This window comes from Megascapheus bottae, chromosome 9, assembly GCF_031878675.1.
Source record: "Megascapheus bottae isolate mThoBot1 chromosome 9, mThoBot2.hap1, whole genome shotgun sequence".
Classification (NCBI taxonomy): domain Eukaryota; kingdom Metazoa; phylum Chordata; class Mammalia; order Rodentia; family Geomyidae; genus Megascapheus; species Megascapheus bottae.
In genome coordinates this window covers 38,323,181-38,395,269 of record NC_143517.1, presented here as the reverse complement: position 1 = coordinate 38,395,269, position 72,089 = coordinate 38,323,181, and the positions used below count along the sequence as shown (strand labels likewise).

General features: G+C 42.3%; 1 protein-coding gene and 1 non-coding gene across 3 annotated transcripts; one reads left to right on the top strand and one right to left on the bottom strand.

The window, feature by feature from the left end:
- The first annotated feature begins 29,924 nt into the window (after positions 1 to 29,924).
- Positions 29,925 to 51,900, top strand: Tspyl5 (TSPY like 5). Of its 2 annotated transcripts, XR_016536675.1 has the most exons (2): positions 29,925 to 32,086; positions 51,854 to 51,900. XR_016536675.1 is itself a non-coding variant. In XM_090339101.1 (1 exon), exon 1 carries the CDS (start codon positions 30,007 to 30,009, stop codon positions 31,345 to 31,347), a length of 1,341 nt encoding a protein of 446 aa, XP_090195227.1. In that variant the 5' UTR covers positions 29,925 to 30,006; the 3' UTR covers positions 31,348 to 34,563. The 2 variants fall into 2 exon arrangements, 1 of the variants encoding a protein (XP_090195227.1); XM_090339101.1 differs by lacking the exon at positions 51,854 to 51,900 and having other exon boundaries at positions 29,925 to 34,563.
- LOC150059043 (U6 spliceosomal RNA) lies at positions 39,137 to 39,239 on the bottom strand. The gene has a single exon (XR_016536734.1). It is a non-coding gene; the product is annotated as a U6 spliceosomal RNA (small nuclear RNA).
- Positions 51,901 to 72,089: the final 20,189 nt, after the last annotated feature.

Here is a 72,089-nt window from a genome sequence, read left to right as displayed (position 1 = left end):
ATAGCCCATCAGGAGAAGAAATGCAATTGAAAGGAAGAATTCTAAGTGTCATTATTAATAGAATATACAGTTGTCCACATAGTAAATCTATAGGTATTTACAAATAACTAGCTAATGAGTAACACATTTTTTCAAAGAGAAGTAAAAATGAACAAAACAGCATCAAAACATACAAAGTAACCATGAACACATTTCACAAATACGTTTTTATGAGGGTACATATTGATATGAATCTATACATGCATGCATACCAGCTTGGTTCCTGCTATGACCTTGGCAGTGGCAGGTGACAGAATCCTGAAGCATCCACGTGTCAGATGGTAAAGGATTGCAAATATCCTGAAGAAAGCCAGTAGACTTGACTTTCTACCAGGGAGAGTCATAGACAGCAGAGAGATTCATTGACCTGGAGGGAAGCCACAAGAATGTAAACACTATCTTTTGTATTTCTGTTCTTTCAAATTTCTGGACCATGCAGAATGTTAGGCACCAACCGGGCTTTATAAACGGGTGGTGTGAAGTAATTCAGTTCTCTCTAGTAGGAAAAGAGATACTGGGTCTTGGGAAAAATAGAAACTTTGACAGATGCAGGCACTATATGGTAAAAGGAAACATCTTAGCTTTATGGCTTGTTATGAAAGTCAGAATTACTCTCAGCAAGCTTCAGGACTTGAGGTTTAGTTTTTACCTGCATTTACTGTCAGATGAGGACAGCTTTATCAGTCTCCAAGTGCTTTGCATCAGCTGTCCAAGGAAAAGAAATCACACTGAAGGAATGAAAAGAGGCTCCCCCAAGTGCCAGTCTAGTGAGATGTGGCCATTGTCAGGGTGAACACGAGCCTGATTAAGGTGGGCATGAGAGTTCTCTTGGGCTCCTGAATTCCCTTCCTATGTAGAAGTTATCAATGGCTTATTATTACCATTGTAAATCTTTCGGAAAAAAGCCAGGAGCCCAAAGCCTATTTGGAATAATCATCTCAGTGTGTTTAATCACACGACTGTCAGCCTTGGAATAATCTCAGTCAGAGCAGGTAGTAGATGGCATTTAAAAATGTCCCTATCAGGTCCTTCTTTCTCCCAGTACCTATGGCTTGCTTCCTTTACACAGAGATAATTTACCTCCACCAGGACAGCTAGACCTAGTGGGATTTCAGGAAGAGAACAGCAGACACTTCTGCAACACTTCCTACTTCCCTGTCTAAGAGAGACATGACGAATGATCACCATTCTCTTTTCTTCTAATCCCAGATACAGCAAATGCAGCCTTAAAATTTTTCTGAACTATGTGCTCCACACAGCTGTGGTCAATAGTCTTTGGTTAGCATGCAGAAGAGAACCTACTTGGATTTCTTGCTCTTAGATGAATCCAGTGTAGGAAGACCACAGAGAGCAACCTGGGAATGTAGTTCCTGCATGAAGTCAACTGTGTTGGTCTGTCCCTAATTTGTCCTCTTATTTTCCTAAACTGGGCTCTGCTCCATCCATGCATGCATTTATGTATCCATCCGTCCATCAATCTATCACCCACCCATCTACTTATCTATTATGCCATTTCTAATGGTAGCCTTACCAAAAATACACTCCCCTCTAGTCCCTCTGAGCTAGCTTTGTCCTTCACATTTAAAAATGACAGTGAATCACCTTCCTGTTTTTGCACAGAAGTAATACAAAGACAGTTTACAGGAGAATGACCATGACGTGGTAGCTTTATATTCACAAGGTCAGATAGACAGACAGGGTCTTTCTAATAGTTGAGGTCAACTTGTGAGCTCAAACCTGTGATCCTTATGCCTCAGCCTTGTGACTGCTGAGGTTAGTGTGGTTATTAGCATCAGCTGTTCTGGAGATGGAGATAAAATGATCAGAGTCTGAGGCCAGCTGAGCAAAGTCTTGAGACTAACAGAACAAGGAAAAGCAAAAGAGACTGTGGGAATGGCTCAAGTAATGAGTTCCCTGAGTTCAATCCTCAGTACTGCTGAAAAAAAAACCTATATACTAACTAGATTATATGCTAACTACAATTAATTAAGCATTGTGTCCTTTTCTTCAGTCTTCTCAAGTAAAGGGACTTAGGCTGTGAACTTTTTGGGATCCTGCTAAGGTGGTTGTAAAGTTGGGGAGATGTTTAGCTAGGATTGATGGGCTACATTTGTGAGGTTAAGTCATTTATTTATTTATTTGCCAGTCCTGGGCCTTGAACTCAGGGCCTGGGTGCTGTCCTTGTGCTTTATCAAGGCTAGAGCTTTACCACTTGAGCCATAGCACCATTTCTGGCTTTTTTCTATGTATGTGGTACCAAGGAATTGAACCTGGGTCTTCATGCATGCTAGGCAAGCACTCTACCACTAGGTTAAACTCCTGGCCCCAGTTAAGTTATTTATATAGATAAGTAAGTTGCTGCTAGCTCTGTAGGGTGTAGATGATTTCCTGAAATACCCTCCCCCTCCTCCTCCCCCTCCTCCTCCTCCTCTGTATCCTGACTGACTCAGCCAGGTAACACAAAATGCAGGACCAGAGGACTTACTGTATGCCTGCGTTCTTTGCTTTGGTGCTAGGTCTGAAATAGGGAAAGGGGTAGAACAAGTAGAAGAGTACATCCAGATGCTAATCTGTGAACATTTCTGTGAAGCACCAGATGTGTAAAACTGCAATTAGAGCAATAGGGCTCATCAACTCTTAGTCAAATGGAAGTTCTCCTCTGGCAGAAATAGACTTCAGTGATGACATGCGTGCTGGCAAGCTTTGCCTGTACTTTTCTATTATGAACAAGGGATTTCTCTGAAGGCCTCATATGTCCGATTGAGAAGGTGAGGCTGATGTTGCCTGCCTGACTCTAGGATTGTGTGTGTGTACATCTCATTTAGTGGCTTCACATGAAACAGCCCGAAGAAAAATGTCCCATTGAAAATCTCATATAGATTCATCTTTGAACTGTTGTAGACCATAATGGTAATATATAGCCCAATTATGGAGCTCATTACAATACAGTGACCATTTGAAAGTGCATTTGCTCTGGTAACTGTGCGCCATGAATTCTAAAAGTATTTAAGATTAGCCAAGAAATGACCTGAAACCCAACAGTTCATTACAATAGCAACCCAGAAAGACTTCTCACATTTGGTAACAATTCTAAAAATTTATGGTTACGTAAGACCATAAATAATAAGCTGGGAAGTGGAAAGTGAATTTTCTGAACACTGACATCACAAAACCATTTCTTGTCTGCAAGACTGAATTTCCTTTTTCTTTTTCTAGAACAGATTATACAGTTGCTAAGTGAAGAGTCGGGCCAGGCCAAGTGGCTCATGCCTTCAGTCTTGGCTATGAGATTGTGGATTGCTATGTGATCAGCCAGGAGAAAACCTTAGTCATACTCCACCTTAATTAGCATAAATACTAAACAATAGCAATAAGCACAATAAAATTTAGTGAGGCTCCATCTTAACAAACATAAGCATCAGGGATGATTGTACATATCCATTATCCCAGACACATAGGATGCACAGGTAAGAACATTGCAATGTGAGGGTAGGCTCAGGTAAAAACAATACCATGCCCTAAAAATAAGCACAAAAAGTAAAGAAGGCCTGGGGGCCTGGCTTAAGTCATAGAGTACTTTCCTAGAAAATACACGTCTTGGATGTTAAACCCCGGTACCATCAAAAAAAAAAAAAAGATTTAATCAAAAAATAAGAAGGCGGGACCGGGAGTCTGGCCTAGTGGTAGAGTGCTTGCCTCACATGCACGAAGACCCAAGCTCCATTCCTCGGTACCACACACATAGAAAAAAGCGAGAAGTGATGCTGAGGCTCAAGTGGTAGAGCTCTAGCCTTGAGAAAGTCCAAGGACAGTGCTCAGGCCCTGAGCTCAAGCCCAGGACTGGCAAAAAAAAAATAAGAAGGCAAAGACTGTGAGAAGAAGTTATTATGTATCTGTGTCAAGTGATGAATTAAAATATTATATACAAAACGGGTACCAAGACATGTGAAAGGGTATCAATGTATGTGAATTAATGCACCTTCTATCTGGCAAATATCATGTAACCCTTTTACTAATTACAATAAAAAAATAAAATAAAAAAAATAAAATAAAAAAAGTATTATATACATTTAATCATCATATCCATTAAATATTATATTTATTTTTAGGTATTTTAGTATAATTCAACTTTATTATACTTCTAGTTTCTTATACTTTCTTGTATATAATACTATACACGGTCATGACTGACAAATTCATTGAGTTTCACTGAAAGTCAACTTTAGGCAGGCACTATAATGTAAATGGAAGAGAAAAGGGTCTGAGGCAGGAGTTGAGGGTGCAGGGTCCAGCCCTAATTCTCTCTCAGAGATCCAGATGAGATTATACAAGTCCCTCTGTCTGTCTATCTATCTGTCTGTCTATCTATCTATCTATCTATCTATCTATCTATCTATCTATCTATCTATCTATACCTATCTGCCTAGCTATATATTCCTTTGTTCCCTGTCAGTCTGTCTGTATCTTTGTCCATCTGTCTGGCCCTCTGTCCATCTGCCTATTTATTTGATGGTGGTGGGGTTTGAATTCACACTCACTTGGCTTGCTTTCTCTTCTGATACTCTACCACTTAAGTCATGCTTCTATTACTGCTTTTTCAGTTACTTTTTTGTATATGGAATCTAATGAACTTTTCACCTGAGCTTGTTTCAAACTGCGATCCTCTGAATCTCAGCTTCCTCACTAGCTAGAAATACCAGCATGGGCCACTGATGCCTAACTTCTCTTTGATTTCTTTTACAGTTAAATGAGGGACCTGGAGTAGATAAATACCAAGTTCCTCTTCAGCAAGTGATTTTATGAGCACACATTTCATAGTTGGCCCAAATGTGTTCTTTCTGTCTCTCTGTCTCTCTCTCTCTGGCTGTCTCTGTCTCTGTCTCTCTCCTCCCCACTCCTCTTATGAGTATTATCATCATTTGGCTATTTCTGCTCTCTGAGGGTTTATGACCTGACTCTCTAAGACAGGCATTGGCTTACTGTGGCCAGAATACTACTGGCATTCCTTTGTCTCCTAGATTGGCCTTCACGTAGGCCACAGGAACTCTATTTGGGATTACTGTTGATGTGAGCCTGTGCATGTGCCCAGGAGGGTACTTCTCCTTGCTGGCAGGAGTGGACATTCCTCAGAGCTCGGTGGCCATCTTGATCTCATAGATTCTGATAAATCCTATTCAGGTCAAGAAGTGTGCTTGCTGTCTGAGCTATGATTCCATGACTTCATTTCTGTGGACTCTAAGTTAAAATAGAGCGTTCAGTTTAATGTTTCTGCTATGTCAGTCTAATGTTTTTCAGGACTCTATTATTCTGCCATGGGGACAATCTTATTGTCACACAGGATCTACCATTACTTTATTCTACAATGTTTTGTTTTGCTACAGAATCATCTTCTATATACAAAACAAAATCAAATTTCCTATCAACCAGCTAGTGGCCATTCTGTATTAGAAAATTAGCAGTGTGCTTCATTTGACATATGGTTTTATATCCATACCTAAGCTTCTCTTCAGCTGTTGTACTTATTATCCCTTCATTGGGCTCATTTACTTTCCTCCCTTCCTAAAAAGAATTTTGAGTTGGATTTCTGAACTCAGTAGGGAATTCTGACCATATTAAAATAGCAGTTTTTGAGACTGGCAAGACTATAGATTGTTCTTGGATTAGATTTTCCCTTCCAAAGATAACTTAAGATGGTGACAACTGCCCTGAATAAGTTACATAAGCAGATAATTAATTTGGAGACAGAATGTCAACATGGATTTTTTTTTAAAAAATTGCTAATTTTATTGTTTTTAAAGGCGTATTTAGCTATGGTACCTATGTTTCAAATAAGAACTCTTGTCAGCTATTACTCTTCTCAAAGTTTACATACAAGTCAGTCCAATGATTCATTCAATAATTCCCTCAATAAATATTTGTTAAGGCACTGGATGGAAGTGTTTGGCCACTTTGTAGAGCTTCAGCTCTTTCTCAGACTGGGAGTTAGTGTGAAGGTGGATGTCCCAGGTCAGTGTGACCTAGAAAAGAAAAGAAACCCGCCTTTGAAGTTCCAATTGGAAGCCAGGAAGCTGGTAGATGATGCTGATCTGTACTGGCTTGCTGGGGTATTGGCAAATCAAGAAAAAGATGGCCCAACAACCCTAGGATAGTTCATTTGAGGACCAGGAATATTGATCTTAATAGTTAATGAAGAAAGCAGTTCTTTTTTTTGTTCCTGACATAGCAGGTAACAACTGTAGGGCAAAGTCACAAAACAGTAAGCCAGTAATAACTTCATAGAGCAAAGAGCAAACCAACTGGTCATATATCAGTCTAGTTTTTCAGTCTTATGTAGATGGGTCAAATTATTAGCATGAATGTAGCCACAAGCTAGATGATATGAAACGTGATCTAAATGTTTTATTAGCTAATTAATTAATTCATAACTACTTGATAGCTTTTGTTGATTTGATTTTTTTTCTGATCAGGTGTGGGGCTTGAACTCAGAGCCTGGGTATTAGCACTTAGCATTTTCACTCAAGGCTAGTGTTCTACCACTTTGAGCCACAGCACCACTTCTAGGTTTTTGGTGGTTGATTGGAAATAAGAGTCATGGACTTTCTTGCTTAGGGTTGGCTTTGAATAGCAGTCCTCAGATCTCAACCTCCTGAGAGGCTAAGATTACAGGCATGAGCCACTGGTACCCAGCTGTTGATTTGCTTTGATTTTTATTGGGGACCTGTTATATATGATGTCTTTGCTAGGTCTCAAAACTAAGGTCTTTTGAACAATCTGGTAAGGAAAGAGATCTTGAAATTATGAAGGTTCATGTGAGGAGACATAGAAGTATATCAATAGCCATTATATGGTTTGGAAAGTACAGTAGTAGACTACTGTGCTCCATTATGCCAATGCAGAAGAGTGTCTACGCCACTATAGCAACGGATGGTGAGATAGGGAAACTAGAAGAAACAGCCATGGTTAGAGTCATCAATAGCCTTTTCAAGCACTAGTCTCCTCTTTGCCCTTGCCAAGAATGCTCTAATTTAGCTTTATGTGAAGCAGAACATATTTGAAGATGAATTTCACCCCTTCCCTTTCTGCCCAGTGATAGATAGGTCTCAGCTACCTATTTTCACTTTGCTGGTGGTTTATCTATGGTAAATTAGTGTCCTAGAAGGGATTCTTCTGGAAAAGGATTTTTTGATTAAAAAAAAAGAGGTATCTGAAGTGAAACCCTCATTTCCTTCACAGTCTGATGTTGTTCTGTGTGGATTTGATGTTTAAAATCAAAGTGTGCCTTTGGAGATCACATGGGAAGAGTCACATCAAAGAGAAGTCAAACTAGAACTCAGACATCATCTAGTTGCTAATTTAACCAGCTTAAAACTGCTTGATCCACACAGCATGCTAGGGAGATGATAAAAACTTTTTACTGTACTGTATTATTTATCTGGTTTGATAAGTTTTTAGCTGAGTTGAAAAACATGCAAATGGAATCAGAAGTCTTCTTGAAGGAGGTTCTCAGCTGAATCTTTGTCAACCAATTCAAGGTGTTAAGGCACAGACACAGGTGAAGATCATGTTGTACCATCTATTTGGGTACCCAGTGGCACAGGCTGACACTTTCGTCATCACTACATCAATGTTACAATATCTTCTGTTCCACTCTTGGAAATTGGATGACATTTTTTGGCTTAATTTTGGGGTTTGTTTGGGAGTGGGCTGGACTTCTATTTTTTCTTTTTGGCCCTCCAGATTGTTCTCTATTCTGCCCTGTAACCTTAGGAAGATTATTTATGTTGATTACATCAACAGTTTCCCAAGCTCCCTGGCTTCCAGGAAGGACATTTCCAAAGGATAGTAGAACTTAAAAAGAGATGGAAGGGAAGTCTAGGCATCTAATCCCACAGCTTCCTCTCTGGAAGGGTTCAGAGCTGCTATATCCTCCTGCCCAAGGCCACAACTCCTATCAGGTGACCTACTTACATAACCATTGCTGCATCGACTAGTAACTCCTCAGTCCCCTCATCCCTTCATATCAGACTAGCACATATGCTATTTCCTTATATCCTGCTCAGACCTTGGTAAATAGTCCTTTCTTCCCATTTAAGTGGACCATCTATCTCCTACAGGAAGAATACAGGGGTTTTTACATCATTTCAAGTTTTGTACCTACAAAGAAGCTTTATTCTTATGCCCTTATTACACTGCTTCAAATTTGCATGGTTCAAATTTGCATATAAAAGAACACATTTCTAAAGATCCATGGGCCCATCTATATCAGTAAGAGGATAAAAAGCAAGTTATCCAATAAACAACCCAGCCTTAGATTTTTCTCTGTAGCCTGAACTGTTATCATTTATATTTTTTGTGTATTACTTTTACCTTTACTGGTAGGTGTGGGTTGTCCAATAACAAGTCTTTCTGCCCTGGCCTCATTTACTCCTTGGCAAAGAGGACAAACAGGCTTTATGATCAATGTATTAAAGCCATCATCTCTTTGCCCTTCCAGTCATTGTGAGTCCATTCCCAGGCAATAAGAACCTCTGAAATAGTCCGAAGCAGGATCGTGCACATCTCTCTCTTGGCTACAGCAGCATGGGACTGGATTTTTGCTGTGTTGATTTCATTATTCAGCCCATCTTGCTGATTCAGTAGGAAACAGTTTGGCCTCCCCTCCAGCTCAGTGCAGCCAAAGCCTGCAATTTGGCCTTAAGGCAAATGGGTGTCTATCACCAGGAACCTGCACACAGCTGCTGACTTGTGGATATAAGCCATGGCGTCAACATTCTCACCTCCATCTGGAACTCCCTATCCATCCATTTATTCTCACCCATCAATATTGCTTCCACACTGCCACTTGCAAGAAAATGCAGTTTGGAAGCATTTGGGAAAGAGCAGCCGCAGATTCACGTCTAGAGATTGTAGGTTTCATGAAAAGATGGGATGGATACAGGCCCATCTTCTCTTGAGCAGATGACAGTATTCTGGTAAAGAACATTGATGCTATAATCAACTCAGGATCTTAATCCTGACTGGATGAGAAAGGCATTTGTGTAAGTGACATTCTGACATATTAGATCATCTGATCACATAGTTGTTTTGTTTTGTTTTTTTTGTCAGTTGTGGGGCTTCAACTCTTCTTATTACAAAGGAGATGTACAGGTGGTTACATTTACATAAATCAGGTAAAGAGTACATTTCCTTTTGGACAATGTCAATTGGGAGGAGGGAGTTTTGTGTCTCATATCCATCCATAGTCCCTTAATCAGCATCTGGTCTTCAATATGTCCTATTTATTTATTTAGAAGGGTTTTTTTCCGTCTAACTTTTTTTTATTGTAATGTATACAGGGGTCACAGTTACAGTTTTCAGACAGAGAGTACATCACTTCTCACACATTGACACCCCCCCTCATGTTTTTGTCCCCATTTCCCTCCTCTACCCCCTCCCAATCATCTTGTTTTCCCCCTTCCCTTTCCTATTTCAGATAAACACATATATAATTTATTAGAGGTTATTTTTTAAGCTGTATTTTTTTGTGTTATCTTTTAAAAAATTTTATTTATTGGGGCCAGGCATTTGGTCTAGTGGTAGAGTGCTTGCCTAGCATGAACGAAGACTTGGGTTTGATTCCTTGGCACCACATATATGGAAAAAAGATAGAAGGGGTGCTATGGCTCAAGTGGCAGAGCACTACGTCTTAAGAAAGCTCAGCCCCTGTGTTCCAGCCCCAGGACTGGCAAAAAATTTATTTATTGTTATTTTAAAGGTGATATACAGAGGGGTTATGGTTACATGACTCAGATAAAGGGTATGTTTCTTTTTGAACAATGGTGCCCCTTCCTTCCTTCTCTCCCAGTTATTCCTTCCTGTCCTCACCTACAAGTTATACAGTTCATTTTCAACATAGGGTCTAGTGACTATCACTGCTGCATTTGTTTACCCTTGTTGCTACATTTCTGTGTTCCTCTTACTCTCCCAAAGACAGATAAATAACAAACAAGACAAAAGGAAAACAAAAACAGCAACAAAGAAAAAGAAATCCCCGTTGTTTCCATATCCTGGAGTTCATCTTGATAAATAATATTTTACATGCACAAATGTGTATAGCTATTGTACCTATGTGATTCTCTCCTAAGAATATCCTCCTCTGGTCTCATGCTGTGTGAATGCCTAGAGACCTATACAACTTACCATATCCATTATATTTTTTTTTCCGTTTTACCATCCAGTGGGGTTACTTGTAGATTTCTAGGCACATTCTAGTTTCCAGAGATGAGGAGAAATTATGCAATCATTGTTTCTTTGGGTCTGACTTACTTCACCTAATTATTTTTTTCCAAGTCTTTCCATTTCCTTATGAATGGTACAATGATACAATCTCATTTTGATGGGTGTGTAGAATTCCACTGTGGATATATACCACATTTTCTTGATTCATTTATCCACTGAAGGACATTTGGACTGATTCCATATTTTGACTGTGGTAACAACATGCTGCAGTGAACATGATTGTCCTAGTAGCTTTAGTGTGGTCTTGTTTGTGTTCTATTGGATCAATGCCTAGGAGTGGAACTGCTGGGTCATAGGGAAGCTTTATGTTTAGTCTTTATATTGATTTTTCATAGAGGTTGAACAAGTTTACATTCCCACCAACAGTGTAGTAGAGTTTCCTTTCATCCACATTCTTTCTAGCGTTTGTTATTGTTATTTTTCTTGATAATAGCCATTCTAACTTGCCAGGTGGAATCGCAATGTTGGAGTATTTGCCATTCTTCTTCTTAGAAGTCTCTCCCTACATCTTCAGCCCATTTATTAACTGGGCTGTTGTTTCTTTGAGGATTTGTTTTTCGGGGGTTTAATTTTTTGAGCTATAAGTACATTTTAGATATGAGGCCCTTATCTAATGAATAGGTGGTAAAAAAAATCTTCTGTTTTGTGGGCTGTTTATTTTGTTAGCCATGTCCTTTGACATGCAAATATTTGTCAATTTGATGCAATCCTATTTTTCCAGTTTTGATTTGTCGATATCCTGGATCTTTACTTAGGAAGTTTTAACTCATGCCTCAGGAGTTTTAGTGTTTCCCCTATCATTTACTATAATATTTTCATGGTATCTGGTCTTTGATCTGGTATTCAGGTCTTTGACTTGTTTAGAATTGATTCTAACACAGGGTGATATGTAAGGGTCTAGTTTTAGGGCTTTTTGTTTGTTTATTTATGTGTGGATAGACAATTTTGCCAGCACCATTTGTTGAAGAGGCTGTCATTCTTCCAATCTATGTTTTTGGCTCCCTTATAAAATATTAGGTGGCTACAGATATGTAGGTTCATTTCTGGGTCTTCTTCTGGGTTCCATTGGTACTCAGGCCTATTCTTGTGCAACTACCAAGCTGTTTTTATGACTATTGCTATGTAATAGAGTTTGAAGTTTGATATTCATCTTTTAGATAAGGATTGCCTTTGCCATTCAGGTCTTTTATTATTCTAAATGAATTTTTGGATTATTTTTTCTAGTTCATTGAATAATGTTGTTGGGATTTTGATGGGTAGTATTGTCATTTTCTTTTCTGATTTCTTTCTCTCTCTCTCTCTCTCTCTCTCTCTCTCTCTCTCTCTCTCTCTCTCTCTCTCTCTCTCTCTCTCTCTCTCTTTCTTTCTTGCCAGCTATAGGACTTGAACTCTGGGCCTGGGCACTGTCCCTGGATGCTTTAGCTCAAGACTAAGCACTCTATTACTTGAGCCACAGCATCACTTCCAGTTTCCTGGTGGTTAATTGGAAGTAAGAGTCTCAGGGACTTCAGTTGTTCCCTGTTCTCATTCTGCCATTGAGATCCAATATGTACTTTTTTGTTGTTGTGGGTCATGGGGCTTGAACTCTGCCTGGGTGCTGTCCCTGAGCTCTTTAGTTCAAGGCTACCGTCCTACCCCTGAGCCAAGCCCCACTTCCTGTTTTCTAGAGGTTAGTTGGAGATAAGAGTCTCAGGTCCTTTTGTGCTTGGGTTGGCTTTGAACCTTGATCCTCAGATCTCAGTCTCCTGCGTAGCTAGGATTACAGCTGTAGCCACTGTGCCTGGCTTCTAATTTGTACTTTAAAAAATGACTGAAGGATTTTTACCTTTTGGTTAATCTCATATTGTTGCTGTATCTGATTTGTTAGCTGGTATATTGTATATACGTTTATTTGTTTATATGAAATAGGAAAGGGAAGGGGGGGAACAAGATGGTTGGGAGGGGGTTGAAGGAGGGAAATGGGGACAAAAACATGAGAAGAGGTATCAATGTGTGAGAAGTAATGCACCTACTACCTGATGAATGTAACTATAACCCCTCTCTATATTACTCCGACAATTAAAAAATGACGGAAGGAAAGAATAATGAATGAAGGAATAAGTGAATAGTTACATGCTCATACTATCCTTTGGCCAGTACCTCATGGCTTTCCTACTCTCCACTTCATAGTATAGAACTTGAGCATCTGTTGCTGTCTATGATTCTGAGTATGCACGTTTTCCCTAGATTCTGGTCTCCATGGAAGAAGAGATTTCATCCAAGTTCTCTCTTGAGTTGTCTTCAGAATCTATCATAGTGTTAAGTGCATAAAATTCATTCATTCAAAAAGACTGGCAGACTATTTCTATTTCTAGGCATTGTGCCAGGCCCCTATGGGTACTATGTTAATTAAACAAGAGAGACTTGGTTCCTCACCTGTAGAGTCTATACCTCAGTAGACTGACCTGCTGGACCCTAACAATAGCAGTGATTTGTCCACAGGGCAGGGGGAGGAAGCTCAGACAAGAAAGCAACTCAATTTGCCTAGGGGATAAAATCAGTGGCAAGAGGTGGGTAGGGCAGAGAATGTGTCAAAGAGGAGATTGCGTTTGAGTAGATCAAGGAGGCAACACAAAGATTTGCAGGCTTTGAATAAGAAAAGGGGTAGGAGTCAAGTTCATGTGAAGGAGAAAGATGTATACATCCATACATACACATATATACACATGTGCATATTTAAGTATATATACATATAAATATATCTGTGTGTATACACACATGAATTTATGTATCAATTTAGCATATACACATATGTATATACATGTGTATATATGTATACGCATCTGTATATATACATATTGACGTAAATACACAAACACACACATATCAAAGAGAAGAAAACAGGCCATCAAAACAAAGAAGCATAAGAAGGTATGGGTATGCTCAGAGATGTAAATGTCATAGCAGGGCTAGTAAATCCATGATAGATTATAATCAGAACATGAAACTGAAAGAACTAAACCTCTTGTGTAGAGGGATTCCGTCTTCAAGCATAGACTTTTATAAATTAGATCTCTGTACTAAAGCTTTGACTCTATTTTCTTGGTTCTTTGCAATGAATTGCTATGATGCTTCCATCCTCATCTTTCTCCACTCTAAATCCTGTATCTTCTGTCTGATACTGAGCTATGTGATTGCTCTCTTACTAATATTGACCTGGTTTTATGGCATGAGATTTACTTCCAAATGATAAAGCTTGTTTTCTTTGAGATAACAAAAGAGCTGGAAAAGAAATGGACTATAGTGTCTTCTGAAAAAGAAAGGAAATAAAACATTTTGGGTAAAGAAGGACATTTGAAGCCCCAAACTGTGATCTATTAGGGGACATTTATATCCAAAAGGCAATTCTGAAGATAGCAGTGGGGAGAAAAATGTTGGGTTGCAAACACTAAATGTTTCAAGGAAAACATCTCTCTTTTAACAATAATCAAATTCAAAGGAAAGAGAATTGAGACTAAATTCCATCCTTAATCTATGCTAAAAAAAACCAAAGTATAACTTGGTGAATGAAATTACTCTTGACTTCTTGAATGGGAAGGACTATCTACCTCAATGAAGAGAGAAGGTAGAGGAGATTTTTTTTTTCAGATTTTACAATCTCTCAGAGTAGGCTTTCTCACTAGTTTACTCTGATGTTTCTGTGAGTAGTGAATGGGCAAGAAAAAGTTAGGTAGGTAGACCCGTAAGGGCACAGTCCCTGGGTCCTCTGTCTTCAATTGACAAGATAAAGTAGAGGAAGGTGTTTTGATTTATTTGTTCTTAATTATTTATTTCATTTTCTTATCAGGGTAATGTATAGAGGGGTTAGTTACATTTGTAAGGTAGTGATTATATTGCTTCTTGAACATTGTTACCCTTCCCATGTTTTTCTTCCACATTCCCTCCCCCTGCCCTCTTCTAATATATTGTCTTGTGAATATTGGTGTTAGATGGGATTGCTCCTTTGTCTCAATATCTCGTTTTTATTTATTTATTTGTTTTTGTGTGTGAGTGTGTGGGGGCTCATAGAGCTTAAACTCAGTTTGGGTACTGTCCTTAAACTCTTGAGTTGTCCTCAGTATCCATCATAGTGTTAAGTGCATAAAATTCATTTATTCAAAAAGACTGGCAGACTAAGGCTACCACCTTACCTGAGAGCTAAGCCCCACTTCCTGTTTTCTAGAGGTTAACTGGGGATAAGAGTCTCAGGTCCTTTTGTGCCCCCGCTGGCTTTCAACCTTGATCCTCAGATCTCAGCTTCCTGAGTAGCTAGGATTACAGGCATGAACCACCTCACCATGCTTATTGTGTGTGTGTGTGTGTGTGTGTGTGTGTGTGTGTGTGTGTATGTGTGTTTTAGTGCTTAGCTCACTTACCTTTTTTCCCCCACAATCATATCATGTCTACACTATAGAAATGTATTTCTTCTTCTTCTTCTCCTTCTTCTCCTTCTTCTCCTTCTCCTTCTCCTTCTTCCCCTTCCCCTTCCCCTCCCCCCTTCCCCTCCCCCTTCCCCTTTCTCTCCTCCTCCTCCTCCTCCTCTTCCTCCTTTTTTTGAGTGCCATTCCTGGGGCTTGAACTCAAGGACTGGGCATTGTCATTGTCCCTAATCTGTTTTTTCCCTCAAGATTTGCACTCCACCTTTGAGCCACAGATCCACTGCATTTTGGGGGATCATTTATTGGAGATAAGAGTCTCATGGACTTTCCTGATGGGCTTTCAACAGTAAACCTCAGATCTTAGCCTCTTGAGTTGTTGAAGTGTGAGCCGTTCCTACAAAAAGGAAAGACAAGCAGCCCCCTACAACTGCTTGGCAATGGATTGGGCTAGAAGGGAGTGCACACATGTGGTTTGAATTGAAGGGTTTGAACTGAAACGTCCCATAATACAAATAGTTTCCATAATTCTGCCACAGTGTCTGCCTAGTCTTCCTTTGATTCATTCCTTATGGGGAAGATATGTCCATATTTTAGATTCTTCTGATCAACTAAGGACACCCAACTTAATTAACTGCTGGATGGCAGAGCTGTCTTTGTCTTCCTGGTTATGTTGCTTGGCTTCAATTCTAATCCATAAATATGGCTGGTGTTCAAGAAGTCCCTGTGGAGAGCCAAACTCAGCATAACCAATCATGAAGATCAGGTGATGGTTCATTTATAAAAATAATTCTCTACTGAAAACACAGAGAGCTTATGTTTATGTAGAAGAAGGAAAATTAGATGGCTTGGGTATTTTAGGGGAGGGTAGAACAAGAGGATTGGGGCCTGGAGAAATCAAATCATGTTGGAAATATAGTGTTGAAGTATGCCACTTCCCAATTTTATGATAGTCATGTCTAAAAGAGACAAAAGGAAAAGGTGGAACTTAATTTTTATTTGATTTAGAATTTCAACCTGGAATGAATATGAGTTATTAGTGACTTTTCTTTCCTTGCTAAATCTCAATCAAAATCTGGTGTGTATTCCCATCTTACAGCACATTTGAAATGCAGGAGGACCTGCATTTCCAATATTTAGTGTCATATGTAGTCCTCATATTGGACTATGCAGATCTATAGGCCAATTGGCAGAGAAGGATGGAGAGAGAGGTGGGGGGGGTCCCTGCTGTATGGAGCTTGGGAACTGAGGCAGCAGGAAGTGTCTGGGGACATAGATTAGGGAGGGCCTTTGGGAAGAGGAACAGCTTCAAGAATGTGCTTTGTAATGTTGCTGGGTATCTTTCTCTCTCCCATCCCTCAGCCCTGGGACTTGAACTTAAGAGCTTGAGCATTGTCTCTGAGCTTGTTTTGCTCAAGGCTAACGCTCTGCTACTTGAGCCACAGCATGGTGTCTGGTCCTTTCTGTTTATGTGGTACTGAGGAGTTGAACCCAGGGCTTCATGCATGCTAGACAAGCACTCTACTACTAAGCTCAAGCCCAGCTGAGCATCCTTAATCTGGGGCCTGGAACATACTTCTTAGGCATGGTTGACTCTGACCAGACTGGGTGGGTTCTCAGGCCTTTGTTTTGGTGATGTTCCTTCAAGTATAAGATCTGAGCTTCCTTTGGTGCCTTTGAACTAAACCCAATACAAAGTCTCTTTGTTTAAATTATCCAAAGGACTAATAGGATACTCAAGTTCTATGATTTTTTTTTTTAGTATCTTTAAGCAGTTGTACAAAGGGGTTTCAATTCAACATATCCATTTATGAATAAATGCATCTTGATCAATGTTCCCTTTCTTCCATTCTCCTCCATCTCTCCAAACTACGTATCCCTTCCAGTTACCTAGTTCCATTTTCATATATGTACATTGAATATTATAACCGTATTCACCCACCATTCCTCTATCCATTTATCTGTCCTCCCCTTTCCCAATTTCTTGTAGAACAGAGTTCAGACTTCCAGAAGAATAGAAACAAATTACCATCTTCTAGCACAGGTATCCCTGAACAAACTATCTCTGTACAACTCTCTGATGACATGGAGATTACGGCAGACACTTTAAGAAAGAGGGAGGGGACAGAAATGTTCAGTTTCACTTTTATCAGAATGGCATCCAGTCTGTCTAGGTCATGTGTCCACAATCTAGAATCTGTGAACTTAAAGTCAATGGGGGACACTCTCCATAAGGAAGTTACTTGTTACACCAGTGTACCATACTGAGGAAACCACACATGAGAACCATTTCCTTCACTGGAGGCGGAATGGTAACATGAGCCTGCTTTCTTGCCAAATTTATAAATTCCCAACAGTGGTAGCTCCAGTTACCATGCTTATTTCAAAGTCTATTTCTCTCCCATAAAGCAAATTAAAACTGTGAAGTTTTAGGGTGGTATGTTTATACTCCTCTTCTTCCCCTGTAGATTTTTGTCTTGGGGCTTCCTCGGCTAAGAGCTAAGACGTCAAACATTTCTGGATGTATTGTTCCAACAGAAGTTTTCCATCTTTGCTCCCACGTGTGGGATGTCTCCTTCGACCTAGGAGGCATGGTCCCATTGTGCAACCCGAGGCCTGTGCCTCATCTATTTCTGTTCTGCTTCGCTTCTCTTCGTCAACAATTTTTTTTGGGGGGGTATGTTTTTTCAGATCACAGGCAATAAGCTGCAATTTTATCTACACTAATGTTTCTACCTGGAAGTTCACCTGGTAATTCTCAGTATTTAAGTGGGTCACTCTGTCTTCCTGAATCAGGGGCCAGAGCTGGGGCAGTGTCTTGTGTGTGCAATTGTCCAGGGGCTCTCATGGCAGACTCTCACTGTGTCTGAGAGGATGCCTCTCCATGGTTCCTGAACTGGGGTGCAGGATGGGTCTTACTGGCTCTGCCCCACCACAGTGCTCCTTCTCAACCTATGGGAGCAGTTGGGGCTGGATGTGTCTCTCCCCATGTGCCCATCTACTTTGTTTCTAAAAGCCCAGTTCCTTCTGAAGCAGTCCATCTTTCAGTCTATCCCAGATCCTCTTTAGAAAGAAAGGAAGTTGCATATGTGGGCAACCATTTTACTTTCTCCATGACTTTCTAAAAAAATTCTGCTTACACAAATCCTGTTTCTGCTCAGGCCTTCTAAGATGCTTTCTTCACTTTTGGTTTATGATCATTTCACTGAGCCTGTTTGAGGGGATTTTGTTTTGTTTTCTAAACTCAAAGCATAGATTATTCTTTAGAAAATGATGGCTTCAACTCTGCTTGATGTATGTTAGAGGTATCGACCACTCTTTCTATCACCATTGTTAGGGATCCTGAAATGTGAGAGACAGAATGAAATGTGAGGCCTAGAGGTTACAGGTGATAGGAGTGAATGGATTAACTTGTGGTTTCCTTATTTCTCTCCTTGTTCCTAAACAGCATAGAAAGGAAGAGAACTTTGTATAACTAAAGTCTAGGGATGCCTACTTATAAGTGGCATAAATCAAACATTGTTGCTCTGCAATTAGGAAATATTCAAGAGGGCTTACATTGTGATTTCAGTATTTGAGAGGCAAGAAAGGAAGAATTATAGGTGGAAGCCAGTCCAGGTATAACTGAGGGAGACCCTATCTCAAAAAACAACAACAAGCTGAGCATAATGATACGTGCCCTTAATGCCAGATATGTGGCAGGCAGAGGCAGGAGGACTGGGGTCTGAGGCAAGCTCTGGCAACAAGCATGGGATCCTCTCTGAAAAACAAAATAAAGTAGAAGGGATGGGACATGTTTCAAGTGGCTCAGCACCTGCCTAGTGAGCAAGACGTCCTGGAGTTCAAACCCCAAATGCTACATTAACAAAAAAGAAAGAGGAAAAGAGATACCTAAGAAACAGGATCCAAACATGGAACAATGAAAGAAACAGGATCCAAACCCTTGCTCCATATCACAGTGTCTAAAATACATGTGCATGATATCTCTTCCACATTTAAAATTACTTCCAGTACTTCTAAAAGTTCTGTATTTCTTTATATATATTTATTGTAATTAATAGAAGGGTTATATTATATTCACCAGATAGAAGGTACATTACTTCACATACATTGATATGCTTTCTCATATAAGTTCTGTATTTCTTAAAGGTCAAACTCTTGTTCCAAAAGTGCCATGGAGGGCTTTTTGAAGGTCAGGTCAGGCTCAGGCTCTGAGGACATGGTGTCATGGTAGCATTCTGTTATGTCCCTGTATTTCTCTGTATATGCCTGGTGTACACTTCCTGTTTAATCTTTTCCCAGTTATTGGAATGTGATGGGTTGTCACACCTGTGATTGAGTGAAACGGGGTTAACAATTAAAACGTTATCCTTTGTGGATTTGATTTAATCCAACAAAAACCTTAAAGACAAGTGATTTTCCTGCTAGCTTGGGAGACATTCGGTCAGGCTGTGGACTGCCTGAGAGGGGAGGGGGCCTACAGGAGCAGAGAGGCCTAAGTAGACCCTCATTACTTTCTGGAGACCTCATCCTTGGCTGACATCCTGTTTGTGGCTTGGAGAGGTTCTGAGCAGAAAACTGAGCCAAGCTATGCTGGGACTCCTGACTGGTGGAAATAGGGAGATAATATTTATTGTTTTAAATGTCTAAGTTGTGGTTACCTTGTTGTACAGAAATAGAAATGTAATATGTTTATGTGAAGCAGATCTTGAGCTACAATAAAGGCTACAGTTGGAAAATCTTGGGTGTTTTATACTTATTTGAGAAAAAGTAGGTCCTCTATGGTCTGAATGTCTTCCCCAAATTCTTATGTTAATATCCTACCCTCAGATCTGGCACTATTAAGAGATGAGGTCTGTGGCAGATGGTGTGAGGTGTGAGGGGATAGGAATTAGTGCTACATTTTTTTTTACAGCGCTGGAGAGTTGGTTTCCTTCCTCTTGGGAATGAGGACATAGGTAGCATGTCAGCCCTTACCAGATTTTGGTGCCATCAAATCTATGGGCACCTGGACCTTAAGTTATGACAAATTTAGCCTCCATAACGTTAAGAAATAAATTTGTTACTTATAAATCACTCATATTAGGCTATTTTGTCATAGTAGCATAAAGACTAAGAGAGAGTCCAAAGTGCCTAGTCTTGAATCAAGACTATGCTATCAGAGGACCAGGAGTGTGGCTAGTGATAAGGTGCTTGCCTAGCATGCACAAATCCCTGGGTTTGATTCCTCAATACCACATACACAGAAAAAGTCAGAAGTGGTCCTGTGACTCAAGTGGCAGAGTGTTAGCCTTAAGATAGCCCAAGAAAAGTGCCCAGGCCCTGATTTTAAGCCCTGGGACTGCCCCCCCCCCAAAAAAAAGACTATTGCTGGGCAAGGTGGCTCACGCCTATAATCCTGGCTACTCAAGAGGCTGAGATCTGAGGATCACTGTTCAAAGCCAGCCTGGGCACTAAAAATCCATGAGACGCTTATCTCCAGTTAACCACTAGAAAACTGGAAGTGGTGCTGTGGCTCAAGGGGCAGGGTGGTGGCCTTGAGTTGAAGAGCTCAGGGACAGTGCCTAGGCCCAGAATTGAAGCCCCACAACTGACAAAACAAAACAAAACAACTATGTGATCAGATGATCTAATATGTCAGAATGTCACTTACACAAATGCCTTTCTCATCCAGTCAGGATTAAGATCCTGAGTTGATTATAGCATCAATGTTCTTTACCAGAATACTGTCATCTGCTCAAGAGAAGATGGGCCTGTATCCATCCCATCTTTTCATGAAACCTACAATCTCTAGACGTGAATCTGCGGCTGCTCTTTCCCAAATGCTTCCAAACTGCATTTACTTGCAAGTGGCAGTGTGGAAGCAATATTGATGGGTGAGAATAAATGGATGGATAGGGAGTTCCAGATGGAGGTGAGAATGTTGACGCCATGGCTTGTATCCACAAGTCAGCAGCTGTGTGCAGGTTCCTGGTGATAGACACCCATTTGCCTTAAGGCCAAATTGCAGGCTTTGGCTTCACTGAGCTGGAGGGGAGGCCAAACTGTTTCCTACTGAATCAGCAAGATGGGCTGAATAATGAAATCAACACAGCAAAAATCCAGTCCCATGCTGCTGTAGCCAAGAGAGAGATGTGCACGATCCTGCTTCGGACTATTTCAGAGGTTCTTATTGCCTGGGAATGGACTCACAATGACTGGAAGGGCAAAGAGATGATGGCTTTAATACATTGATCATAAAGCCTGTTTGTCCTCTTTGCCAAGGAGTAAATGAGGCCAGGGCAGAAAGACTTGTTATTGGACAACCCACACCTACCAGTAAAGGTAAAAGTAATACACAAAAAATATAAATGATAACAGTTCAGGCTACAGAGAAAAATCTAAGGCTGGGTTGTTTATTGGATAACTTGCTTTTTATCCTCTTACTGATATAGATGGGCCCATGGATCTTTAGAAATGTGTTCTTTTATATGCAAATTTGAACCATGCAAATTTGAAGCAGTGTAATAAGGGCATAAGAATAAAGCTTCTTTGTAGGTACAAAACTTGAAATGATGTAAAAACCCCTGTATTCTTCCTGTAGGAGATAGATGGTCCACTTAAATGGGAAGAAAGGACTATTTACCAAGGTCTGAGCAGGATATAAGGAAATAGCATATGTGCTAGTCTGATATGAAGGGATGAGGGGACTGAGGAGTTACTAGTCGATGCAGCAATGGTTATGTAAGTAGGTCACCTGATAGGAGTTGTGGCCTTGGGCAGGAGGATATAGCAGCTCTGAACCCTTCCAGAGAGGAAGCTGTGGGATTAGATGCCTAGACTTCCCTTCCATCTCTTTTTAAGTTCTACTATCCTTTGGAAATGTCCTTCCTGGAAGCCAGGGAGCTTGGGAAACTGTTGATGTAATCAACATAAATAATCTTCCTAAGGTTACAGGGCAGAATAGAGAACAATCTGGAGGGCCAAAAAGAAAAAATAGAAGTCCAGCCCACTCCCAAACAAACCCCAAAATTAAGCCAAAAAATGTCATCCAATTTCCAAGAGTGGAACAGAAGATATTGTAAATGATACTTATGCTATGGCCACATGGCAATGCTATTTCAGCTGGCAAACAGCACCCAAACTAGCAAATATGCATTGCTTTGCAATCATAGGTTTTAAATTAAGAAATACTTCCAGGAAATATGCCTTCTAGCATGTTCAGTCTCCCCAGTTCTCCTTTCCCCCCCCAAATACAACTTTAGCTTGAGGTCTCTTGCAGTCAATTTTTAAGCTGCAAATTAATTCCGTAGCTTCTGGGTTCTTGAAATGCCATGAAATTTTTCTGATACAATTCTATTTTTATTTGAGGTATGTGGTATTTGTACAGCTGTGCAGCTTCTTTTGTCCTAGAATTGACTGGTACTTCAGGAAATTGGAACAAGACTAACCACTGTGCTTTCACTGTTGTGATGCTTTGAGAAACTCTGGCTCCTTGAGGGCAGGGCCTTTGTAACAGCACATAGTATATTCCTCAGCTTCCAGCATAATACTGGACCTTAGGGGATTCAATAAACATTACTTGAACAGATGAATAAAAGTTATACAGAGATCTAAAAACCAATTCATACCAACTTCTTCCGGTACTGGGACTTGAACTCTCACTTGGTCTGTTCTGCTCTGAACCATGCCTCCATTCCCAGATTTTTGCTGGTTATTATTGCTGATAATAGAAGCTCACAGATTTTTCTAGCAGGGCTGGCTCTCAACTGTGATTCACAGATCTCAGCTTCCTGAGTAGCTAGGATTATAGGTATGAACCATTGATGCCTGGTCATATCAACTTCTAATCAAATGTTTTATGAAAGATATGTTATTTTGGAAAGGTTTTGGAATCATATTACATGATAATGTAGAGACTGACTAATCTTTCCCATTAGAATACTAGGAACCTACTGAGAATTAGTGCCTGAGACTGGTGGTTAATTATCTTTTAGACATTATGAGAGTTCTCATAAGTGTAACAGTGGTCAGTTGGAAATTTTTGCCAATCCAAAGAAAAACATGAAAACTTTCAGATTTCAACAGTCTGCAGAAAAGTTGGATCCTTGATCAAACCTGGCCTAAGAATGGCCATGGAGGCTCCTTTAATTTAGTCATCTGCTTTATATGCATCACAAACCCCCCTTTTGTGTCCTTTCTAGGGGTTCATTACCTGTCACAAAACAAGGCGAGGTGAAGGCGGCTGGAAAGGATGAGTTAACCCTCTGCTTTGTATTACTGTGCTGTGTTTGGAAAGCATGCAGGCTGGCATCTCTTAAGGATGGTTTCAGTGGGATATTTTTCATCCAGGAGATTAAATCAAGCCATCCATTAGAAGCGAATCCATGTACTTGATTAAGACGGAGAGAAAAGGATTTTTTTTCTCCCTCACTTTTTGTCGCATTGTTCCCTTTGCTTACATATTTTTTTCTGTGTGGTGAAGCCATTGGAGATGGTGGTTGTGGGGGTCGGGGGCGTGGGTGTGAGCAGCTCCCTTGGCTGCCATTGCTGATTCATCTGAGTGGCTTGGTTCCTGAGCTATGACAGTGACGTCACAGTAACACCCTCCTGCTCCCAGGTCTTCTCTTTTATTCTGTGTTGTGTTTACCATAGACTGGAGCAGCTGAATTGCCTGGAAGCCTGGAAACTCATTGAGCTTTTAAAGGCTGGGTGATTCCAGGCAGGAGCCCTGGGGTTTCTCATCAGAGCATGACTGAATTCCTTCACCCTGCTCATCACGACCCCACTTCTGGATTCCCAAAAGCTAGGAAGAGGCCAACCTAATTTATCCAAGGCATTCAGGCATAGAGGAGTCAAGCTTAGTCTTGCTCAGCCTTTCTGCCTTAAGGTTGATTATTGCAAACTATCATTTTTATCAGAATGCTCTTAATTCAACTGTTACATAAACCATAGGTCTGTTTCTTTGCCATTTTAAATCAGAGCTTTCCGGAAGGCAGTAATCCCTGGTTTGATCTTTTGAGTTTTATTTTTTTCCCTTTCTTCTCTTCTCTTCCATGACATCCTCCCGCCCCTCTCCTAATTTAACAGTTTCCAGCTGTGTATCATTTGGCTCTGTTTCCACACCAGCTTCTTCTGTAATATTCAGTTGGACCTCTTCCAGGTCCCAGATGTGCTATTGATTGATGCTAAAGCATCTGGACTACAATACAGGCTTGTCACTACAACATGGCGAACTTGAGAGAGATTGGACTGGCAGCTGTTGCCATGCCTGGCCAAGCAGGAGAGGCATTAGGAAGGGGAGAAGGCAGGGAAATGGGGATTCAGTGAAGCTAGTAGCTTGTGTTCTCCCAGGCTGCGGCTTTGGATGAGCACAGTGACTATGGAAGATGTTGCTGTCCAAGCAAGGTGCTGAAGCAGAGCCGCAATCATTTCCTTGCCTCTATTAGCATACTAGAGGCGAGGTTACCAACCTGAGTCAGGGGATGCCAGCCCTCCTTGATGGGACTGTGAGTGACAAAAGTGGGAACAAAGGAGTTGTAAGAAGGGAACACTAGAGCCTCTTTTCGTGTGTGGTGGTACTGAGATTTGAATTCAGGGCATCATGCTAAGCCATGCCTCTATTCCTTTTATGTGCTGCTTAGTTTTCAAGTAGGGTCTTGTTCTTTGTCTGGGTAGATACATCTGGGCTGTGATTCCCCTATTTTTTTTTCTATTTTGTGCTGGTCTTGCAGCTTGAACGCATGGCTGGGGTGCTGTCCCTGGTTTCTTTGCTCAAGGCTATGCCACTTAAGTCATCTCCACTTCTGTTTTTATGTTTTGTTTTGGGGTGGTTTTTTTTTTTGGCAGTGTATTGGAGACCCAAGTCTCATGAGCTTTCTTGTCTGGGCTGTCTTTGAATTGGGATCCTCAGATCTCATCCTCCTAAGTAATTATGATTACAGGCGTGAGCCACCAGCACCCAGCTTGGTCTCTCAGTTTTAAGCTTCTTGTTGTAATGAGGATGAGAGGTGTGCACCACCGAGTCTGGCTCTCACTTGAGAAGTCTCCTAAGGTTTTCTGCTTGGGCTGGCCTGGAAGTGCAATTCTTCCAGTCTTTACCTAAGTATCTAGGATTACAGGTGAGTCTCTGGTGCCTTTTTCACCTAAGCTCCTACTGTGAAAGAACCCTGAAGAGCTAGAGGCAAGGTTCAACGGGAGAGTGTCTGCATAGACAGAAAGAGGGCCTAAGTTCCAATCCCAGTATGGCTAAAAACAGAGAGAGAGAACAAGAGAGAGAACGAGAGAGACAGACTTAGACAGTGATAAGAAGATGAATAACTTTGCAGGACCAAGCTTTTGTTTTGGAGACTCAAATGAACTCTTAGTGGAAATCATTTGTGTATTCACATAATCACATAATACTTTTGTGACAGGAGGTGGTAATAACCACATTTAATAGCAGCCTTCTGGTCTCTCGCCCCAATCCCAAGGAGTTTAAAAGGAAGTAGAGGTGGCAGAGGTGTGCCTCTCCTCTAGTCAACCATCCCCCTAAGAGTCATGGGGTTCACAGAGAAAAAAAGTCTCCTCTTTTGAACTGCTGTGACTCCTCTGCTGGTTCTCGCTGGCCCTTGGACTTTCTCTACCTCCTCATATTGCTATCATTTTTTCCTTGGCTTCCCAAATTGGAAGTGTCTCTTATCTGAACAGGTTAGGACCAGTAGTTCTTGGAATTTGAGATTTTTAAAAATGTGAATTGTTTTTGTCAGTTGTGGGGCTTAAACTCTGGGCCTGGGCACTGTCCCTGAGCTCTTCAGCTAAAGGCTACTGCCCTACTCCTGGAGCCACAGTGCCACTTCTGGTTTTCTAGTGGTTAATTGGAGGTAAGAGTCCATGGACTTTAGTGCCCAGTCTGGCTTTGAGATCCTCAGATCTCAGCCTCCTGAGTAGCTAGATTACAGGCTTGAGCCACTGAGTCTGCCTAAATTTCGGAATTTTTTTTTTGTGGGTCATGGGGCTTGAACTCTGGCCTAAGTGCTGTCCCAGAGCTCTTCAGCTCAAGGCTACTGCCCTACCCTTGAGCCAAGCTCCACTTCCCATTTTTTCTAGAGATTAATTGGAGATAAGAGTCTCAGATCCATTTGTGCCTGGGCTGGCTTTCAACCTTGATCCTCAGATCTCAGCCTCCTGAAAAGCTAGGATTATAAGTGTGAGCCACTGTGCTCAGCTTAAATTTTGGAATTTTTGTATATATATAGTAAGGTACCTTATGCATGAGACCAGGCTAAATATGAAATTATACAATATGTAGGCATGAATATGTGTCCAAGTGAGAGAAGGGGATATGGATTAAGGAAATATATCTAGGAATGATACCCTTGTAGCTGGAAGAGCCAATGGCCAGTTAGCCTTTAGAAGGTCAGAAGCTTTCCAGGGTACAGATATTCTGCTAGAGCCTTCATCAGGATCCCAACTCCACATACATCTTTACTATGATCTCCTGCAATCAGATTTAGTCTCCTAACCTCAACAAGTATCAAGTGATAAATGTATACTGTTGAAAACCACCAACTTTTAGGCCATTTATTTCAGCAGCAATAGGAAAAGTCTTATTCCAGCATGGTTGCTATCTGTGGTAGGTGGCTTCAGTGCTCTGATCTGAAAATTATAAAAGCCTGGGTTAGGTTTCTTGAGACCCTTGATGCTGGTTCATAGATTACCAGCCTGCCATCCTACTCCCCTTCCTAGCCCATCAGGATACTATCTTGTCCTACCCTATATACAATAGCTCAAAACCATAAGAGGAATTTTCAGATGACATCTTATTTATTTATTTATTTTTTTGCCAGTCCTGGGCTTAAGCTCAGGGCCTGAGCACTGTCCTTGGACTTTCTCAAGGCTAGAACTCTACCACTTGAGCCTCAGCACCACTTCTGGCTTTTTCTATATATGTGGTACCAAGGAATCGAACCTGGGTCTTCGTGCGTGTTAGGCAAGCACTTTAACCACTAGGCCAAACTCCCGGCCTGACATCTTATTTTATGTAGTATATATGTGTAGTTTTTTATATGTGTAATTTGAGGGGAGGTTGTCATGTTTTTTTTGTTCTTTCAGACATCAATGAATGAAAAAAAATTAAGGCCAGAAAGGCCAGACAGGAGTAAGATTGTCATTTCTTTCCTGAAGAATTTTGGTTACATTCTCTCTCTCCTCTGTGAAGAACTTCAGGATACTGTGGGGACTCCAAAACCCTCTGATGGCAGACAGGGTTCTGAAGAAGGCAGCAAGTGTACAAGGCCAATACCAGATAGCCCTGCCACGGTAGAGCAAGGTTTCTCTGCCACTCCTGGGCTGAGGTACTGAGGATGTGGATTAGTGGAACATGTCACAGAGGGAGGCATAAATCTCCTGGTCTCTTGAACGTAGATCACACATTAGAGTGGCAAATATCCTCTTTCTAAGTATAATAACAATTCTGTGTTCAAACTGCTGCACATTTTGTTTTCTTCTAACAAAATAAGATTATAACCTGTTAGCTTGAAAGGTCTTTGTACAACCATTTGCAGACAAAATTTTTTTTAAAAAAGAAGGGAAATAAATGCAGGTGAAGAGTACCCTGAATAAGTCTGAATTCCAGAAAATAGGTATTTTCTCTTTCCTTATTCCTGACTTGGTATTTCTAGGTTTTTTCCATTGTCCTAAACAAGCATCTCAGAGCTCTTGGCTCAAACTCCTGGGCGTTGAGGTTGCCTGAGAGCTGGTCTAGGAGGAAGGTGTCAGAGCATTTGTAAAGTCTGTTTGAGAGTAGCAGACTTAGTATTATGTTGTTCTCTCTTCAATCCAGATTGTACAACAGAAGCTCTTGCAAATTTATTGCCACCCAAATAAGTTTTAGTTAATATTTTGACTAAATCTGGTGACACCCATTTTTAACTAGATATTGTGTGCCTGACGACTGACTCATGCCCAGCACCAGATGGTGCTTGTTTCTGTGAGGAAGACAATGATGAGGTTTGCTTGTCTGAGTTATGAAAAGTGCCAACTTGAGCAATCACCTGGCAGCTGTCCTAATTGTCTTAATCTGTGAATCAGAGGGGCCATATGGCCCACCTGATCAATTATACAGATATTGATTATGTTGAGGAGGAGAAAAATAAGTGTGGTTAGTCACCCAGGCTGCCATCTTTGTCAGGGGTGGGTTAGTGACGCTGTAAAGATTTGTAGATGCACCTGCTGTGGGCTGTAAACAGCACTGGTGCCTCTGAGTTGATTTTTTTTTTTTTGCCAGTCCTGGGCTTGAGCTCAGGGCCTGAGCACTGTCCTTGGACTTTCTCAAGGCTAGAGCTCTACCACTTGAGCCTCAGCACCACTTCCAGCTTTTTTCTATGTATGTGGTACCGAGGAATCGAACCTGGGTCTTTGTGCATGCTAGGCAAGCACTCTACCACTAGGCCTTTTCACTCAAGACTGTTGCTCTACCACTTTAACCACAGCTCCACGTCCACTTAATGAGGATTGTTTGCTGCAGAAATACCCTTAGAGTAATTCTGCATGCAGGTGAAGTGCAGCTTACGTGTATAGCAAGTTGGAGCTTTATAACTCATGGAATTTCTGCTTTGGTTGGCTATAAAACAATTGCATAGTATAGATAACCCCAAAGGAGAATTCAAGCGATGGTAAAATACTAAATTATGTAGTAAAACCAACAATCTCAATAAGTCTAGGGCACATCCAAAGTTCTAAATCTAACCCATAGACTAAGAGTAAGGTTTGAAAACACTCAGTTCTTTTTTAGTTCCTCCCTCAATGGTAGTAAGATGTTTATAGATAGATTTCTTTGATATTTGCAATTATAACTATATTTAACAAAGTCTTCCTTGAATAGTTGTCTGCTATTTTGTAAAATTATCAATGGGCCAATTGCCAGTGGCTCACGCCTGCAATTCTAGCTACTTAGGAGGCTGAGCTCTGGGATCACAGTTTGAAGCTAGCCTGTGAAAAGTCCATGAAACTCAACTCCAGTTAACCACTAAAATGCCAGAAGTGGCCCAAGTAAGAGTGCCAGCCTTGAGCACAAAAGCGAGTGGATTGTGCCCAGGCTTGGGTTCAAGCCCCGATACTAGTGTGTCAGCATAGGAATGTTGTACTCTCAAAACAAAGCTTTTTAAATTAAACTTACCCATATTGAATTTTGCCATGCTAATTGTATTACACGTCCTAGAATAGTGAATCACAACAAATAATGCATATATTATATGTATGCCTCCATATGCATGCTTATCAGTCTGTGCACGTGTATGAGCATACACATATGTACATATGTATATAATTTTAAATTTAAAAGGCTTTTTTATCCATTGAAGAGTAAAAGAGAAATTTAAAAGCCAGAGCAAGTTATATCTTGAACCACAGATATGTATCATGGAGTTCTGGAGCCCGGCATGGCTCTAGAGTCAGGCCTCATGCATAGAAATACTCCCTAGCTGTGAGACCTTGGGGAAGTTACTGTAGCATGAACCTCCTTAGTGGAAGATGCTTGTGCCTGCCCCCTAGGGAAGTTATGGGGATTAAATAAGTTAGACGTGGAAACTATAAAGTCCAAGTACCCGTGGGCTTCCATTATGCTTACTAGCATGAGCAAGTGTGGTGCCAAGTGCCCTGAGAGATAAAAGTAAAAAGACACACAGTCCCTTTTCACACTTCCCTAACTGGGAACCTAAGTAACACTCTCATCAAGCTGAATATTAATACACGGTTAGCAAACCAACTATTACGTTCATCCGCACCGAACGGCCTTTGAAACCAAAAAGCTCCACGGAGTAGGTGGCCAGAGCAAGCGAGTATTTTCTGTTTTCTTCTTAAATTACCAAGAATTGAGGCTCCTTCCCGCGGCCTGGCATCTGCCAGGACGCCATTAGAGGACACGGGGGACGGAGGCCAGCGGCCAGGGCCGTCTCCAGGTGGTCTTGTAGAAGAGGGACTAACACGTGCCCGAGATCCTGCAGATGCGCATGCGTGTCGGTGGGAGGAGGTTAAAGGGCAGCACGTGCGGGGCGGGGCTGAGACAGGAAATTGGGGGTGGGGTGCGGAAGGAAGTGATTGAAGGGACTGCTGGGGGAGGGGAGCAGTAATGCGCAGCCGCGGCGGGAGCCAATCAGCAGGCAAGGCCAGCCCTCCCACGCGGGGCACACGCTTGAGTCCCGCCCTCCGCCCGTGGTAGTTGGCGCCGAGCAGACGCCAGCAGCGGACGGACAAGGTCGGAGCGAGCGCACGGCGGTCTTCCGAGTCCGCCTTTGCCTTCCTTCGGGGCTGCCGTCCACTATCGCCGACTGCAGTCATGAGCGGTCGAAGCCGGGGTCGAAAGTCCTCCCGTGTCAAAAGCCGCGGCAAAGGCCGCCTCAGAGGCCGAGCCCGCCCGGGTGGCGAGGAGGCCCCACGCGAGGCCGACCCTCCGCAGCGCCAGAGCCCGCAGGAGGACGTCCCGAGGACCCCACAGGTGCACACGGGCGCGCGTTGGGATGGTGGGGAGTCGGCCGAGCCCACGGCCGACCCCCACCTCGGGGCCCAGGCCTCCAGCCAGCTCGCCGCCGTAGGCCGCGGCCATGCGCTCCAGGCCGCAGCGGCTGGGGACTGCCGGCTGGCATCCCCCAGGCCACGCCCCACTAGGGCCTCAGCCATCACTCAGCGGCTGGCCACGGACACCGTGTTCGTGGGAACCGTGGGAACGGTGGCGAGGCGGAAGAATGGCCCCCGAGCCGGAGGTCGGCGTGGCCCTTCCTTCAAGAAGGCCGCAGAATCGTGTGGCGCCGCAGGACGGGGGTCTCAGGCCGCGGGCGGTGCGAAGCCCAGGAAAGGTCGGGCGACCGGGGAGGGGTCCACTGCTACCACCCGAGGTTCCACCGTCTCCGTGGGAGAGAGGAGTGTTCCAGCACCAAGGCCGCCATCCAGGCCCCCAGCAGGGCCTCCGTCGGGGCCTCCTGCAGGGCCTTCCTCAGGGTCCATTCCACGGCCCCCGGTCAGCATCAAAGGTAGCATGAACACTCTGGAGAGGGTCCAGCAGAAGCTGGAGACCATGAGCACTCAGGCCGACCGGGCCTACCTGAGGCTTTCTCGAAAGTTTGGGCGGTTACGACTGCAGTACCTGGAGCGCAGGAACCTCCTGATTCAGAGTATTCCTGGCTTCTGGGAGCAGGCTTTTCAGAACCATCCCCAGCTCTCGTCTTTTCTGAACAACCGTGATAAAGAAATACTAAGCTACTTGAATAGCTTGGAAGTGGAAGAGCTTGGCCTCGCTAGATTGGGCTACAAAATCAAGTTCTACTTTGGACACAACCCCTATTTCCAAAATAAGGTGCTCATCAAAGAATATGGTTGTAGCCCTTCCGGTAAGGTGGTGTCTTATTCTACTCCAATCCAGTGGCTCCCGGGTCATAGTCTACAACCCTTAAGCCAGGGAAACCCAGAAAACAATCGGAGCTTTTTTGGGTGGTTTTCAAGCCACAGCTCTATTGAGTCTGACAAGATTGTCGAGATAATCAATGAGGAATTGTGGCCCAATCCTCTGCAATACTACCTTATGAGTGAAGGAGCCAGAGGAGAGAAAGCGAAGGAGGATAAGCCAGGTCCAGTGAAGCAGCCAGTGGAGAACCCCAATCCTGGGGTAAACCATTCTGAGTGATCCTTAAGCCTCGATACTACTTTCGATTGGATGTGTTTCTGTGTGTGTGTAGCAGTCTGCCTCTGTGCACTGTAGCAAATCATACTTTTTTTTTTTGCTTTCTAACGATTTCTTGCCTTTTTTTTTTTAAACAACAAACAAGGATCACATGTCATCTCACTCTTCCTGTTCTAATGTTAAAACACTTAGCATTCCAGATGTCTGCTGCTTTTCTCTACCTTGCCTGGACCCGTTATGAGTGATCCTCAGTGACGACCAGAACATCCTCAAGGTCTGCTACTTCACAGCTAGTGACTTGGACTTTGTTCATGCTGGCTGTGTATGTCGTCAAGAACAAACTACTCTTTCAGCACTACAAAATCAAGCCTGTGCACATGGCATCAACTGTTCTGTGGTTCTGGGGGCACCAGCCCAGGAGCCATCAACACTGCCAGGCTTGAGGTCAAGGACCTTGTGTTACATGTTCTTTACAATCATATGTTTCTTCTTTCCTCTGGACTTGTCTATGAGTGAACTTTCAAAGCCTGGCTATGATTGGTGGACACTGTCATGGCACTGACTCTTGTGTAGGTTTTAATTGGCCAGGTAAACAAGTCCTCAAGAACTGCCTCTGGACTCAGATGTTGTGCCAATGTATGAGACACACACCTGTCTTCCCTAGACTTCCAGCAATCCTGGTGACTGCAAAGGCTGATGGATGTGCAGTTATTTGTGGATACATTCTCATGCTGTGGTCTAGGTGAGGGTGGGGACTGGGCCCCACTTTTGTCAACTGGTATTTTTTTTGGTCAGTTTCTTTTGATTTTTTTTTCTTAAGAAATGACAGTATTGTTCTGGGGCAAGGATTCTGGGAAAAAGATATTTCTCATCCACTGGCCTCTGTCTCCTTGACTTTATTTCCTATCTCCATTCTACTTATTGTTAACCTTTTTCCTGACCTCACTTCTGTTCTCCTTGCCACTCCCATTTTCTTCTCTGCCCCCCACTACTACTCCTGTTCTTTGTTTTGGCTTTTTATTTTTTTGATGGTTTCGGGGCTGGGTACTCTGAGCTCTCTTCAGTCAAGGCTTCCGCTCTACCACTTTGAGCCACAGCACCACTTGGTTTTTTTGAGGTTAATTGGAGATGAGAGTCTCATAGACTTTCCTTCCTGGACTGGCTTTGAACTTTAATACTCAGATCTCAGTTTCCTGAGTAACTAGAATTATAAACATGAGCCATCAGCACCAGACTTTGTCTTTTGTTAGTACTGTATTATACAGAAATAGCAAAGCAATCTAGGGGTTTCTTTATATAGCTAGAGAGACAGCTGGCGACTTGTTTTGCACATTCATATGCTAGTCTGAAATAGAGTAGAGAGGACCAGAAGACCAAGTGAGTCTATGGTCAGTCTTTGACCCAGACTCCTGGACTCATTCAACAGGGAGTTGAGGCCCTGTTCACATTTGTGAATCTGCTAGAATTAGCCCTAAGGCACAACATTTTTCTTAGATTAGTATGTGTTCTCAGTTTGACTTTTGTGTGCATGCTCATTAAGACATCCTCCCCTCCCCCCCAGGGGTCTCCTGTTGTCTCCTTCTCTGTGGTAGCCTCACTCATCTGGATTCCCAACTCCCAGCTTTTCTTAGCAGTTTGTTATTCTCTTTATTTCTACTTTCAAGTACTTGCAGATCTGAGATTACTATTTGAAGCCAGCCAGGGCAAGAAACTCTTGGAGACTCTTTATCTCCAATTCCACTGAAAAGCCTGAAATGGTGGTGTGACTCAAGTGATAGAGCACTAGCCTTGAGCAAAAAAATAACACGGACCAGTGCCCAGGACCTGAGTTCAAGCGCGCACACACATGAGAAAAGGTGGGGGAGACTTTAGTCTGTAGAAATAATTTTTAGTTTCTAGGATGGGGGGGCCCTAAGATACTCCTAGGGCATGGATATAGGCAAGAATAGAGTCTGTTCTAGGTCTTCAGGTTATTTCCTGGGGGAGGGGAGCTTATTCCAGGTTGGTGCATGTCTTCTTCCCTCATCCCTAAGAGTAGGAAATAGGAGTCTAACTAAACCTGCCTTACTTTATGGAAGACCTCATTCTAGGTTCTGCAAGAAGTTTGTGTCTTGGAGTTGTAGTGAGGGAACACTAGGCAGGGCAGTTGGAGCAGAATGTAGAGCAGCAATGAGTGAAGCTGGTGTAGAATAGGCATGGGAAAGCTAGCCAGAATAGCTTGAAAAGGTTCAAAGAAAGTGTATCTTACCTCCCAGTGATGGAGGAGACAGAGGGGATCTTTTTTAGGGTTGGGACAGGGAAATTAAAGGGGTTGTTGGAAAATAGGATGCCTTGGCAAGAGTAGATCCATAGTTTTGTTGAATCTGTATTCCATCATTAATGGATATTTTTGATTCACAGAAACCCAGAACAATATTATTCTGGATGTTCTTTTATTTTTCTTCTAGGTGTGACCTTGTATCTGTGGAAGATTTAATTTTACATGTTATATATTTTGCCTCCAAAGTAACTTCTTGCCAAGTGCTCCATTGTAGCCTAATGGGAAAAATAGAGCTGTGTAAGTCTGTGTTTTGTCCTTAACAGTTTTGTTCTTTATTATGGACATTTTCAGGAAAGCAGCAATGAAGAAGATAGCCACTGGATCCTGTGTTTTATACCTAGCTAGTCACCAGTTAGATGCATTTAGTTTGTTTATAGTGCTCTTTCTACCTGTATTTTGTTTGTTCTAAGTCCAAGACATCATGCCAATGCAACTAGGCTACTTTTGAAAGTTTGGGACTCTGGTGGTGTTAATTATGAGTTAACACTATGACATCAGTCATGCATTTTGCTTTTAGTGTTAGCGATATTCCTGAAATAGGCATTAGAAATGAGTCATCACAATTTTGGGGGTTCAAATGAGATGAGCTACCTCTTCTCCACTCAGACTTCAATGTTAGATACTTGAGATCCTTGACCATATTGTGTTTCCGGTGTAACATGGAGACTTACATTGGCAATTGTGTGACTGTTAGGATGGTTCCCAGCTTGACTTGGTCTCTTAACTGTGGACTTAGACATGTAATTTGGTAACTTGCTCAGTTTTGTGGAGATCTTCTAACTGGTTATACTTGTTAAGTTGACACTGGTAAGAATGCAGTTATTTCTGTGTTCCTAAAGATCAGAAATGGTTGTAAGTTTGCATACATGAGAAAAAATAAAAGTTTTATTTCTTGTGTTTATTATTTGCAAAAAATAATTGGAATATTGCTTGGTAGGCAATAGAGATGTTTTATTATCAGGGTGATATGTAGAGGGGTTACAGTTAACATTCGTTAGGTAGTGAGTACATTACTTCTTGAACGTTGTTTCTCCCATTTTTTCTCCCCTTATCCCTTCCCAAGTTGTTCATTTCCAACATATTGTCTTGTGAATTTATTGCTGTTTCATGGGATTATCCTGTCTTTTGTCTCATCATCTTGTTTTTCCCTTTTCTGATTCAAATAAGTAAGTGTATGTGTGTGTGTCTATGTATATGTATGTATGTATATGGTGCCAAATTCAGATACAGCCTCAACAGAGAACAAATCATAAAAAAAGAGAAAAAGGGAGCAAAGAAATAGCTTCACATAGTACATTAAATACAACAACCACAAGGATTAATCTCGTTTCCCTATCTTGGAGTTCATTTCACTTAGCCTCATCCTATATATCCGTATGCACATAGCTTTTGCGCTCCTCTGCGCAAAATCCTAGATGTGTACTAATTACAAATGAAACCATGGAGCCTGTATTTCTTTGGGTGTGACTTATTTCACTTAATATGATTTTTCCAAGTCTTTCCATTTCCTTACAAATGGGACAATGTCATTCTTTCTGATGGCAGCATAGAATTCCATTGTGTATAAATACCACATCTTGAGCATCTACTGAGGAGCATCTGGGTTGGTTCCATATCTTAGCTATGGTAAATAGTGCTTCAGTGAACATGGTTGTGCTGGGAGGTTTAGTGTGGGCTTGTTTCTGGACATTTGGTTAAATGCCCAGGAGTGGGATTGCTGGGCCATAGGGGAGCTCTATGAGTCTTTTGAGGAACTGCCACACTGCTTTTCATAGTGGCTGAGCAAGTTTTCAGGTGGTATAGTTTTATCAGAAAGGGATAGGTACATTGGCCTAGAGCTGTCATTGCCAAGTCTCAAAGCTATGTATGGATGACTGCACAAAACACATGAAATCCTGATTTCTAGGCCTTTCCCAGAGATTGTGATTTTGTGGTTCTAAGAAGCCAGGTTTTAACAAGCTTTCCAAATGTTTTTAGTGATAATTAAGTGCTTTTCAAATCTTATTTGTTATCAGTATTTCTGGAAGCCTGTTAAGGATTCTGATTTGGTATTCTGAGGTGCATTGCATATATAACAAATTTCCAGGTAATGACATTGCTGGTGGTTTGTGAACGTCACTTTGAGTCACAACAGATATGATCTTGAAAGCCCTTCAACTTAGTGTGGTGGTGGTCAACCTTGGCTGCACAGTAGAATTACCTGCAATTTTTTTAATATTTTTTATTGTAATTAATAGAAGTGTTACATTATATTCACCAGATAGAAGGTGCATTAGTTCACAAACATTGATACCCTTTCTCATATCTTGGTCCCTATTTCCCTTCCAATTACCTGCAATTCTTAAGGTATGTGCTGCCAGAGCTCCACACAATAGCCAACTAAATCAATATGAGGAAAGACATTTGCTCAACTGAGGATACTTTAGAAGCTTCTCACATAAGTGGTGGCGCATGCTTATAATTCTGGCTACTTAGGCTGAGATTGGGGGATTGAGGTTCAAAGCCAGAGCCAGCGCAGGAAAAGTCCCAGAGACACTTAACTCCAGTTAACTACTGAACACCAGAAGTGGAACTGTGGCTCATAGTGGTAGAGGAGTAGCCTTGAGCAAAAGAGCCTGGAGATAGCACCCAAGCCGTGAGTCCAAACCCCATGATTGAAAAACCAAAACAAAACTTCTCACATGATTCTTGGGGTTATTCAACTTGACAACTAGGATCGTTCCCCCACAAATCAGTGGAAAGTCTCAGTTACAAGTAAATACCATCTAAAATTACCCACCAAAAGTAATTAAAAAACCCAGAGTGTTAATTGACAAAGTTAAATTGGCTTATGATAAAGATCTTGAATAAATGAATGAGCAGTGTTCAGGACAAGAGGACTGATGTTTAAGGGATAGCTGGCTTCCTGGTTTATGTTTAGATTCCTTGGTTTAAAGGTGAAATTTGTGACATGGATTACTTGTTTCATAAGGTCACCGGCATTAGGACAGGTGACATGTGAGATGGAAAGCTGGGTAGTGATCTAGTGGTCACCCTGCACTTTTATAACAATCTTCTCCTGAGAATTGCCCCAGGATCCTGTGAGAATTACATCAATTACTTCTATTTGCAGCACCATTAGCTACCTTCCACTAGACTCCACATCTTCCAGGTCCTACATCCTCTTCACATTTTTGCTACAAAGACCAGGCTTCCCATGTGAGAAGCTTTGGTTGACCAACACATTCAGATCGTAACAGCCTTTTCTATATCCTTGGAGTACCACTTGGCCTTGGTGCTACCTTCCCATGGCTCATTCATTCATTGTGTCCTGTAGATACCAGCATCAGTTGTAGACCGTAGAGATACAGCCATGTACAGATACAAATTTGATTCTTCTACTTTCCTCTTAGGTTTCACTCTCTTCTCAGCTTTTGCCTAGGATTGGCAGTTAATCTGTGTTTTTCTTTCTTTCCTACATGGGGTAGGTGAGTGCTTTTGATGCCTGTGGGTTAGGGACTTGACCAAAGCGTTTCCTTATCCTATCCTTTATCCTTTAGGTCAGCCTTCACAAGGTACTCAGGCCTTTTATAACTTCCAGCATGAAGACTATAAAGTGTCCTGGGCCTGGTGAGGCATAGTGGCTCATGTCAATATTTCCAGTTACTTCAGAGGGGAGAGTGGGAGAATTATAGTCCATGGTCAGTGCAGAATCTTGAAAAAGTAATTAAAAGACAAAAAGGGTGGTGGTATAGCTGAAGTGATAGAGTGCCTACCAAGCAAGTGTGAGGTCCCGAGTTCATTCCCCAGTGCCGCCAAGGGAAAAGACAATTGTCTTGGGCCCATTCTTTCCCCATCATCTCCCCTTCTTCATCATGTTTTTAAATTCTCATATCTCACTGGCTTACACATAGTAGGTACTCATTAACATGAAGAAAAAATTGAGCAAATACATGTTGGAAATGCCCCAAGCAGAGACCGCAAGTAATTTGGAGTGAAGGAGAAGCATGAATCCAATACAAATGGATTTAAAGCAGGGTAGGATTGTTGGGGAAGCTATTACCTGCACAAAGCCTCAGGCAAAAATCTTAGTATATTAGAAATCTTGGCATATTAGAAATCAGGAAAGCGGAAGACAGGAAAACAAATGAAAAATGTTGGAAATGTGTACTGACTTTGCTGTTCTTTGGTGATGCTTCTGAGCACGTGAGTGTAATGGAAAATGCGATTCTGGACAGTGACCCAGGGGTCCTTCTTGGATATGTGTATATAGTCCGACATCTATGAGGGCTCTTCAATTTAGACGAATTAAAAAAAAATCACCCTGTGTCATTGAAAAGCAAGCTGGACAGGAGATTAAACCTGCACAATTGAATGGAATGTGAAGATCCCGTGGGAAATTGCCATGAGCTTCAATACTAAATAGCTTAACTCCTAGGGTTATAGAGAAAATAGGGTTGCCAAGGCCGATTGCAACTTTGCCTAGTGCTGGCCCACCAAAAAGTAGATGAAAAAAATGAGAATTCTGAGAGGGGGAAAAGGACATGAAAGATTGAAATATAGGTGCATTCTGGATAGGGTTATGTTATGATCACAGGCTGATTGTCCTGTGGGAGGAAAAATGGAGGCCTTGAGGAGGGGGCATACTTACCTTATGCTCCAAGAATCTAGCTTGTGTCTTCTCAGAGTGCCACCTCTGCCTTGTGGTATGTTCATTATTCAGCTAGCATGTATATGGGGCACTGAGCTCCTCCGACAAGCTTTTACCTGTTATCACTTCTGCAAGAGGTCTGATCTGACACTTTAGTAAAATGGTACCCTATAGCTGCTCACTGTGCTCCTCATACTTTCCTAAGTAGAATTTATTACAGTTCCCATGATTTTTGTCTCTGATCGTAAGTTCTTTATTTTTTTATTTTTTGGGGTCATATTCCAAAGGTAGGGGCCTGCCTCATTCAGATATAATAGGCACTTAAAACATTCAGTTTTAAACCAAATTGAGAATTCAAAATAGAAGCTCATTTCATTTTCTTACTGCCAACCTTCTCACCATACACACTACCAAAAGAAATGAGATCACATAATGGCCGTGCAAGTCAACATGAGTGTAAGGATATATGAAAATGTGAATTGTTTTCTCAGAACCATACGAAGTCCCTGCTATACATACTAACAACATGACTTGATACATACTAGGTGCTCAACAAATGTTTGCTGAGTAAAGAAAGCTTAGAGACTTTCAATTCTCACAAAACATTATCAAAAGTGGCAAACCCTAGAAATAATAACTGAGGTCAAATGTACATATCTTACCTTTGAAATATATCTTAATTCCAAGCCAATTTTTGGGGGTCTTTGTATTGTACAAGAGCATATAATCCTGTTCTAATTAGAGATAAGAGCAATCAATACAAGAATAACCAGTGGGTCTATAAAACATGAGTCAAATATGTATTCCTACAGTCAGATCTAACGTGTGTTCTGCTACTATTTCACACCATGCAAATTGCTAATTGCGTGTCATCCTTACGCAGGGGCCATGCTAATTTTCTCTGTATCATTCCAATTTTAGTATATGTGCTGCCGAAGCGAGCACTGATCATAAGTTCTTGAGGACCACTGTTCACTGCTTCATACACACAGGCTGTTGCACAAGTATTTTAGACTAATGGAAGTCTAGCTGTTATGGGAGGTGGCAGGTTGGATGGACTTTTGAGTTGTCCTGTGTTGAGCTGGCTCTTCTTGGCATGCAATGGAATTTGTGGGCTTTTTGATTGAGTGAATATTATAAGGTAACCATAGTGCTAAGGATATTACCCCCAACTCAAGTTGAGTTTTAAGAGCCCAGTAGAGGCCAGATAACTTGCCTAAGGTACATAGATTGTAATTTCCAGAGCAAGGGATTTTACCTTGCTTAATCATCATGACTCGACTAGAGTTTGCAGTTGGAGTTGGTAGTTAAGCAAGAATTCTGTTAATGCCTTCAGAAAAGACAATGAATGGCTGCAGGAGAGGTTTGCCCTCTACTAAGGGTGGCTTCATTGTGTCTAATACAGAGGGAGAGGACTAAGGGTGGCTTCATTGTGTCTAATACAGAGGGAGAGGACTGTGTGTGTTTATGTATGGGCGTGTCTATCATTTCTGGGCCAGGCCTGAGTCCAGGAAGGTTATGAGAATACCCAGCAAGTCAGCTGCGAAATAGGGTGTTGGCTTCCTGTATCTTAGGCCCACACCACCCTAAGGCTGCTGAGGTGAGGTGCACACTCTGGTGCTAGGCAAACACTCTGCCACTTAATACTGCCTCAGTCTGACTTGAAGTTCTGAAAGTGAAGAGAGACTTTCTCCTGGTTACTCAACGAGGATTTTAACTGGTCTTTGGCTCTAAACCTCCATACTCTCAATATATCATACTTCTTTTTCTAGAAGGAAGATATAATTGCTCATTTTTTTAATGAGTGATATTGACCAGTTTGATGCTTTCAAGTCCCAGGAAACAGTCTAATGAGGCTTAATAATCAGGACAGTTACTGTGTTTTTGTTTTTGTTTATTATTTTTTTAAATAAGGAATCTGGAGGCCACTGAGCCTATGATTAGTTCAGCTGCTTGTTGAATAAACTCCCAGATTCTTTCCACTTTCCTAGTTTTCCTCCTCCACTATCTTTGGCATGAGTCTGACAAGGACTTTTTGTCTTCAGACTCATCTCATGGTCTCATGATTCTTTTCCAGGTATCACACCTTCAAAGAAAGTACTTGAAACAGGAAGGCAGTGAAGGAGGAAAATGGGGACATCTATTTTTCTCTTACTTGTGAAGAAAATATTTCCTGGCGCTTTCCTGGATTTTCCTTTGATGCTCAGGTGAAATGAGTCCCTTTCCCCATTAAGACCAGCAGCTGCCAGAAATTCAGTGGCCATCACCTGGTCTGGATGACAAGCTCTAGTCCCTTATTATAAAGAAGCAGATCCTGGCTGCTGGGTGCATGATGCTAAAGCCTAGGGCTTGTCAGGCTTTCCGCCAGACAGAATCCCCAGGAGAACTGAGGACACTGATTACTGATTCATTGACAGTCTTTAGTACCACATCTCTAATCTCAGGCATGTGGTGGGTCAAAAGAACTGCAGTACTGAGGTTTGCATACACTGAATAATTAACTGTGGAAGGAGAACACACACAGACACATATCAACTATTTAGTAAAAAACATGAAACAACAGTTTAATAAAAGAGCTGTGTGATCAGGCAGTCTCTGGGGCAGAGGACAACTCAACAGTTCTCAGAAGATTTGGTAAGATTCTTTGTTCATTCATGATTGGATGGAACACTTGAGACGTTTTAATCAGCAAGCTTTGTTTTGTATCCCCTGTTTTTATTATTTCTTCCCAAAGGAAATACATGCATGTCTCAGTGATCTGGGGCTATTTTAGGATCAAGCAATTGTTTTTAGATTTTAGAAACAACATTACTGTCACCTTAGGAAAAAATATTTAGTGCTTCAGCAAGAGATGTGAACAAGCCTTAATTTAAATATAAGTCATAGTAGTATTACCCAACTACAGTTGACTTTTTTTTTTCAGTGGCTTCCCTGTGGGTCTAAGCAGCATTGAGATGATACGGGTGTTGTCTACTCAAAGAAAATCTGAACATTTATTTCAGCAGTTACAAATGAAGCATTGGAGTAATGTAACAACGGAAACAGGAAAATTTGGACTCTGGTTATGGGTAGACTTTTCAATCTGTCCCCAGTTTCTAAACCAATCCTGTGAGCAGTTTAAACATAAGCACATACTTGGAAAATCATTTGAGTTGCTTCTGTAACAAGCCAGCTGAGCGAAGTCATCATTTAAAACCAGACATTCCTCAGATGATGATCCAGAAATATGAACACTATGTCCTAGACCTCCAGCTGGAGAAGTCTCCGTATCCCAGTAACTTTGCTAAGATGTGTAGCAACCTGCCGTTTGGAGATGCTTTTTTCTGGTGTTGGATTCTCCTGGAAAAGCTCAGTATTTTGATCCAGCCTTTCCTTGAGTGAGGTCCCAGGGCTTTCTGGGGTTCTATTTGTGGTTGGCTCTGATTTCTGTGTTATCCCACCCTATTGCATATTTAAAATGCTCTCAGGCCTGGTTGATTTGAAGCTGTAGTGACCAAAATCAACCTAAAAAGAGTTTTACGTTCATGACAGTTATCCATAGGTAGTTCTTTCCCTCAGAGGCTCTAGCAGTTTCTAGGCCAATATGCAGCTGGGCTAAAGAAAAAGGGTAAAAATGAAGACTGTCGAACATGCTCAACTTAAAGCTAGTTCGAAGTCTTTTTTGGAAAGACTTCGCCTTCATAACAGAAGCTGAAACTCCACTTGGAAACAAGAATAAATATCAAGCCTACTTGGAGTCATTGGCTTTTATTATCTGTAGACACCAAATGTTCCAGAATAGTTGACTACTAAATGTTTAGCAAAGCTAGTTTGAGAACCTATAGAATGAAGAGAAAGAAACTTACTGGGAAACATCTAAGACTTAGAGCTGGACATATCTGTGTTCATACCCAAACCCTGATAAATACCAGCTGGTGTTAGAGCCTTGGTTAATATTCCACTTCTATACAATCTAGTTTCCTTATTTGTAAAAGAGAGACAAAAGTTTAGAGTTAGATAGGAGTCATAAACTTGACTCAGCTGGGTACAGTGGTTACCTCCATAGTATCAACTTCTCTGGAGGCAGAGACTAGAAAGGTTGTAGTTTAAGAGCAGCCTGGGTAAAACAGCAAGACCCTATCCCAATAATAAGCTAGACAGATGTAGTACACTTGTGATCCCAGCTATGGAGAGGCATAACTAGGAGGGTTACAACCTGAGGCCAGCCCAAGACAAAAACATGAGACCTTCTCTGAAAAATAAAAGGCTGGAGATCTGGCTGAAATAATAGCAAGCACAAGGTCCTGCGCTCAAACCCAGTTCTTGGGGGGTGGGAGGAGAACAAGCAAAACCAATCTCAAGCAGAATAAAGAACTATTTGGTGTAGGGAACTGAGAAATCAAAGATTATCTGGGTTTCAGATAAGCCTGATCCCAAAGGATCCTTCCTCATCAGTGAAGGATGGCTTCTCCGTGCTCTAGGCCTACACGTCTTACTCTTTCAGCTACAATAAGGATAAAAATAATTTATTCCCTACTGGTATAGAAGAAAAAGGTCCCAAGTTGACTCGACTCATTAGGTCATTGTAAACACTTGTACCAAGATAAGGTCTGGGTCACTGCCCAGCCCTGGAGACAAGAATAGGGTGAGCTACACCTCAAGCTCCAAGGACTAACATTAGGTAATAGATGAAAATAAATCAGGGTGTTAATATCAGAGGGAGCAGGGATGGATGCTGAGCAGGTGAAAACATTAGATACCCACTGAACAGAGCCCCTCTCAGGCCATCCTTGTTAATAAGTGTGGGGACATGGGAGAGAAGAAATGTAAGGATCTAGATTGGGGTCAGACATGAAGCACTCCCAGTTCCCTCCCTGCCCTGTCTTTTCTCACATGGCAATAGTCTTAGCGTTGTGGGAATTGGTTGTCACTTGACTGTGACTTATAACACATTTTTTGAATGTCAGGCATCAGACTGCTTACCTTCTGTTGTTCTTCTCTCAAGGTTTTGGTATTTTTTTCCCTGCATTTTCTGGTGTGCCTCTTGGCTATAAATAATGTAGATAGTATCTGCTAGCTATGGACCTGTGAGACTGGGATACCCTCAGTGGCTACTGCTGACACATGATAAGGGCTTTTCTCGAGGCAGTGGGAGATGTGGGGTCAGGCAGCACAAGCTGATGCCTAAGGACCTGGGGAGGTTTTCTTGGGAAGGTCAGAACTGGGTATGCAGACGTGCCTTGGTATTCATGGAGATTGGTTCTAGGACCTCTGAGGATATCAGCATTAGTGGATGATGCTCCCCCTTCCTAGGCCAGTAACCTTTATGTCCTCTTCACAGCTCTGCTCTAAGGCTTACTTACACTTTAAAAAAATTATTTTAGTTTTTGTTGTCGGGGTAATGATAGAGGGGTTACAGTTACATTTACCAGGGAGTAGGTGCATTACTTCTTACACATCATGTTTGTGTCCCCATTTTCCTCCCCCCACCCTCTCCCAATCTTGTTTTCCCCCCTTCCCTTTCCTATTTCAAATATTACTTACACGTTTATAGTTCTTCCTTGTCTTCAGTGCAGAGGTTACTCTTGTTTTTGAGTCCCTCATGGGACTGGGGGTTTGTAGAGGGAACACTGGTGGAGGTACCTCTCAACACCAGTCAGGGCTGGATTCCAGGGAAGGAAGTGGAACTGGCCATGATCATGCATATAAAGTCCCGTGGCTCAGAGAGGTGGCTGCCTTCTCCCCAGACAGAGGAGGAAGAATTTGATTGATTTTAAAATGTGTTTTCCAGAGGTGTTGTACGCACTTACTTTGAAAGGCGAGCCCTCTCTGGCAGTGGTCGCGGGCTCTTCATTCTTTTCTCTGAACAGGGCCATGATGAGGGAGGGGGAGAGTCAGATGGAGTGAAGTGAATTTTAGATGGGTTGGGCAAAATGTGGGGCCCAGTCTTTGGATCTAAAAGAAAAAGACCCAGCAACAGGACATGGAAGGAGCAGGGGCTATTTAGGTTGGGCAGGTGGGAATCCAGGTGATGGGTGGCAGGGGCTCACCAGGACCTCAGCAAAGCAGAGAGGGACTTTCCTCTTCCAGGTGGCAGTAGTCCATAGGGGATGCCCAGGGAGAGACAGAGGAGGCAGAGTTTCCCTCAGAGGAAGAGGAAGGAAAGAGACAGCCCCCAAAGGCAGGCCTTTGCTGATCCAAGGCAGGAGATGATCCATCTGCATGTTATCTCAGACCTTTGAATGCCTCTGTTTCCCTTTTCTGCTCATGCTTAGCTCAGTATTGAGACAGATGTGGGAGGAGGGATGGAAATTGGAGAATGGGCTGGGGCATGCATAGGACCAGGCCACAAAGAAATCTCCCTCCTTTCTCCTTCCCTCTTTTCCTCCTCCTCCTCCTCCTCCTCCTCCTCCTCCTCCTCCTCCTCCTCCTCCTCCTCCTCCTCCTCCTCCTCCTCCTCCTCCTCCTCCTCCTCCTCCTCCTCCTCCTCCGGAACTGCTTTGACTGGAATCACCAAGCCATTACAGGAAGGCTCCTTCCTCCCATGGAGGGGCCATAGCCCAGCCCACAGCTTGGGCAGAGTCTGTGTCCTGTTTCCTGCCAGCACCCACAAACCCACATCTACACTTACAAATAAGAAAGCTCAGTTTCCAGCCCAAATAACAGTTTGTTCTCTTGAGCTTTATTTCAATTTCCATGGAACAGAAAGGAGGAAAAAAATCCAAAATAACAACAAAATCAAGCTTAAACAAGTAGGGGGCATATTTTTGATAATTTTGGAAGGGTGTGCATTGTAGGAGTGTTCATCCTTGGACAATCAAAATCAATGAAAAGTAAATTAAAACTGGCTCCCAAGATGACATGGAAATTCTCAACCTAGAAAAAAAACCTGAAAGCTTCGTTCTCAGCACAGGAACCTGGGGTTTCCTAATGGAAACGCTGGCAGCTCGTTGATCTTGGCCCAGCCCTGAACTGGACCAAGATGCTGTTTATTTGAAGATGAGGTAGCCGGAGCCACCCCTCTGGCTGAGTGTGGTCCTGGCAGCACTTGGCTGAGGCCTGTCTGTGGACCTCTCCCTTCCAAAGCCCTTGCTCTTGGCTGCAGTGCTCTAGGCTGCACACTGGGCTTCCACCACGAACTCCTCTGTCCTTGAAAGAAGAGGCTGCCCCTGTCTCCCTGCATCTTTCAGAAAGGGAGGCTATAGTTGTATACAGGAAGGGTCAGGAACCTCTGGGAACTGCAGTGAAGACTAAAGCCACAGGAGACTTATGAGCCTAGCATCTCCAAACCTTGGGGCTGGTTTTTCTGCTGGCTGACCACTGTCACCTGATGGCAGCCGTGCTTCTCAGTGTAAGAATGGAGGAGTGTCGGTGGGACCTGGCAGAGGGTAGGTAGAAGGGAGCAAGACCAGGAGGCGGTTGAGGGACAGGCAAGAGTGGGGTAGTGATTGAACATGCACTTTGTAACAAGATAGACATGGATCTGAATCTTGGCCCCAGGATTCTGTGCAAGAATCTTGACCTCTCTCAGGTTCAGTTCCGTGATCTTTTAACTTACTGACAGTATCTAATCCAGATATTAAAGGCTTAGGTGCCTGTCGCTCTGACCCACCCTGCCCCCCTAAAATATTGTGTGATGATGGAATCATTATATTGGACTCAGATCTTCATATAGTCTATGGTCTATGAAACCCAAATCTTAGAGCTCAGTGTCATGGCAGGTGTCTGTAATTGCAAAACCTTGGAGGATGAGGCAGGAGGATTATGAGTTCAAAGGCCAGCTGAATTACATTGCCAGCTTAGGGTCAGCCAGGGCTACATAATGAGATTTTGTCTCAAAATGACTGAGGCTGGTGACGTAGCTCAGTCACAAACAAACAAAACCAAACCCCAAATATCCCTCATACCTCCCTGCAGAAACAGAGCTTATGCTCTGCAGGGGTTCTCTATTCTGCCTGCCAGTTGCACTGCAGCCTTATACATGCTCAGCAGCTCACACTCAGAACTCAGCAGATTCCACAAAAACCCACTCGCCCACCAGCACTGCAGTCAGATCCATGGGAACCCACAGCAGGCAGCTTGTCTCACTCCTGGTTTTCACATCCCTTCCTTCATGCCCTCCTGGATGACCAGCGTTCCCAGTTTCCCTCTATTTCCAGAGCACTGCGGCCCTGCCTACCCAATCTCCCTCTATTGCCCCCAATACTTTGAAACTGCTTGACAAAGTTTTCACCTGATCTTAATGTCTGTGAAGGTAGTGAGCCAGCCCATCGCCAGTGTACCCTGAGTAGTGCCTGTCCCCAGCTTTTGTCATGTGTGCCAAGTGCAATGGGGAAATAGTGTCACCACAGTAACTGGTACATACTTATAGTTGTAACTGTTTGGAAAAAGATCAAGTTGAGTGTATCTATGAATCAAAGGAAGCCTTCTTCCATATGGATGGAAGACAGAAGACACCGGGTCAACATGTCGTTAACCTCACAGGCATCTTGGTCTCCCTGACACCAAATGTTCAGGGTAGCCTCCCCATGCCGTCATGCTGGGACTCACGAGCTGAGAAATGACAAATGTAAGACCAAGTAACACTTCCGCTGGGCCCTGAATGTCTTATCTAACATCTAGTTCCTCCTTCCCCCTCCTGTTCTCCTCCCCAACCAGCCTTCTTTGCATAGAGATGTGACAAAGGGATAATTTTGCCCACTAGTCTGACAGCAGCTAGTGCCCTCTTCTCCACTCCTTTGGGTCTCTACCCCTCCCTTCCTCTGCAGCCTGTTTCATGGCTATAGATGACTGAACTGTGAACCGGAAGGGCCCCTGGCTCCTGAAGAGTGTTGAGTTCCATATCTGACTTGGGATGGGTTCCTCCAGAGAGAAATAAGCATCCATGTTGATACTGCTATTAATTAGGGTCCTTGCTACTCATAGCTGGACTGTTCTGCCTGATCCAGTACATGCCTTGATTCCAAGGCCAGTATTCTCTCATCTCTGTAGTCTTCCCACCTGGGTGTTTGGCCATAGCCCAGAGTTCCAAGTTCTTACTGGATGTGCAGAAATCTTAGGTCTTTATAGCAGGTGGCATGGCATGGTCTCTATGATGTGTATTATGGATCAGTGTAAGCTGGTGGGAGGGGTGACTGCGTGGGGCAGAGGGAGAAGCTGGCCAGCGATCCCAGTGGAGCTCTACAGCATACATAGCACACAAGTGTCCACTGTGGGCCATTATACTGGCCTTGGTCATGCCACGAACATGGGCTGTTAGGGAAAGGAAGGGAAGGATAGAGGAGAAGCAGGAAGAGGAGGGGAGATAAAGCCTTGAATGAAGTGCCTGTAGAGAGCAAGCACACTCAGAGGTGATAGCCAGAGGCCCAAGTCCTGTTCAGAAGGGGTATTTAGACAGTTCAGTGTTCCAGCCCAGTCTTTTTTTTCCCATGTATTTTTTTATTGTAATTAATTGAAGGGTTACATTATATTCACCGGATAGAAGGTGCATTATTTCACATACATTGATACCCTTTCTCATGCCATGGTCCCCATTTCCCTCCCCCCCCCCACCGCTCATGTTGTTTCCCCCCTTCCCTATCCAATTTCAAATAACCAATCAAGCATATGCACAATATATCAGATAACAAGGTGAAATACTGTAAAAATAAGAGATAACCAAGGGACAGCAAAAGAGATGAGAGATAACATAGTACATTAAGGACAACAATCACTCATTATATGGCTTTTGTTTCTGTATCCTGGAGGTCCTTTCATTTAGCGTCATACTATATGGCCTTATGTATCTAGGTTTTGTTCTATTGTAAATCTCTGCTAGGAGAGCCCAAGGTTTCTACTGATTATGACAAATGAGTCCAGCTCAGTCTTCATCTGCAAGTTCACAGGGTTTCTGTTAGTCATTGGGACTTTCTGTTGTATAAATTGACCTTGATTATCTTTAAGGGCACTGTGTGGACTCTGCTTGCCAGGCAGACTGGCCATTTGTGTTCTTTTCTAGCAGAGCTGACCATAGACCTTTCTGACAGGACTAACTCCTAAGGAATGCTAGGGTGGTAGGTCCAGGACTTTCAGAACTGGACATTCTGAAGACCATTTTAATGTGGCTACCCTGCCCTACATCCAGCTGTTTCATATTAAATTGGGGTCAGATTTCAGAGCAAGATGGGCTCTGATCAAAACTAGTAGGATTAAATATCAGGAACATGCAGAACTGTGCTGAAGGATGTGGTTTTATTCCTTTCCATGGACTGAATATATTTAGGGCTCCGATCTCTCCATTCCCAAGTCATAGCATCCAGGGCCCAAGTTTCCAACCTTGTCAGTCAGGATGGAGGTTATTTCAGAACCATGTTTGAGTTAGGATAGATGCTTAGAATGATGCCTGTTGATGCCTGTCACAATAATGGTCTCCAGAGAGTAAGGACTCATGCTGTTACACCTTTGGGAGTCCTGGCCCATGTCACTCTCAGCCTGATACTGCCACTTGCTTTGGGCCAGTGAAAAATCAGCAAATGCAGCACAAGCAAAGGCTTAGCACAGGCTTTCTGGGATTTTCAAAATCACAGACTCTTTTTTTGATAAAGACCAGGAAAACAAGAGGCCCTGATTTCTTACTCAGTCTCCAACTTAGTGGAAGAGATTAGGTGAAGTACAGAGACTTGCAGTTATTTGCAGAGTGATGAGAAATAGTTAATTATCATTTCTTTTAAAAATTGTAGCATAGGATTTGAACTCAGGGCATCATGCTTTACTACCTTGAAACCATGCCCCAGCCCTTTATGGCTTAGTTATTTTGCAGATGGAATCTCATCCTTTTATTCAGAGGCAGGCCTTGGATAACGACTCTCCAGTTTATGCCTCCCTTGCAGTCAGGATTACAGATATGAACAATCACACTTTGTTGGTTTGTTGAGATGGAGTCTTGCCAGTGTTTTGGCTGGGCTGCCAAGAAAGTATGGGCCACTACACCAGGCCTAGGTTGGTTATCTTACATTTTTTTAAACTGAGTGAAGTTCAATTAAATTATTTAAAAGTATACAATTCAGTAGCATATAATACATTCAGAATGTAGGGTAGCCACCACCTCTTTCTAGTTCCATGATGTTTTCATTAAGCCCCAAACAAGCTCTGTATTCCTTAACCAGTCACTGCTAATTCCTTTCTTCCTCTAGCCCTTAGCAACCACCGATCTGCTTTCTGTTTCTATGGATACAGGCTTCTGTAGCTGACTTCTTAGCATAACATTCCCAGTGTGCATCCACATTCTAACCTGTCACTATATCATTCCTTTTTGCATTCAAGCACATTCCTGTACCTCACAAGTACCCCAGCAGTACTCACAAGTAGCCATAGACTGCTGTTATTTTCAGCCAGTAGCCTAGGCTTGCTTTGCTGCTTTGCTTTGTAGTCATAGGTAACAAATAGTCTACAAGTTGGTTGGGATAATAACTACTGTTATAAGTTCTTATATAGCTTCTATATGCCAGGTATGGGAAACACTTGGCATGAATTACAGTTTAATCTTTGTAAGAACCTTATGGTCTGAGTGCTAATATGGACTTCATTTAATAAATAGGGAAACAGAAGTTAAATGATTTGCGTAGTTGGACTCGGTCTGATTTCAGGGCTCATGCTGTAGGCACTTAGTATATGCAGTGCAGCCTTAAAAGAAGAAGCCTTGGGAGATGGAAGTATGGATTTGTTAGGAATGAAACCACTCTCAGTTTTCTGTGTAGTTTATGATGAATATTATTGGTGCAAGTGACTGGCAGAAATTGAAACTGATAGTGGTTAAATTCCATATAACGGTAAAATTCTGATCTGTGAAGTCTTAGAAGCATTGAATTTTGTAGAAACATTGTCAATAAAGTAAGTAGTCAAGGGCAAGAGCTATGCGACCACAATATTTGGTATTAATGGAACTACCTGATTGATAGGTCAAAGCTTGATTTAAAATTTCCATGGAAGAGACTTAATCCCAATGAAAATAACTTCTTTGAAATACAATATGATGAAAATGGGAAGAATTGGAGAAGATTTAGCTGAGTTATTCAAGAGAATTGTTTAAGGGATTAAGTGGATTTAATGCCGTTTTCTCCAGAAAATCTGTCAGTACAAAACTATATCCATGATGATGTAATTGTGGTTTAACTGGTATTATTCTTAGGAGTGAAAATATCCTTAGGACAGAACATCTTCCTGAGTCAAAACATCTTTTGTTGTTTATAAAGATTCTTTGAAAAGGGCAAAATGCTATCTAAATATGAGTGTAAGCCTCTCCACAAGGCCTGGGCCCTTTGGAGAATAAATGCATTAGGATATGGAGTCAGAGCCCATGTCCTGTGACTGACTTAGGATACAGGCTACCTAGAGAGCCAGATTTGGGTGCCCTTCCTGAGATGTGGGTTCCATGGCAGGGTAAAGAAGGGCACATAGCGAGCCAGATGTTTAGGAAGTGTCACGTAGACTCTCCATAACAAGGGGTCTTCTTCCTTAAGAGAACGAAGAACTTTTTTGAAGGTGACGTCATCTTAGGGACTCTGTGTGACAGAAATATGAATGAGTAGCAAGCATACTCCTCAGAGCCAAGTAAGGAGCAGCAGTCCTTGAGGCCACTGGAAAGGGGAAGTGGGACTGGCTAGGCTGGCCAAAGTGCAAGTGGTTTATTCATTAGTTATCCGGGTCTGTGAGCTTTTAGGCATTGTAAAACATTGGAAGCTATTAATACATAAGACTTCAAATCCAGAAATCAGTAAGTAATCCAATATACTAATGGATAAAGCCTGTGAATATACATTTGGGTCAAAAATATTTCTTCCTAACATTCACAATTTGCAAAAATTAAACATCCTTTCACAATTCGTACCAAAACAATATAGAGCCATCGATAACTGGAAAAATGCAAACATGCTTATATCTACAGTCAACTATGTGCCACCCTACTTATATATCTGTGAGTGAAGACTATGGAGCCAGGCACTGGTGGCTCGTGCCTGTAAATCCTAGCTACTTGGGAAGCTGAAATCCAAGGTCAATGATTTGAATCCAGCCTAGTCAGAAAAGTCTCCATGAGTCTCTTATCTCTAAGTAACCATTCAAAACTCTTAAGTGGCACTGTGGCTCAAGTAGTAGAGTGCTAGCTTTGAGCACAGAGGCTAGGGACGGCACCCAGGCCCTGAGTTCAAGCCCCACAACTGACAAAAAATAAGTGTGGGAATGTTTTAAGAATTGTTCATTTTTACAGGCCTATAAATGATAGGTCCTACAAGTGATAGAAAGTGAGTGTGGGACACTTTACTGTCTTAGTTGAAATGATCATTCTCAAACATCACTCTTGCCATATTTAAGGAGATTAGCTACAATAAATACATCCGCTGCCCTCACAGGGTAATCTTTGCTGTCACTTTTCAGGCATGGTGGAAATGCGAGGACAAGGTCATTATCTTCTTGCTCCTGGTAGCTGTTCTGTCCATTCTCTCTTCACCCATTTCTCTACCTCTGCTGCTCCTGAATTTAGAAGTGAAGAATTTGCTGAGAGAGTCTGGATAATCCTTACCTTTCCCCTCATGTTTGTCCCTTAGGGAAGCAAGGCCCAGGAGCAATGCAGCCACAGCTAAGTTTGGTCTACAGAGAGCAGAGCTGTTTCTACCAGGATTCTGGACCTGTGTTCCATGGTCTTATTCTTGAGGAACTGGTCTAAAATTATACAATGACACACCGGGCTGAAATCTCCACTGTTTGGAAATGAGCTGAAAAGCAAGACAGACTAGATTCCCTAAACACATAAGCTTTGCTTTGTGGACCAATAATGATGCAGAGAGTTGTGTATGTATGACAACTTACATTAATGACTGTATTTTGAGCTAAAGGTGTAGCTCAAGTGATAGAACTCATGCTTAGCATGATAAAGCTCTGGATTTGATCTTAAGTATTAGGTGGGAAAGGGACATGGAGAGAGACAAAGAGATAGAGAAAAAGAAAAAACTTGTATTTTAGGAATACAATTGTTGCAAAATGTCAGGAAATGGAAAGAACCTTGTTGTGAGGTGAATTAATATGTTTTTCCTTGCTTTGTGATAAACCTAGATTTTCTTTTTTTTTGAAAATAATAAATAATGTTTTATTTATTTTCCATATCTTTTTATTGTAATTAATAAAAGGGTTACATTATATTCACCAGATAGAAGGGGCAATACTTCACATACATTGATACCATTTCTCATGTCTTGGTCCCCATTTCCTTCCCCCTACCCCCGCACCTCATCTTGTTTTCCCCCCTTCCCTATCTGATTTCAAATAACCAAATACACATATATACAATATATCAGATAACAAGGTGAAATACTGAAACAAGATAAGATAACCAAGGGACAGCAAAAGAGATGAGAGATAACATAGTATATTAAAGCCAACAATCACTCATTATATGGCTTTTGTTTCTATATCCTAGAGGTCCTTTCCTTCAGTGTCATCCTATATGGCCTTGTGTATCTAGGTTTTGTTCTATTATAATCCTCTGCTAGGAGAGCCCAGGGTTTCTACTGATTATGACAAATGAGGGAAACCATTGAGCCTATGTTCCTTTGAGTCTGGCTTACTTCACTTAATATGACTTTTTCTAAGTCTTTCCATTTCCTTACAAATGGCACAATGCTGTTCTTTCTGACAGCAGCATAGAATTCCATTGTGTATAAATACCACATCTTGTGATCCACTCATCAACTGAGGGACATCTAGGTTGGTTCCATGTTTTTGCTATGGTAAATAGTGCTGCAATGAACATTGCTGTGCTAGTGGATTTAGTATGTCTTTGTTTCTGGATGATTGGGTAAATGCCAAGTAGTGGAATTGCTGGGTCATAGGGGAGCTCTGTGTTTAGTCTTTTGAGGAACTGCCATACTGCTTTCCATAGTTAGACCTAGATTTTCACAAAGACTGAGAATCCACGAAAGTGCGGACAAGGTAACCTGCCTGTGTCTCTCTTTTCTCCTAATAACATGATGTTGGTATTCTTTAGCATCCTTTGGCAGGATAGCCGTGAGGTGACAGATCTCCAGGCTATAACGGAAGAATGAGTTCCACTTCCTCTCGCTGCTATGGGCAGCCTCCATTCTGCTGTGGCCATTTGCTGATGGTGCGAGCTGGAAGACTCCTGCCCTGACACACCAAGTATAGATTAGATGTGTGGAGAGACCCTGGGAAGCAGTTCACGTGATACAGAATCAGTCACAATTACAATTCCTTTGTGTAACTGCTTAAAGGGAATAAAAATATACAAAAAAAGACTTTTAGGAAATTGAGAAAGCCGATAGGGCCACTATGGTTCTATTTAATTTGTGTTCTGAGTTCCTACTTAGTGTCTAGATGTGGAATCTGGGACTGGTCCCTGTCTTCAAATGCTGGCTAAGGGAAACAGGCTCCTAAGCAAAAGAACCCTGATTATGAATGTCGGGAACTCATCAGTGGGACAAGTGACTGATTGGCTATTGAGGATAGAGCCCCTTTCCACGAAGGTTGTACCAAGGTAGTTCAACAAAACCAATCAAATACATCATCAGGAGTCAAAAGAGACATGGAACAGTCTCTCTTGGCACAGTGATTCACATCTATAATCCCAGCTGTTTGGGAGATAGCGATAAGAGGATTATGTAGTCATAGCAGTTGGGAAAAGGAATGAGATTCATAACTTAAACAACTAAAGCAAAAAAAAGGACACCCTGGGGCGTGACTCAAATGGTATAGCACCTGCCTAACAGTGTGAGGTCCTGAATCCCAACTCCAGTACTGAGCAACAACAAACCCCTCCCCCTTCCCACCTTTGTTTCTGAACTTGAAACTGCAAGTTCTGAAGGTGAGCTTGGTCCTCTGTCCCTCCCCTTGCCTCTCATGTTGCCAATAAGCATGCCAGTTGCACTTGGCTGTGGCAACAACGTAATTCTTTAGAAAAGCCAATCTGGAAATAACTATGCTTAGAAGGAACATTGACAGATAAGCAGCCTTCATGGTGATTATTTATTCTGCCAGAGAGTCCCAAGGTGATTCGTTGCATGTGAAATTTCCTTTGACAAACCATCCCTGATTATGTAAGCCCTTCACCTTGCTTCAGTCTGGAGAAGCTCTGCTATTGATTGAAGCTTCTGAAAAGCTTTATTTTTCCCCCCCGCCAGTCCTGGGGCTTAAACTTAGGGCCTGAGCACCGTCTTTGGGCTTTTTCCTCAAAGCCAGCACTCTGCCACAAGAGCCACAGCACCACTTCTGGCTTTTTCTATGTATGTAGTACCAAGGAATTGAACCCATGTCTTTGTGCATGCTAGGCAAACACTCTACCACTACGCCAAACTCCCGGCCTCCTGATCAGCTCTTCTTGAAGGGCCAGGAGCTAGATAGGAGTCCTTGTCAGGCCTTCAGTCAGGCACCACTTCCCACTGCTTCAGGCTCAAGAAGTCTAGTGAGGAACTTGGGGATTCAAGACACAGGAAGAAACTAGGTACTGTTTGCATGGTACTTTATGAGGGGAGGCACAAAAATCCCAGGTGCTGGTGTTAGGGTCTCAAGAGAACCCAGTCACATCCCTGCTTTGTTTTTCAGAATGTGCCCTAGGACTCCCAGCTTCAAAAGATATGCCATCACTCATGCTGAGTATGTTCCAGACTTTAATCTAGACAGCACTGTGATGGGATTTTGTGGGTTTGTTCTTGTAACAGAGAGAGGCATCAACATTTTTCCAGGATAGAAGGCTTGGGAAAAGTAGGTCTTTGATTTTTCACTCAATATACTAAAATCTTTCTTTAAAGTGTATAAATATAAGATCTGTGCTTGTTAAGATTATATAGATTAAGTCTTTACACCTGAATAGGTCAGAGTTCAGAGTAGACCTCTGGCTTCCATGATCACAAATTGTTTCTGGAGCATCAGCCATTGTACCTGTGTTCTAAGCAGAAGAATGAATTAGGGAAGAGAGTGGAAGAAAAGAGGAACGCCTCCTAGTGGAATCCATTTTATTGAAGGGTTCCCACCAGAGGAATGAATGAATGAATTTTTTTTTACAAACCTCAGTTGCAAGGGAAGTGGTATGTATTATTTTAGCTGGGCCCATAGTTTCTCAGGACACACTGGTCACGTAGCAGGCAGTCTGAATCATATCATCTTTTAGGAATGAGGCTTAAGTAGAAAGCATATTGCTTTAGAACCTCGTACAATTGCATTTAGATCCTAGCTGTATTACTTTTTAGATGTGTGGCAATGGGAAATATATTTTCATTTTCTGGACCAGCTTTTTTAGCTGTAAAATGGAGTCTTTCTCATGTGCTGTTAGATTTGATACACAAGAGAGCTCACGCAGCATTCTCAGCACAGAGCCTGACATTTGAACAGATAGTGCCATATTTTATGCCCAATAGAATGTACTATTTACTCACAAGGAAGCTTTGATCACCAACTCTCGACTACAGCCCTACATGCAAATTCTCAGATATCAAACACTGAAGAAAGGACAAATCCATATGTTCAATAATTCCAGCAACAATATGAGCTGACAGGAAGATGTGATAGTTGGCTTTTTGAGCTTGGCTTACTTCACTCAACATGATAGCCTTCAGTTTTCTCTTTTTTCCTGCAAATGACATAATTTGGTTTTTCTTTATGGCTGTATAATATTCCTTGGTATATATGTAGCATATTTTCCCCTATTCATCAATTGTTGGGCAGAGTGAGACCTAAAAGACATGTCTATATGTGTATGTTCATATGTATAATGCTATGGTTATAGTATACACATGAATTGCTACACACATGTACACATACAGATGCACACACACCCAAAGAACATGATTTTACCTATGGGACTATTTGGGGGTCAAAGGGAATGGAGAGCAGCAGATAATGGAGGGTGGATAGTATTGAAATAAGGAAGTGTTCTGCAAAGTGTTGAACAGTAGTGGGTGGAGTGGACAGAAGAAAGAACCAAATTGCACAAATATATATGCAAGATGCTATAGTGAAATCCCTTGGTGCCATTACTATATACACTAAAGAAATAACATGAAAGCAAAACAAGATCCATTTGTGTGTGCGCAGAGGGGGTGTTAAACAGAGGGAGGGCTTATTGGGAGAATGAAGAAGAGCAAAAGGCTTCATGGAGGATGTTCTGAAATTTCTTTTTCTGAAGGTTTGGCACCAGTGAAGTCTGGTGCAGGGCCGTGAAGCCATCAGAGGAGTACGGTAGTGTGTGCGCATGCCTGGTACTCAAGAACAGCCTCATTCATCCCGGTGCTCAGTACAGACAGAGGCCAGTGCAGTCAGCCCCACGGTACTATCTGCCACCTGCCTCTCCCAGGGCACTCTGCACCTGGCCTGGCAGGCCAGCATCACTCCTGACCAAATTCATCACGCCGGTTTCTCTCTGTATGGTTTCCAAGGTATATTTGGCTTTGTCTCTGAAGAGCGCAGCTCTGGGCCTTTCCACTTCCAAGCCACTTGGACATGCATACCTTTCCCCTCTTGGGCTCAAGGGGACTGTCACTGCCATTGCCATGGAAGGAGACTTATAAACACAATAATAATTCTGCAGTTATCAAAGGTCCTCATTATCTGACATCAAAAATAGATTGCCACTTGAAAGTGAATCTATCTAAAGCATCATCCAATAAAGATCAGAATAGTAAAAAGTCATACAAATAACTGACTTGAGTTTTTCTGTCTAGAATCTCAAACTAAAGCTATAAAAATACGCTTATGTTATGTTGAACAAGACTAGATAATTTCAGCTACCTAATCAACTCAATGAATAAACTTTTTCCTTTTTGTTCTGGTGTGGGGCTTGAACTCAGGGCCTGGGCTCTGTCCCTGAGCTGCTGCTTCCTCTTTTTTTTCTTTTTCTTTTTTTAATTTAATTTTACTGTCAGGGTGATGTACAGAGAGGTTACAATTACATACAGAATATGGTGAGTACATCTTTTTTTTTCTTGCCAGTTCTGGGCTTGACCTCAGGGCCTAGGCACTGTCCTTGGACTTTCTCAAGGCTAGAGCTCTACCACTTGAGCCTTAGCGCCACTTACAGCTTTTTCTATGTATGTGGTACCGAGGAATTGAACCCAGGTATTCGTGCATGCTAGGCAAGCACTCTACCACTAGACCAAACTTCCGGCCCCAGTGATACATTTCTTGTTGGGACATGTTTACTCCTTCCCATGTTTTCTCTCACTTTCCCCGCCCCCCCGCCCCCCGCCCCCAAGTTGTAGAGTTCTTTTCTAACATATTGTCGTGTGTGTATCGTTGTTACATTGGTTCACCCTGAGCTTCTTTCACTGAAGGTTCGTGCTCTACCACTTTGAGCCACATCACCACTTCCAGTTTTTGAAGCATTTCTCGGGGACTTTCCTGCCTAGGCTGGACCTCAGTCCTCAGATCTCAGCCTCCTGAATAGCTAGGATTCCAGGTGTGGTACCAAACCCAGGGCTTCATGTATGCTAGGTATACACTCTACCACTAGGCCACACTCTCGGCCCCAGAATAAACATTTTTAATGTGTGAAAATTTTCCAACAAATTATGATAATGACTAACATTAAATTCTTCACATTTAATATATAGCACAATTTAAACCAGTAATTTTTGACAAAATATTTGTGCTTATATAATTTACTCATGAAAGTTCTTTTTAAATTTTGATATTCTCTATTTGAGAAGATGAAGCAGGAGGATTAAGATAAAGCAGCCTAGACTACATAGTGACACTGTCTCAAAAATAAATCCCAAGCCAGGTGAGATGGCTCACACCTGTAATCCTAGCTACTCAGGAGGCTGAGATCTGAGGATCAAAGTTCAAAGCCAGCCCAGGCACAGAAGGACCTGAGACTCTTATCTCCAATTAACCTCTAAGAAATGGGGAAGTGGGGCTTGGCTCAAAGGTAGGGCAGTAGCCTTGAGCTGAAGAGCTCAGGGACAGTGCCCAGGCCCAGGGGTAGGGTGGTAGCCTTGAGCTGAATAGCTCTGGGACAACTCCCAGGCCAAGTTTAAGCCCCATGACTCACAAAATAAATCAATCAATCCCAAGAGCTTTGCTACTCAAATCATTACCCCTGAAGCATCACCCCCCCCCCTTAATCTTTTTCTCTTTCTTTGGGAGATGAACGACTGTTTTGGTAGTACTAGGGTTTGACCTCTAGTTTTGTCCTGTCTCCTGAGCCATGCCTCTAGTCCCTTTTTGTTTTAGTTGTCTTTTGGGCAAAGTTTTCTTTGGACTGCAGTCCTCCTACCTATGCTTCCCAAGTAACTGGGATTACAGACATGGGCTACTAGGCCTGGCTTAGGAATTGGCTGTTTTGGTCCCCACTCGTTATTGAGTGGCTAGGCCTTCTGACTTACTTCCATTGAACTCATGAACTCTTCCAGATTAATTTGCAATTTTATTCAGCCATATATTTGCATTGCCTTCACAAACATGGGCAGATATAGGCATCAGGCTATTTGTAAGGAGGTTTTTTGGAAGTGCGAGTATTTTTGTTAATATTGTTCTAGGATTACAAAGGTGATATACAGAGGGTTGCAGGTACATAAGTCAGGTAAAGCATACATTTCTTTTTGAACATTGTCACCCCTTCCTTCTTCTTCCCCAGTTTTTCTCTCCTGTCCCCACCCACAAGTTGTATGAGTAATTTTCAGCAGTGTCCCTGTGTATCACTTCTGCATTTGTTTGTCCTTTGTTCCTCCATTTCTGTGTAAGAGACTATTTTGTTTGCAGCACAAGAGCTTTGCTTTCTCCTGTCACTGTGCATTTCAGGCCCTTACAGAAAACTGGTACTGTCAGGGCTCCTGTGCAGAGTTTCCATGTTTCTGGAGCTCTTGGACATTTCACGGGAGCTAAGCTGCCTCACTTTTGTGGGGACTCGGAGAGCCAGAAAAGTCAAGTGACCTGCACCAGGTCCCACAGCAGCTTGCGAAGAAGAGCCAGCATAGCACTCATGAGTGCTGGGTGTCAATCTTTGTTTTTTCTCTGGTTGTCTCCAAGCTGGTTCACCAAGAGGAATCCTGAAATGTGCTTAAGGCAGGCCATGAAGCCTTTTAGAGAGAAATTGTTATTACTAAAAGAGGCATTGAAGTCCTCATGGTGCAAAATCTGAGTATCTTAGGATTCCTTGACTCAGTGTTAAGCTTTACTATTGTCCTTAAAATGACATATGATGGCAGTTACTTTCTGGAGGCTCCATGTGGCTTACCTTCACATCAAGCAGAGTATCTGCAAAGCCTGCATGGGGACATGCAGTAGGTAGACCCCTGATTTTCTTTCTCTCCCTTCTCAGAAGTACCAAGGCATAGGCTAACCCTTGGCATCCAGGGCAAACTGGCCCACTAATGAAGCTCATTTCTTAGCTTTCCCATTCTCCAAGTAGCTCTTAGCAGCATCTGCCAAGAGCAGGAAACACTCTAGTCCACAAGTGCTACTTGGCTCACCTTGGCAACATTATTCCATTAGGGTCGACAGCCCACTTAATTATGCACTGTTCCTTAAGCAACAAGGTAATGCTTCATTCATCAGAATTTTATCTCCTAGTTAAACAAGAAGGGTCCCTTTGGTCTACTCCACTCAAACCATGAACAACAACTAAAAAGCCTGTGAATTCAATATTCCTGCCTCACCATCCATTCATTAGGGCTTTATTAGTCTGTTTTCTTGGTCTCTCATAGTTTGGAACTGCCAGGAAGTGGGCAGTCAGCTGCCAGACAAACCTGAGATGTTACCACAAACCATGCAGGCACTGAAGCCAGGCCTGCCCTCAGAGCCTGGGGATAATGGAGGGGCCCTGGCAGGAGGCTGAGGAACAGTTTGGGGGCAGGGGAGGGGCGAGGGGGGGGGGAATCTGTTTTTCTTCTTCCTCTAATCAGTTCTAGCAGGTGAAGCCACCTCTCTTGTCCCCTCTGCCCCGGCAAGGATGTGACCAGAAAAGCCAAGAACTCCAAGACCATCTAGCTTATTTAAAAATATGGCTCTCACACATGCACTCTGGGCCACAGTGGGATGCGGGGGCTAAATGAAGTAGGTTTGGTAGACCTGTCCCAGGCTGTGTTTTGACCTCCAGAGCCTTTTCCTATTGGATATGCCCTGTGTCAGCAGAGAGTTCCAGAATTCCAAGTACCTGAAAGGAGGCACCTGCTCAGCCAACAAGAATCTCCCCCTTTCAGAAGCTTGGAATTGGCCTTCATGGTGATGGCCTTTGGGCAGGTGGCCGGCCTTGCATTTGCTGGGGGGCCATCCCACCCCAGCATTCAACTGGAAAAGCAGACACTGGGGTGGGGAGGAAGGAGTGTTGCAAGCACATGGAATAAAAGCAGAAATGGAGGCAGTGTGCAGCTGGATCCAGAGGCCTCTCCAGCTCTGGCCTCTTACCTCAGCTTGGATGCCTCTGAAAATCCCAGGAATCTTTCCAGCACATGAAAAATGAATAACAGTAGCTCATCATGTTTCTGTAAAGCCAACCAAAGAAACATTGGCCAAATAGTGACTACGTGATAGTACATATTTTCTTAGCTATTAAAATATAGTATGAAAGATCCTGATTTTTTAAAAAATGTACTCTAACAGTGTTAGTTCTTAGAATGTTTTCAGAGGTTGGGAGTCTCTGCATTGCCTAAAATATTCTGGAGAAGGGTATGCATGCATTGTAGACAAAAAGACAGGTGAAGCACTTAGCTCAGCACCTGTCATAAGTACTTAGCCATTACTAAATTATTACTTCTTTACCACCCACATACTCAATGACCAGAACTCACATGATGAAGACCATAAAGACCTTCGTGAAGTTTATTCCATGTGAACCATCATGTTTGAACATGTCCTTTCCTCCCCTCCTCATCCTGCAGGTCTCTACAGCTTGGCTGTACTGGTCCTGCATTAGGAAGAGGAAGAACTTACACTGGGATTTCTTATGAATACAAGTTTGTTCCACAAGCAATCCCTGGAGACAGTGTTGGGCTAAACTAAATCCTCCTAGGCCTTATCTATCTCAGACCCACTGGAAAGAAATGACCAGGTCTAGGGATGGGCCCTGATTAAATCAAATTGGCTCATTCAATTTCTTGATATAAGTGTGGGTACCCAGATAGGAACCTGTTTCTTGGATAGGATGGTATGACATAGAATGTGAGACATAGAAATGTAGCTACTTTGTGCCCATGAGGAAAATAGCTTTAGCATGACTTTGACCCTGTGGAGAGAAGAGCAGATAATACAAAATAAATCAAATCTTTATTTACATTACTAAGGTGCTAGAGCTCAGCTTGCCTCTATACTTTCTACTTAAGGAGACTAAAGAATTTCCTTTATGGTTTTAGTTACTTTGTGTTGGTATTGACTTGCAACAAAGAGTGCTAATAGATTTTCTCCACAGCATTGTTGAAAAAAATGAGTGTATTCCTTATGTTGCTATTCGTAGATTAGCCAAGGAGACATTGGCTGGGCCCCAAGCAAGAGAGAGTAGAATTGCATTTCACCCAAAAGAGACTGAGATTAGAAAGAAGGAAAACTTTTCTTCCATGAAGACTGTGAGGTGCTTAAAGGTGTTAGCCAGGAAGGTTTAAATATTTCTTACTCCCTATTTTACTCAAGAGACAGTGTCTTTTTTTTGGGGGGGGGTGGGGGCTCATGGGGCTTGAACTTGGCTTGGGTGCTGTCCCTGAGCTCTTCAGCTCAAGACTACTGCCCTACCCTTGAGCTAAGCCCCACTTCCCATTTTCTTTCTTTTTTTTCATGTATTTTTTTCTTGTAATTAATAGAAGGGTTACATTATTTTCACCAGATGGAAGGTACATTACTTCACATACATTCATACCCTTTCTCATGTCTTGGTCCCCATTTCCCTCCCCCCACCCCCACTCCTCATCTTGTTTTCCCCCCTTCCCTATCCTAGTTCAAATAACCAAATAAGCATATATATAATATATCAGATAACAAGGTGAAATACTGTAACAAGATGAGATAACCAAGGGACAGTAAAAGAGATGAGAGATAACATAGTACATTAAGGACAACAATCACTCATTATATGGCTTTTGTTTTTATATCCTGGAGGTCCTTTCGTTTAGCGTCATTGTATATGGCCTTATGTATCTAGGTTTTGTACTATTGTAAATCTTTGCTAGGAGAGCCTAAGGTTTTTATGACAAATGAGGGAAACCATTGAGCCTATGTTCCTTTGAGTCTGGCTTACTTCACTTAATATGATTTTTTTCTAAGTCTTTCCATTTCCATACAAATGGGGCAATGCCGTTCTTTCTGACAGCAGCATAGAATTCCATTGTGTATAAATACCACATCTTGTTGATCCACTTATCTACTGAGCAACATCTGGGTTGTTTACATATCTTTGCTATGGTAAATAGTGGTGAAATGAACATCATTGTGTTAGTGGATTTAGTATGTCCTTGTTTCTGGATGATTGGGTAAATGCCAAGTAGTGGAATTGCTGGGTCCTGGGGAGCTCTATGTTTAGTCTTTTGAGGAACTGCCATACTGCTTTCCATAGTGGTTGGATGAGTTTGCACTCCCACCAACAGTGTACTAGTGATCCCTCCTGGCCACATCCCCACCAGCATCTGTTGTTATTAGATTTCCTGGCCATTCTAACTGGAGCGAAATGGAATCTTAGAGTTGTTTTGATTTGCATTTCTTTTATGCCAGAGATGTTGAGCATTTCTTCATGTGTCTATAGGCCATTCTTATTTCTTCTTCAGAGAAGACTCTAAGTCTTTGGTCCATCTTTTAATGGGATGGTTGTTTCTTTGGAGATTAGTTTTGGAGTGATTCAATTTTTTGAGCTGTTGATATATTTTAGATATGAGGCCTTTGTCTGTTGTATGGTTAGTGAAGATCTCCCACTCTGTAGGCTTTCTAGTTAATTTTCTAGCTATGTTTTTTGCCACGCAGAAGCTCTGCAGTTTAAGCGGTCCCACTTTCTCTGATTTGTTGTGTTTCCTTTTTAAGAAAGTTTAGACCTGTGCCAAGGAGACCTAGTGTATCTCCTATTCTTTCTTGTAAAGTTTTCCCCACTTCCCATTTTCTAGAGGTTAACTGGAGATAAGAATCTCAGGTCCTTTTGTGCCCGGGCTGAATCTTGATCCTCAGCCTCCTGAGTAGCTAGGATTAGAGGCATGAGTCACTGTGCCTGGTGTGTGTGTGTGTGTGTGTGTGTGTGTGTGTGTGTGTGTGTGTGTGTGTGTATTCATATGTCTTCCTCATTGCAGTGGGGGAATGGATTAATTGTCCTCACTTAGGATATCTTCTGTTCTGTGATTTCATACAATTGTCTAAACTTGATTCTGGACCAGATTCCCAATTTTAGTTATGAAAACCTTCATCCAAGTCTCCTAGAGTTACTGGAAGGACAGTTCACAAACATCCCCGGCAGCTCTGCCCCAGGCCTGCTCTGGAGCTGCTGAGCCATGAAAGAGTTCCTTCTCCTCATCCTTGACTAACCAGATGTGTCACTTGGCTAGCCAGGAATATTTTTATTGCAAACTATGCTGTTTCCACTGACCACAATTCCAAAGCCGTTAAGACAAAAACAGAAAGGCGATCTTATTCTGGTTTGTTTGATTTTCTGATGTGGACTTGATGAGACAGACATTATTCAGGGTGTTAAATCTTTCCCACTCAAGTACCATACAGCATCCAAAGCTTGATGGGTTAGACAATGAATGTAGCAGTGGGGTGACAGAGATGACTTTTCCAGGAGAAACGTTTTTTATTTCTATACAGGGAATGAGGACCAAAGAGAGCATTCTTTTTATGGTGGACTGACAGCAGACAGGATGTAGCTCCAAGTTCATGATTGGACATTTATTGTGCTAGACACTAGAAGCTTAGAATTGAATAAAACCTTGGAAAACCCAGTCTAGCAAGATCTAGAACACCAGCTGCCTAGAAGGTGGAAATGGCAAAGCTAAGACTGTGTCCTATGTGGCACTTGAGATATGGCCCTCTTGCCTGGCTTCTGTCAGAAGCCATTTGCTAAGAAGAATTAAATACTAAGCTCAGAGTTAAAGCTATGGCTTCTTGGTCATCACTCGGGAAGCCCCTGCATTTCCACAAGTTTTTTTCCTCAGTGGACATGTGGAGTTTAGAAACCTGCCTCACAGTGCCTGCACAAGGGGTTCAGTACCCTACAGGCTCTGTGAGGCATTGGGTGGGGGGGGACTGGATCAGAATCCTCCTAGGTGAGGAGAACGTGGGTTGAGGCCAGAGCCTTGTATTTGAGGGAGGCAATCTCTTGGTGGCCAGTCCACAAAGAATCCTGCGATGCCTGACAATGCGCAGAGCTACTCAAGAGCCTGGGCCAGTGCCAGTCTTGCCTTTCAATGAAAGAAGAGAAAGGGGACCAGGCCCATCATTTTTAGGGGCTGGAGTGAAGAAAATATTCTAATCCCATTTCCCTGCTTGAATGAAGAGGCTCACTTAATCTGCTTGCATGCCTTTTCCATTTTTCCAAAACTCAGCCATATCTGACAACCTAGGCTGTGTCACCATGGAGATGTGGACCCAACAGACATTTAATTGGGTCAGACACCCAGCACCGGAGAAGCTTGATGTGAGTGGCCATTTCAGACCCTAAGAAGGTCAGGGATTCTTCCTTTCCCCCAGGCACAGATATCTTGCTTTTCAGTTTATTTTTAAACCAACAGTGAGTATATCTCTCTATATATTTTAATATATATATGTATATATATATTTAATGAAGAAAAAGCCCTTCTATCTCTAATTTGTTGTGAAGACTAAGATGCTGTTCCTGTACAGAAGAATGATGCTCACATAAAGTGATGTCCTTTTGGAAGGATGTGATAGATCTAGGTGGGTGATGGGATGATCCAGAGGTGGATCTAGAGGATCTAGTGTTTGGAAGCCAGGAGACGGTCCCATTGCAAAAGAGAAGGTAAGGAGGGGTCATGGCGAGATGCTGCTCCCTTCACAATAGTCTCCAGCTCGGGGCTATTAATGGTGCCTACAATCTGTGGGTGCTGGTTGCCTTCTGTTGTGAGGCTGGATAATGGGGCAATATTTCTCCTCCTCCTCCTCCTTCTTCCCTCCTTCCCTCCCCCATTCACTCTTTCTCTTTCCTTCTTTTTTTCTTTCTTTCTTTCTTCCTTCCTTTCTTCTTTCTTTCTTTCTTTCTTTCTTTCTTTCTTCCTTTCCTTCTTTCTTTCCTTCTGTCATCTTCAGTACTGGTTTTGGAGCTTGAACTCAGGGCCTGAGTGCTGTCTCATCCATTTCACTCAAGGCTAACGCTCTGTTACTTAAGCAATACCTCTGCATCTGGCTTTTTGATGGTTGATTGGAGATAAGCCTCATGGACATGTCTGCCCAAACTAGCTTTGAACCACAGTCCTCTAATTTCAGCCTCCTGAGTAGTTAAGACTACAGGTATAAGGCATTGGTGTCTGCCTAACATTTCCATCTTCTAAACAGGAAATACAGAAACAGGTGAATTTTGGAAAATATTGAGTTTACCATTGATTTTTACCTGTGTTCTGGAATAGACTAGTTAGAAGAGGTTTGTGAGATCATTAAAAAAAAAGCAGTGTTCATGTAAATACTGAATGGGATTAAAGTAGAGGTAGGTGGAATTGAAGTGGTCAGTAATACTGAAAATGTACCTTAAAATGGAAAATTAGAGATCAGAGAAAAAATGTTGGAGAAAAGTAGACAATAAAAGAGAGAAAAAGCAAATAATTTAGTGTCTGAAGTGACTGAATGAATACAAATAAATATGAGACATGAGATTTAGTTCTAAGATTTCTGGAAACCAAAGCAAAAGGGTAATTACTAGGTTCTCTCTTCTTTCAATATTTTGAGAGAGGGAAAGAGGAAGGTAGGAAGGAGGGACTTGAATAGATAGATGTTTCTAATTACTTCCTAGATCTAAATTCTATGTGAAATTTATTGCAGGAACATTGTACTTTATAAGGAATAGAGAGCCAAACACTAATAGACCTTTTTATACTGATTGTCTGTAAAAGCTGAAGACTTTATATTGAATCATAACTCAGGCAAGACATTTTTGTAGAAAAGCACTATAATACAGACTGGATAAATTTCTTTAGAGACTAAAGGGAATAAACAAATACCATGTCCTCTGGCACATCTCTTTCAAATGTCAGGTATGGAGATGGACTGGTAGACCATGTGACACTGTGGATGTCACACTTTATAGTTTTGATTAAGGAGAAAGCAAAATGTGTTAGATAGCAGACACATGCTAACACATTTGATATTATGTTATAAAACTTAGGCCCTGGTGAAAGTGTTCATCTACAGAGTCCATGAGGTATAGAAAGCAACGTAGCCTGGATTTCAAAACCTTCTAACAGGAAAGCAGGAATGATGAAGGAAGAGGAATACACACACCACTTCCTCATCAGAACATTTTTATTTATATCTTTTTGACCAAAATATTGTCACAAGGTCTCACCTGGCTCCATGTTCAGTACAACCCAATGGCCAGATCTAACAACAGCCATGAATACAGAGCCCCTGTGCACTGCCTTTCTGTCCATCTGTAACCCAGATCAGATGTCTCTCATTGGAACCTGACAGTACTGGTACTCTGATCTCCAACTTCCAGCCTTCAAAAACAGTAAGAAATAAATGTCCATGAATGATAAGACTAAGGTACCTTCCTCCAGGACCCAAACTGGACTGGGACTGCAAGTACTCAGACTATTCCTTATCTTTCTTTTTCTTTTCTTTTTGTCAGTTCTGGGCCTTAAACTCAGGGTCTGAGCACTGTCCTAGGGCTTTCTCAAGGCTAGAGCTCTACCACTTGAGCCACAGCACCACTTCTAGCTTTTTTCTATGTATGTGGTACTGAGGAATTGAACCCAGGTCTTTGTGCATGGTAGGCAAGCACTCTACCACTGGGCCAAACTCCTGGCCCTATTGTTTATCTCTCTTGCCTCCATCACAAAGACTATCACTTTCAGATAACTGATGCTTTAATGTTCTTTTTCAAAATGCATTTTGTTATATTAGTTATACAGGCAGCATTTCCACACACGTTTATAGTCTATTCCCGTCAACCTCACTCCCTCTGTCCCTCTGTGGTCATTCTTTCTGACCATCATTAACCAAAATACTTTAGCTTCTCAAGACTACTTGTTTCTAATAAGTTGGCTGAGATCCTTTGGTTCTATCTGGGTAGGAATCATGGGCAGGTAAGGGGCACTTGTCTTTATGCTTGATAGTGCCGGGCCCTTGAGTGTTCAAGACCTACTAGACACACAGGCTAACTGTCGCAAGCCCTGAGAGGTAGACCCTATTGCCCCAGGCTTTAGAAGCTAGAGATCCATGGCTGTAGGAACCCAGGGCATCAGCCACTAGCATCCCCAAGTACTTGGCAGATTTTATAATTCTTGGCTTCCAGCAGCAATGGGTGATGCCTTCTAGTGACACAGCTGCCATCTAGGCTTTGGGTACCAGACCTCTTAACCCTACAGCTACAAATGTTACACTGGGGCCTAGAGTGCTGTGACCCTGAGCCTTCAACAACAACAAGCTCTTTACAGTCCTTGTCTCCGTTACTCTGTTTTCTGTTGTTTCTCCTTGGCCACTCTTTGGGATTCTTCAGTTGCCTCTTGTCACTGCTGCTGCTGCTGCTGCTGCTGCTGCTGCTGCCACAGCGGCTGATACTTGAATATTAGTGGCTGTGGCTGTTTCCGTGGCTGCCTGTGTTGCCACTTCAGCTGCCACCATTGCTTAGGCACCGCCTCCACCATTCTCTTCATGTTACCAGCACAGCTTGCTTTATGAATGAAAAAGTCAAAAATAAGCAAGGCAAGGCCTCCCAAAGAGCCTTTTTATTGGGCCTACTGTTACCACACCAGGAGGCAGAGCAGGAGGATGTGTCTGGGTTGCTTTCGGAAAGAGTTGAACAGTCTACTAATATAGCTAAAAAGGGAGTGTGGTGAGAGTGTTTTGCCAACCATGGCAATTCTTTATGCAAATGAAGGACTGTGTTTACACCAATCATGGCATAGTCCCTCATGTAAATGAGAGACTATGCTTGCATCAACCTCAGTAGTCCCTAATATGAATGAATACTGTTTGTCCACATTTCACAGGCTGGCTGCTCAGATCCCAGGAGAAATGGTCCCCCTCTGGCCTTAGTAGGAATAGTTGAGGGGTCAAGTAGAGTTCACTTTGGCTTGTGATGACAACAAGTCCAGCAGAAGCAGCCTGAAACAGCTGTGGCTGGGACATTGCCTTCAGAAGCTGGAGGTGTGTTTGGACAGCAAACAGCTATTGTTGCCAGGTAGCTTCGAACTATTGTTGCCAGGTAGCTTCCTCAAGGTATCTGTGGAGGATCCAAAGCAGCTTGTGTTGGCATGAGGGCAGTCAGACTGGTGCTTTGCTGATAGTTCTTTGCTCCAGGCAGAAGAGCACTAGGGAAGAGTTTATCAGATGTTATCAACGCGTTAAATCACCTGATCCCACCATGGTAATGTATTTAATGGAAAAGCAGACAGCAGAAGTACTTACAATAAAGGCTTATCATTAACAGTGCTTTAATAGCATTTAATGGTGCTATAATAATATTTAACTTTTTCCTCAGGCAGGGTTCCCTTTATTTCTCTTAAAGTCATGTTATCAGTGTAATGGGGGAGTCTCTAAAGGCTGTGTCAGAAAAGGCATGATTTCAGTAAATCACAGAAGTAAATTGCTTGGGTGTAAGGGCGGGGGCAAGGACGGGCGGGGTGGGGGGGGAGGCAGTGTCATGTTAGGGCACAGTTCTGTTTTTCTGAATGTAGAATAAGAATTTGCCTTGTTAAGAGACTATTCTTACCTGCAATATTGTGTAACAGGGCCTGAAGAAGAAATGTTTCGCTGCTATTAGCCTTGAGAAGGTCTGATTTACCCAGATTGTCAGGCTGGCAATAGCTTCCAAGTTGGTCTCTCCAAGGCCACTCTCTCCATCCTTCCCCTAGATCCGTTCTTCACAGAGAAGCAAGAGTTATGGCACACAGATCAATACAAACTCTGCTTGGGACCTCTGCTGACTTCTCATGGTTACACTGAACCATCTCTCATGCTGAGAAATCCCTAGCCCAGTTTGACCTTTTCTTACCCCCTTACCTATGGTAGTAGATTGAATGGTGGCTCATCTGCTAATTCCAAGGACTTGTAACTATTTACTTATTTGGCAAAATTGTAGCATGAGGAGTTAATCCTGAATTACTAGGTGAGCCCCATTTGCATTCTTATAGTTAAGCACACAGAGGGGAAGGGACTCAGAGAACAGGAGGTGGCCAGTGACCACGGTAGGTGTTGGAGAGATAAAGATGTCTGGAAGCTACTAGAAGCCAGAAGAGATAAAGAACATATACTTCCCTAGAGCCATCAGTGGGAGTGTAGCCCTGAAGTCGGCTTGAGTTTGGACTTGTAGCTTCTAGAACAACGAGAGAATAAATTCTCATTGTTTCAAGTTACGTGGTTGGTGGTAATTGGTTATAGCTGCCACAGGAAATGAATATAGCTGCCATGACTATTGCAACTCCACTGGGTTCAACTTGTCATTCCAAGCTTAGCTTAAAGGCCACGTGCCTCAGTTGATTTCCTGTCCGTGGTCAGCTCCTCCAATTCTCACTTACTCTTTGGCTTTTTCCAGGAGGGAGTGGCCAAGAAATTACAGGCTAATAATAAAGAAAGGTAAGCCTAAAAGATGTAATGAGACATGCTGGAGGGGATGTGGCCAGGAGGGATCGCTACTACACTGCTGGTGGGAGTGCAAACTCATTCAACCACTATGGAAAGCAGTATGGCTGTTCCTCAAAAGACTAAACATAGAACTTCCCTATGACCCAGCAATTCCACTACTTGGCATTTACCCAACCATCCAGAAACAAGGACATACTAAATCCACTAGCACAATGATGCTCATTGCAGCACTATTTACCATAGCAAAGATATGGAACCAACCCAGATGTCCCTCAGTTGATGAGTGGATCAACAAAATGTGGTATTTGTACACAATGGAATTCTATGCTGCTGTCAGAAAGAACGGCATTGCCCCATTTGTAAGGAAATGGAAAGACTTAGAAAAAATCATATTAAGTGAAGTAAGCCAGACTCAAAGGAACATAGGCTCAATGGTTTCCCTCATTTGTCATAATCAGTAGAAACCTTGGGCTCTCCTAGCAGAGATTTGCAATAGAGCAAAACCTAGATACATAAGGCCATACAATATGACACTAAATGAAAGCACATCTAGGATATAAAAACAAAAGCCATATAATGAGTGATTGTTGTCCTTAATGAACTATGTTATCTCTCATCTCTTTTGGTGTCCTTAGTTATCTCATATTGTTACAGTATTTCACTTTGTTATCTGATATATTGGATAAATGCATATTTGGTTATTTGAAATTGGATAGGGAAGGGGGAAAACAAGATGGGGGGGGGTGGGGAAGAGGGAAATGGGGACCAAGACATGAGAAAGGGTATCAATGTATGTGAAGTAATGCACCTTCTATCTGGTGAATACAATGTAACCCTTCTATTAATTACAATAAAAATATATGAAAATAAAGAGTTCAAGAAAAAAAGATGTAATGAGACACAGAGTAAATAATTTAAATTGTGGCACATAAAATGTATGTGTGTGTGTTGGGGGGGGTGAGAGTGGGAACTAATGTGAAAGCCATCTGATTCCAGAATTTTGTGTCCTTTCTCATTGTTATGCTGCCTTGAAGCAGTGCCATAAGATACTGCCAAATGATCATTTGAGCAGAATAGTAAATATTCTTTTGTCTTCAGCATAGTCATACATTTTCAGAGTTCCTTATTATATTTATTCTTCTAACCCTCCTGTCCAATGGTCTAATCACTCCTGTAGTTCTGGTGGACAGAGGGCAGAGGAGGATAAATGGAGATGGCCATATGCTTTCATAACATAAAATAGCTGTTCTAAAGGGTGAAGATGGCAAAAAGGGGCCTGTGGCTATTAAACCATCAAAATCAATGGCCCATATGGGACATAATTGGACATAGACTTATGCTTTGGTCTGTCACTTAGCAGCAGTGATTAAATGAAGGTTATAAACATGTTTGACTGGGTGTTTTCCTTTTGGCTCCAGGTGGTTAAATGTTCCCGGAGAGCTAACTAAAGAGAATCTAGACTTGCCATGAAAAGTTCTTTCACAGAGCTATTGTCAGTGTTGGCATCCATGTGTACAAAAGAGACTAAAGAATTAACAGATGGTCTATACTTGCAAAGCCCAGGGAAACAGCAGAGGAGTTTCCTGTATTTCTTGGTGTGGATATGCTTTTGTAAGGGAAGGGACGAGATAGCCCCAGGAACAGGATTAGCATCAATAAATCATTAGCCTAAAGAGCCCACCCATGTTTTTCATGGACTAGTATTTTTAATGAGAGGACAGTGTTCTGGAACCAGATACCATGCTGCAAGAAGCTCAAGCCACATGAGAAGCCATCTGTCCATGTTCTACCTGAGCTCCTAGCCCAGGACCAGTGGCTGGCTATTCAAGTGAGCTCTCTCGAGTGTACACCGACCAAGGCTTTGGATATGTGCAGTCCCAGCTGACATCTGGCTGCAATCTAGTGAAAACCCCAATCTAGTGAGAGCCACCCAGCTGAATTCAGCTAGCCTATAAAACCAGAAGAAATCATAAACTGTAGTTTCAAGTGACCTGATATGTAACCAGGAGGGGCTCCGAGCCACTGGAGAAGTGATCCCAAGAATGCTAGCTTCAGAAGGCAGCATTGACGCTTGGCTTGGAAATTGGGGTTGCCGTGATGCCCACAGTGGCACTTGCC

Coding starts and splice junctions, on each gene's coding strand:
- Tspyl5 (XM_090339101.1), top strand. CDS start 30,007: ATGAGCGGTCGAAGCCGGGGTCGAAAGTCCTCCCGTGTCAAAAGCCGC.